Raw genomic sequence first — 72,089 nt, forward strand, 5'->3', positions numbered from 1 at the left:
TTGTTTCCAGATGACTACCTTGTTGTTCTAGAATTACTTGTTAAAAAGTTTATCTTTACCCCAGTGATCTGAGATGCCACTTTTCTCATATACTAAATTTCCATTTGATTTTGGGTCTACTTCTGGGCTATTCTACTCTACTAGTCTGTATGGCTATTTTTTCTATTCATGTTCCTGCACCATACTGTTTTAATTATCAAGGTTTTATTGAATGCTTTATTTTCTGGTACCACACACAGTTGTTGTTGTTGTTGTTGTTGTTGTTGTTGTTTTTCTTTTTCAGTGTTCTACCAGTCTTGCAATTTTTGTTTCCATATATAAACATTAGTAGCAAATTGTCTAACTCTAGAACATAGCTTGTTGGCACTTTATTGTAATTGTAGTAAATTTATAAATTAACTTAGGGATAACTGATATTTTTATAATGCTATATAATCCTATCCAGGAACATGAGATGTCTTTCCATTTACTCAAACCTTTATTAGTGTCTTTCAGGAGTGCTTAGAAATTTTTCCTGGTACAGGTGTGCATGCTAAATGTTAAATTTCTTTGTAAGTATTTACTACATTTTGAGGCTGTTGTAAGTGGGGTTTTCTGTTATTATGTCCTGTTTATTGTTTGTATAAAGGCCATTGATTTTTATATGTTAATTTTATATTCTATTACTTGAATAAATTCTTTTATTGTTTGAGTTAGTTTTATTATTGATTTTTCTGGAATTTTCTAGGTATATTATCATATCTTCAAATACAGGCTTCCCCCCCCCTTTAATCATTTTATGCCTCTAACTGATTTTTCTTGTCTAATTGCATTGGCTAATTCAATAGTAGTGGGGATAGTGGACATTTGTGTCTTGTTTTTGATCATATTAGAAATGGATCCAGTATTTCTCCATTAAATAAGATGCTGGCTTTAGAACTAATCATTGTATTGAGAAAGTGTGTGTCAATTCGATACACTGGAGTAGTTTTACCATGAATGTGTGTTAAATGTTGTCAATTGCTTTCTCAGCGTCTATGGGAAATGATTACATAATTTTTTTCCCTTTGAGACTTATTTCATGGGTAGTAGGCTGAATAATAGCTATCAGGCCCTAAACTCCAGAATCTGCAAATGTTATTGTCACCAACTAGACCCCAAGACCTGACCTTTACTATCCACCAGCTTATACTCACTGACCATTGTTCCACATTTTTCCATAAGTTCTTCTTTCCAGATTATCTCTAACTCAGGAAAATAGAAAGTGAAACTGACCCTTGAGCAGCAGCCACAGCTGTGATGGGGACTCCAGCTGGCCCAGACCACCCAGACTAGTTTGAGCTTAACCCCCGAATCACCTACACAGATCATAGGTGGACCATGGAGTGACCTCTAGAATGACCAACAACTACCTTTACCTTATTATACTAAAATCTCTGCCCAAGGAGGAGCACAGGCCTCATTTATATACCAAATGTGTATATAGGCATGTTTCCCTAAGGTGCATGCATGACCTACATGTGATGCACCTCTACATATGATGATAAGGCTTTCTTTTCTAAATATTCATCCCCAAATAAACCCCAAATAAAAAGAACCTGGGGCCCCTGAGTGGCTCAGTTGGTTAAGCGTCTGACTTTGGCTCAGGTGGATCTCCCAGTCTGTGAGTTTGAGCCCTGTGTCAGGCTCTGTGCTGACAGCTCAGAGCCTGGAGCCTGCTTTGGATTCTGTGTCTCCCTCTCTCTGCCCTTCCCCTTCTCTCTCTGTCTCTCTATCTCTCAAAAATAAATAAACATCAAAAAAATTTCTAAATAAAAGGAACTCATCCACCCTTGCTGGAGGACTCATGGTTTTGGAAGCTACTCCCTGTGATCTCCTTATTTGCTGCAGGTAAAGTTTCCTTTGTGTGACAACACAACCTGGTGCAGATTCTGATTCACCAAGGAGTGAACTCACATTGGTTTGGTTACTATATCTTATATGATAAAGTTTTTGCAGGTGCAATTAAATGAAAACTCTTCAGATGATTATCTTAGAGATATTATATTTGTCCTGGGTTATTCAAGTGGGCCCCGAATGCATAAAACATGTGGTTATAAGAGAGAGGTAGAGTGAGATTAGACCATACACAGAGGGGAAGGTGATATGACATGGAAGGAGAGATGGCAGTGATGCCACAGGCCAAGGAATGCTGGTGGCCACCAGAAGCCGGAGGAAGCAAGGAGTAGATTCTTCCAGACACAGGAGGAGAGTGACCCTCCCCATACCTTGATATCAGACTTCTCATGCCCAGAACTAGGAGAGGATAAATTCCTGTTGTTTGAAGCCACTGAGTTTGGGAAAATTTATAAGACTGGACATAGAAAACAGAGATTTTGGTACCCGGAAGAGAGGTGTAGATGTAACAAATACCTAAAAATGTGGAAGTGGCTTTAAAAATAGATAATGGGTGGAGGCTAGAGAATTTTGAGGTACATGATAGGAAAAGCCTGGGTTGCCTTAAACTGAATGTTAGTAGAAATATGTTAAAGTTGCTTTTGGTGAAGATCCGGAAGGAAATAAGGAGTCTGTTATTGGACACTGTTATATAGTGACAGAAAAGTTAGCTGAATTGTGTCCTACAGTTGTGTATAAGGCAGACTTTGTAAGTCACGAAACTGGATATTTAGCCAAGGACATTTCCAAGCAAGGCCTTGAAGGTGCAGCCTGGTCTCTTCTTATTGCTCATAGGAAAATGACAAAGGAAAGAGAGAAATTGAGAAAAGAATTGTCAAGCCAAAAAGGAACCAGCACATGATGATTTGGGAAATTCTTAGCCTATCTTGATGGCAAATGATGCCAAATAGAAGAGGATTTAGGAATTTAGGAGATTAGGAGTGTGTGCTCTGTGAGAGAAGGCCAAGGATGTGACTGGACAACCTTTTGTTGGTGTTGAAGAGATTTAAGCGTGTTGGATCATGTTTGCTAAAATGGATGGTCCCCCATGTAGGCTGTTTAGAGTTACAATCTTTCAATTTTTTGATGGGGCCAAAGTGGTCTGCATTCAGAGAAATTGTACTTCAAATTTAGATCTTTTCCTGGGCTGGTGATATGTTGTATGATTCTCTCTCATGATGCTGGGCAGTGACAGGGGCCACAGCTCCCAGTCAGCCATTCGATCATGAGGGTAAACAACAGATACACTAACTGTTGTGTACCCACACAACCATTCTGATTTTTACTTTCAATGCAGTAATTAGTAAATTACATCAGACATTCAGCACTCCATTATAAAATGGGGTTTATGCTGGGGCTCCTGGGTGGCTCAGTCAGATGAATTGTCGGACTTCGGCTCAGGTCATGATGTCAGGGTTCGTGCGTTCAAGCCCCGCATTGGGCTCTGTACTGACAGCTCGGAGCCTGGAGCCTGCTTCAGATTCTGTATCTTCCTCTGTCTCTCTCTGTCCCTCCCCCACTCACACTCTGTCTCTCAAAAATAAATAAACATTTAAAACAATAAACAAAAAAATAAATAAAATGGGATTTATGGGAGATGATTTTGCCCAAGAGTAGGCTACTGTAAGTGTTCTGAGCACGTTTAGGGTAGGCTAGGCTAAGCTACGATATTCAGTAGGTTAGGTGTAGTAAATACATTTTTGACTTCCAGTATTTTCAACTTCTACTGGTTTTATCAGGATGTAACCCCAGGAAGAAGATCTGTATTTTGTTTAGAATTTTTGCACTGGTATTCGTGAGTGTAGAGCTCTGTGGGTTTATTCCTTGTATTGTCTTTATTTGTTCAGCTAGGAATATTATATTTGCATATAAAAAGGATTAAAAAGTTTTCTTTCATTTTCAATGTTGTGGAGCAATTTATAGAGCATTGGGATTAGCTAGAATGTGAAGGTTTGGTAGAAAGTCTTGTGAAATCATCTGTGCCTGGTGATTTTTTGTGTGGGAGAGTTCCTTCATAACTGTCTATATTTCTTATATGGAAATTGCTCCATGTAAGCTTTCTAACCCTAATGAAATCAATATGTATTTCCCTAGGAAATTACTCATTTCATCTAGGTTTTTGAATTTATTGGCACAGAGGTCTGCAACTTAGTCTCTTATGATTTAAAAAAAAAAATTCTGAAAAAAATTCCATTTCAATGGTTATTTCCCTCTTTTCATTTCATCTCGTTTTTTTTTTCCTTTCTTGCATTTTTGTCCATTGTCCCTTTTTAAGGGAGGATCAAGTTAGCTAGTAGTTTATCTATTTTAAAAAAATTTTTTTCCCCCAGATCAGGATTTCGATCCTTTCCCATTCATCTAATGCCTACATGGCAATGCAGGCATATCCACCTTTCTCTTCTCCTCCTATTTTTTAGTTGCAATAGTTCTACTTTGTCACATGACATAACAGCTGTGTGGTAGCCTTTCACTCCCATCCCCATCTTTGTTTTGGTATTATATGCACATTTTTATGTTTTAAAATGCTCTGTGTCTGTCCTTTCATTGAAGTTTTCCCAGTCATGATTTAGTTCGATGAAGCTCCTTCTTTAGTAGATTTTATTTATTTATTTATTTATTTATTTATTTATGTATTTAGAGAGACAGAGTGTGAGCAGGGGAGGCACAGAGAGGAGAGAGAGACACAGAATCTGAAGCAGGCTCCAGGTTCTGAGCTGTCAGCACAGAGTCCGACGTGGTGCTCCAACTCATCAACCCCGAGATCAGGACCTGAGATGAAGTCCACACTTAAGGGACTGAGCCACCCAGGCGCCCCTTTAGTAGATTCTTTAAGGACAGTTTAAGGTACAGAATTCCATAAGTTCCTGTATAGTGAAAATTGTTATTTGATATATTTGGTATATCATAATGTTGATGGATGTAGTCAAGGACTTCTTGACTGTATATAAAATCCCTTTTTCACAATTTCTTTTGTTGAACTCTTGAGCAGTGTTACTCCATCGTTGCCTTCTTAGTATGCTGGTTTTACAAACCGATGCCAGTTGAATCTGTCACTGTTATTTTGCAGAAAAAATTTTTGGCAAAAATTATTTGTTCTTTTTGCCTGGAGGTCTTGAAGATTATATCTTTGTCTTTGAGGGTTAATACTTTTACTAGAATTTGTCTCCATTTTGATCATTCTGGGTTAACTTTCACAGGTACCTAGTAAGCCTTTCCAGAGTGTAGATTCAGGTCTTTTTCTATCTCTGGAAAAATTTCTTGGTTTGTAATTTTAAATACTAGTTGTGCTTCATTTGTTCTCTCTTTTTGTTCTCTAGGGACTCCAATAATACAAATATTATTCCTTCTTTGCCTGTTTTCTGTCGCCACTATTTTTCTCTGACCCATTTTATATCTTCCTTTGTGTCATTTTCCTCCTTTTGGTTGTTTTTCTGCTTTTCTTTGATGTCCCTTCTTAAATTGCCATTTGAATCTCTTCTTTCTTGAGCATGTTGTAATTTCTTCTTTATTTCTGAGATATCATTTCTTTTCTTCCGTATTTTTTCCTTGAGTTCAATCAACTATTTGTTAAAATTTCTCCCTGCTTTTTTTTTTAATTCTTTTGTCCATTTCTGTTCTCAGTGTTTGAATTTCTAATTTGAAGTGGTTTTTCATATCCTCAAATGCTTGTTAGGATATATTTAATTCGGTATTGAGTGTAAACTTAAAGTTTCCTTCTGCTTCATGTTTTTTTGGGGAGAGGTTGGCTTTTCCTCAGTTGATTTGTGTGAAAATTCATTCTGCAATAGCCCTTTTTGGAGTTTATTGTTCTGCCTTTCATTTTTATGATATTGGAACGTTTTACATGGTTCCTAGTTAAATGGCACTCTTTACTGTTGGTCTAGTAAAATTCAGGTACTTTGGCAGGTTTTTGTTTGTTTTGGTGGGGGGGGGAGGGATTATGAGTCCACCAATTTTGCAGATTTATTTATTTATTTTTCTTGCAGGACCCTACATTTTTCTTCTCTTCTGCTTCACCATCTAAATTGCTAAAGGGCACTTCTTCCTTCTTCTTCTTCTTCTTCTTCTTCTTCTTCTTCTTCTTCTTCTTCTTCTTTCTTTTCTTTCCCCCTCCTCCTAGAAGCTTTGTGTTTGAAAGACAGTCCCTTTACACCACACTTGCTCATTTCAGCTGTGTCTATCCCTTTAAATTGTGTGTCTGGCCCTTTCCACTGCCTCCCTTTTAAAAGACACATACTTTGAAATCCCCTTCCCAAAGTCCTGCTCTATATAATCATTCTGGTGCACTCTCCAACTTTCCCTAAGGTCCTCTTGCCTGTGCCCCTCCTCTGGATTCCTAGCAGTTTTTATTGGTCTGCCTTTGCTTATAGCCAAGCTCTCTGGTGGGAAAAGAAAGGGGCAGAAGGGCATGGGATTTGTTTCTTTTTCTCTTTTTATTCCCCCCAATTTGTTTTTAGCACTTTTAGCATTCAGCATTTTCTTCAAGTAGTATTGAGATTGAGGTTTTGCATAGAGATTTTGTAGTTCTGAATTTATTTTGTATTTTGCTGGAAGGAGGAGTTGGGAGGTCACTTACTATATAGCTGTCATTGTCTTCAGCTACTTGAAACTCTTCAAATAATAAATATTTGCCTGTTAAAAGAGTAAACTCATCCTTGCCAGTGGTTTTACTTACCACCTATACAACTGACGACTGCCGTATTTAGATTTTGAGCCTAGACTTTTTAATAAGTTTTGGGTCCATATATCCAACTATAATCCTATAACTTCCAATTCACCAATTTCAAAATTCAACAGTTTCCTTCCCCCACAATATTTATCTCATCTCTCCCCCTCACACACGTTCTGTTTCTTGTTGAAAGTAGCATTCTTCATTTGGAGACTCAGGCCAGGAATTCTAGAGTCATCTGGAGTCATCTAGCTCTCTTGCCTACACAGCCCACTGGTACTTAATAAGTGGCTGTTGGATAAATGTCTTTGCAATTTCCCGAAGAACATGAAAAACATTTCTGCCCCTGGACAACACCTGGCATAAGCCTGGATGGAGTCTTTGCTACTCAGGTGTAGACCTTGCTAGTGGTGGGAATAATCGCGTGGAATGCTTATCATTCAATAAGGAGTTTATAGGCACAATAAACTTCTTATTAAAATCTAAGATCTTGGAGGCAGGGACAATGTCTTATTCATTCGATAATCTTTCCCAATACTTGGCAGAAGGTTTAATAAAGGTCATTAGGGGGATTTAAAACAGATGAATGATAAAATGACTGGTGACCATGGTATCACCTGTGATAATAGCACACAACTCCTAATGAAAAAAAAAAAGTAGTCTGAAAGGTCACTCAACTTAAACAAGTCAACTTGAAAGCCTACAAGCATTAGGGATATTACAAAAATGAATGACATGGTTACTCAGGAATGTGGGCAAAGTGTGAAATCTAAAGGAGGGTTCTTACCCATTCTTTGTGTGTGCCTCTGGCATCTGGTGAAGCCTATGGACCCTTCTCAGAATAATGCTTGAAAATGTATAACATAGGGGTGCCTGGGTGGCTTAGTTGGTTAAGCGTCCAACTTTGGCTCAGGTCGTGATCTCACAGTCAAGCCCTGCACTGGCCTCAGCACTGACAGAGTGGAGCCTGCTTGGGATTCTCTCTCTCTCTGTGCCTCCCTGTCTTGTACTCTTTGTCTCTCTCTCTCTTTCTCAAAATAAATAAACTTTAAAAAAATGCATAACATAAAATATGTAGATTTACAAAAGAAACCAATTATAAAAATATAATTATTGAAGTATTAAAAACACACAAATGTGTGATATAGTAATACATGTGCTTCTTTTTTCTTCATGTGCTTCTTTTTTTTAAAATTTTTTTTTTTAACGTTTATTTATTTTTGAGACAGAGAGAGAGACAGAGCATGAACGGGGGAGGGGCAGAGAGAGAGGGAAACACAGAATCGGAAGCAGGCTCCAGGCTCTGAGCCATCAGCCCAGAGCCCCATGCAGGGCTCGAACTCGCGGACCGCGAGATCGTGACCTGAGCCGAAGTCAGACGCTTAACCGACCAAGCCACCCAGGCGCCCCTTCATGTGCTTCTTTATTAATGCATTCAATAACAATATACGGCAGCCAGACCAATAACTACCATTTTTTCATGCAGAGGTGAATATAAGGAATTTTTCAAGATATCTTCAACCACTGTGATGTGATATGATAACATCTGTGATTTCTGTTGGTGACACAGTTAAGGCACTGCTAATACCACAGTAGTTTCTTGCTAATCTTCGTAATTAAATAGAATACAGACATTAGTAAACAGAAGACATTTTGTCCAATGACAGACATTAGACATTAGTAAAAGTAAAGATGCAATTTTTTCCCCGTCTGAGTTCACAGCTTTCTGAATTCTATACACACACCCACATGCATGAACTCTAGGTTAAGAATCCCCGGTTTAGAAGGTGTAGGTACTACTCTGCTCTGACTATAGGCATACAGAAATAGAGGTCCCGTGGCTTGTGAGTCTTCAGTTTCTTGTGACTTCTGACCTAAGTCCCAATGAAATTATGGGTCCATCATCTTATGTTCCCTCTGTAAGAGTTGTCCTTCTGGTGAGCGGAAGGAAAATATTGGAATGTGACAGCTAAGTTGTTCTTTGACAGGCAGAAAGGTCTGTTTTGCCCAGGACAAAATGGACTTGCATTTTACAGAGTAAAAGGTGGTATCCCTAAGCCATTCTCTGCAAACACCAGGCTGAAGGCACTCTCCTGGCTCTCTCCTGGCTCTCTGAGCCATGTCAGAGGGTGTGGAAAGTGATGCAACCTGGGAAACAAATTCTCCCACTTGTAGATAATAAACGAAAATGGTAGGAACTTCCCACTGGCTGATAGAAAGAAAATGTCACAAACACGAAAACATAATAAAGCTGGGTTTGAGTCGGTGGTGCCTTCCCTTCATGATTAATGATTGGTCTCAAATAGGATGGGTAAGGGAAAGTGAAGTTCCTCTTGAAGTAGCTTTAAAAATGCCACAGCTTAAAAAAATTATTGTAACATCAATTTAAAGGAAAAAAAAAACCTCTGCTAAAATGTAAAGGTCAAGAAAGATTTGGGTGTTTTTAAATGCTGTCTGGAAGAAATTCTTATAAAGGTTAAGATGTCATGTAGTTTCAGAGTTATGGGCATAGGAGGGGGGCTGGACAAAAGCAGTGCTACCTCAGGGCCCTGGGTGACTGTGACCCATGCTGACAGTAGGCAGCAGACAAGCGGCGGATCAGTGTGTCAGCATGTCAGTAGGGACAAACCAGGTGCCGCTCTCTTAGAACCTTGCAAGCCATGGGAACACTTCGCTTCCAGAGCTCTGTTCTGACTACACGCAGGCCTTATGGTTATCTGTCCCCCATGCCAAGCAGTGATACTCGAAGCAGCACTTAAAGCCCCCAGGGTGAGGGGGTTCTGAGCTCCTGCTGTCTCTCTTGCCTTCTCTCACTCTGCCCTGCACTACTGATTCCTTCAGCAGGGAGTTTCCGTGGAGGGCCACCCTGGGGTTTAGATGTATGGGGTATGGGAGAGTCTACTGAGCTGCACGTAGAGAGCGTTCTGTGAACATGGCAGAGGTTTCCATGACTTCACATCTAAGTGGTCTGGGAATAGGTGTCCATGTGGTCTCAGCTGTTCTAGTCACAAGCTAACAGACCCCCAAGGGACATCGCCTGGTCACGGCAAGCCTCCCTTGGGAAAGCAGAGTAGAGTGCCGGCACGCCAGTGCGTCTGAGCGGGACCACACCTCAGGAACTTGAGGCAGGGGTGGGGGTCGGGGGAGGCAATAGCCTGGTATTTGGAGACCAGTGGTTCTCCACCCTGCAAACATAATACCCAAACAACCTGGAAATTATCCAGCTGCACCTCTCAATGTGGCCTATGGAGCAGCAGCTTTGGGGTCACTTGGGTGCCCATTAGAAATTCGGAATCTCACATCTCACGGAGACTTATTGAACCGAAAGATGTATTTTAGTAAGATGCCCTAGTGATGCATATACCCAGGAAGAAGCACTCATTGCTCAAGACGTATCTTTTGCGTACGTGCGTGTACCTGTGTGGCCGCACGCAGAAGTCAGCTCTCCCATTGCCAGTCTCCATTGAATGATAAGAGCAGGCCGTGGCCTTCTGAGGAACAGGATGGAAAATACCATTGCAGTGAGTTCTAATCTGTCTTGCTAACACTTATGAAAAGAAAGGAGGGCTTGACATCACCTCCTTACGATGGGCAGTTATCTTAGTCAGCTTTACCTGGACCAGAGGCAAGCCAAGTCACCTGACCCCTCAGGCCACCTCTGCACACAAGGTTCTGTGTGACATTAATTGATCTTAGGTGGCAGGGTTGGACTTCCAGATTAGGGCGCTGGATCTTTGCATAATTTACAGAGTGTCAGTGAGTGACTTTCAAAATGCAATATGAGTGTCTTTCTTTTTTTTTTTTTCAATATATGAAGTTTATTGTCAAATTGGTTTCCATACAACACCCAGTGCTCATCCCAAAAGGTGCCCTCCTCAATACCCATCACTCACCCTCCCCTCCCTCCCACCCCCCATCAACCCTGTTTGTTCTCAGTTTTTAACAGTCTCTTATGCTTTGGCTCTCTTCCACTCTAACCTGTTGTTTTTTTTTTTTTTTTTCCTTCCCCTCCCCCATGGGTTTCTGTTAAGTTTCTCAGGACCCACATAAGAGTGGAAACATATGGTATCTGTCTTTCTCTGTATGGCTTATTTCACTTAGCATAACACTCTCCAGTTCCATCCATGTTGCTACAAAGGACCATATTTCATTCTTTCTCATTGCCACGTAGTATTCCATTGTGTATATAAACCACAATTTCTTTATCCGTTCATCAGTTGATGGACATTTAGGCTCTTTCCATAATTTGGCTATTGTTGAAAGTGCTGCTATAAACACTGGAGTACAAGTGCCCTTATGCATCAGTACTCCTGTATCCCTTGGGTAAATTCCTAGCAGTGCTATTGCTGGGTCATAGGGTAGGTCTATTTTTAATTTTCTGAGGAATCTCCACACTGTTTTCCAGAGTGGCTGTACCAGTTTGCATTCCCACCAACAGTGCAAAAGGGTTCCCGTTTCTCCACATCCTCTCCAGCATCTATAGTCTGAGTGTCTTTCTTAACTGGATCTAGAATCCACCACCAAGGAGCCAACCATTTGTGTTAACTTGGCGTTTCTTGTTAAATACCAAGCCTTGCTGTTGCCGCTCAGGCCACTTCCCTAGCATAGGTGACATGCTTTCCCTGTTCTTCTCCTCTGGGGACTGTATCAAACTCTCTACCAAAGCCAGCTTAATTACCCAGACACTTCCTGCTTATTACCGCTGCTTTTTATTTCCGGTTGTACTGATTTCACGTTTCATTCATTTAACACTGAAAATACACTCTTTTGCTATTTCATATAGTCTGTCTTTCCAACTCAATTTTTTAGGGCAGAGACATCCTATTTCTTGTATTTCAGCCCCCAGCCCAGGGCACTATACATATATATATACATATGCAGAGAGAGAGAAAGAATCATCATCAGTTATTGATGGTTCTAGTGCCAGTGTTTTCCAGATGTTGGCCATTTCACACATATCACATACGTGATCTTCTTATTAGCCCATGCAGTTCCTGTGATCCCCGTGCTAAGAGGAGGAGATCGAGGCTGAAACCACAGGTCTCTTTGCAAAGTTACATGACCGGGCCAGATTTGAATTCAGACTTATCTGCAACGTTTCTCCCCTCTTCAGTAATATTGTTGTGGGAATGAGTTTTCCTTTTGCAGCCTGCTGAGAGCAGATCCAATTAGGGCTCTGGGGGAGAAAGCTGGCCTGGTAGGGAAGACCAGGTCCCCATGAGTATGGTTACATGTATAATAGTGGGAAATGTGTCTCTTTCTTAGTATCCCAGCTTTGCAGTCTCTAGCATGGGAGTGGTTACCCTTACTCACTGCATGACTGAAATGCCTGAAAAGTTCAGCAGTCCAGTGAGCTTCAAGAAGTATCGAGGAAGGGAAAGGACATTGAATGTGAGAGCCAACCTCAGCGGCTGTCCCTAAGAGTTAGGGCCCTTCGATGCCCCCGAGAAGGGTCGTTCTCTGCACGGCGACCCCAGCTGCAGCCTCTCACTTTCTCTTCTGCTCCTTGTTTCTGGTTTCTTGCAGGAGTAGTGGCAGATCTTTTCAAGGGTGGCCTTTGTACCCTGAACAAGCCTGCAAAGGTCTAGCTCTCACCTTATGACGTTAGAAAGAGCAGCTCTCTTCTTCACAGCATGTGGAAGCCCCAAGTTGCTCATTGCTGAGCCTACTCACAAGGAAACAATTCGTGCTGAAGGGGCCTGGGGTTCTTTGACATTCGCCACGAAAACCTTTGCTTTTGCGGGCATCCAAAAAAAAAAAAAAAAAACCAAAACCAAAACAAAACCAAACAAAGCAAAGCACACGTAAAAACAAAAACCTCACAACACCGTGGATTCAGGAGGACGTAGACCTAATGTCATTCTTCCCAATCAATAGTCAATGAAGGATTTTAATTTGTGAACACAATTACCATGATTACTATGACCCCTATGGAGTCATTGCATTTTACTACTCTTCCCAGGAGCTGGATTTCCATATTTAGGAAGGAAAGTAAATGATATCAGGAAACTGGTGTGGCTGTGTAAAATTCTTTCCTAGATAGGTAGTGCTTTTCTAAGAACCCTCTCTGACTAAATGATTCAATGTCATATCAAAACGTTTTACCGATTATAATTCACCACCCCAATTAGAACAGTGCTAAGTAAAAGGGAGCAAAGTTCAGGGGCCAACTGTTTCCATCGGAGCTGCTCTACTCCACACATGTCCTCCCGGAGCTGCCCGGGATGGCTGAGCTTCTCACATTTGGACAGTTCTCACAATTTGAGCAATTTATTTGGGTTAAGGCATTGTCTCTAGAAGGAACCTATTAAAAATACAGGTTACCTGGGCCTAGTAACACAATTCCCACAATAACCATTATTCTAGCTGCACGAATTACTTTATCAGATTAATTAGCTGTCACCTATCAGACAATATGGCTCTGAGGAAATAAGGCATATTTTAATGGACAGCATTGTCTGAAAAATATGAAGCAGTTCTAGAAGAGACAGCTCTGCTTGGAGGCCGTAGGCTGGGGGTCTGGGAGACTAGAAGACAGAGAAAGACACTGATTAAGAAGGGGGAGGAGAGGAGAGTTAAGTGAGGGGAACATCAAAATCGAGCCTCTATCCCCTTCACAGTTTTGCCTCTGATCACCACATTCTTGTTTTCTGTTTAAATGTTTTTAATATAAAGTGAGCAATATGATTTTTCTTTTGGCCCAGGCCTCCAAAATATAGGTCCTACTTGTATCAAAATGAGAAGTGAATGGGGCACCTGGGTGGCTCAGTCAGGTAAGCATCTGACTCTTGATGTCTTTTGGCCCAGGTCCTGATCCCAGGCTCTGTGCTGACAGCATGGAGCCTGCTTGGGATTCTCTCTCTCTTGCTATCTTTCTGTGCCTTCCCCCTGCTTGCACTTCACACTCTCTCAAAAAAAAAAAAAAAAAAAAAAAAAGAAGAAGTGAAGTGAAGTGATTCCCGCATCCATCCCCATCCCTTCTGATGATGTTCACCCATAACTGGTTCTCCTCTCCTTCCTGGTCATACAGCTCAGCAGCATTTCCAGCCCTCTGTGTCCAGATGGGCTCATGTCACTGAGGGCCGGACCCCAGAATGTGGGTGGCCGTTAAACATTTCACACGGACTTCTCTCCTCTCTCTGTCTCTCCTCCCCTGAGTGGCTGAAAGGCAACAGCTGGAAGACATAAGAGACTTCTGGACAGTAGAAGCTTGGATCTCTGGGTTGCCACTTGAAGAACAACGTAGGGGTGTGTTGGACCAGAACACTCACCTTGGGGGCTTGCTATTAGTGAGAAACAGAACTTGCTTGTAAGAAGACATTGAGATATGGGCGTCTTTTATTATGTCACAGAGTATTATTTACTATGACTGCTATAACTTACCATCTATATTGATATTTGTTATCACTAGATTGCAGGATATTCAAATCTCCTAAGCAAAACAGGCCTTTAAGTGATTTTTGAAAATAATATCATACATATTAGCAACTCTAGTTTGCTAGGGACTTTCTGTCAGGCACTAAGTGCTTTGCGTTCTTATTTAATCCTTACAAAAATCTTTTGGGGTAGATTTATTATGTCCATTTTACAGATGTGAAATGGGCTTAGACAGCTTATTAAAGAACATACGTTAGGTCAAACTGCTAATGAGTAGCAGTGTTGTGACAGTGGTCAGAGCCACTCGGTGTTCAAACCCAGCTCTTGGCCAACATGTGATACTCTTCTCATAGCTTTTCAGAGGAAACAGGATCAGACCGTGGAACGACAAGGCAAGGTCACACCAAGAACTGAGGAAAGTTCTCGGCCCTAAAGAGGAAAAAAATGATCCTCTCTGCCCACAAAATGGTTGAGAGAACATTTCCTTTATCTCCATCCCATACCTCAAAAATACTGCATTGATTTTCTGTGATTTCCCTTTTCTGGCCTCTATTAAAAGCCTTGATTACGCCCCAGTTTTCTGCAAAGAGAAAAAATTCTTGCTGCTGAGTTATTAATTCTGCAGATGAGGAGGTCCTAACTAGGTTTCAACCTTGGGACATTTAGCCCTCTATTGATACATGCATATAACTCCCATCAGGGGAACGTTTTTCTTAGAGGAAACGACATTCTGTTTCTATAGAGGCAAAACAGGGGAAAAGGTGGACACAATACCTGGTTGAAACATGCAGCCTGAAGAGGGAGGAAAACAAGAAAGAAGCTAAGGAGATACAGTTTATTGGCTGTTCTTGTGGATAGGGAATGTTGAATTTCAAGTTTTCTTTTTTAAGCAGAGAAGGCAGAGTTTTGCCTGACTGATCGCTATCATGATTATTGCCATTCGAATTCAACAAGAGAATGCATACAGAAGGGGCTTCATAAGTGTGTGGTGCATCACACACAAAAGATACGATGATGGTAGACTTTAATGATAGAAAATCTGCATACAGTGCTGTGCTAGAAGGCCCCACCCCCATGCCCCTGCCAGGAGCCCACAGCCTGATCAGATGGGAGACAGTAGAGTCCGTGGTAGTTTAGAACATAGGCTACGAAGGCAGAGACTGGGATTAATCTGCCAGTTCTCCCCTGTGTAGTTTACAAGAGCTTGGTCCGGTACTTAATCTTTCTAAGCTTCAGATTCCCCCTCCATAAAATGGGTATAATGTTATCTCTCTCATTGTGTTTTGAGAATCAAACCTCAGGATAATACATACAAGCACCCATTAACTGTCACTTATTTTGAGGGTGGTGATGGTGTTGATTCAGACACCAAAGACAAAAGAGAGGCCAGCCAGTAACAAGAACATATTGGCTTATCTGCTTTTATTATATAAATTAGAGTCAGCTTTATGGATTGGAAGGCTACAAACAAAATCTGACTAGAAGGACTCCTAGAGAGATGTGGCCAGGCAAGGACAAGGACAGCTGGTAGGTGTGGCACTCTGTAGGTGTTGGGACTTGAATGGTGGGGTGGTAGAAGGAATCCACAGGTCAGTTGGGTAATCTTTGCATGAGACTCATTGTCATTTGAGATCTTGTCCAGGTCTTAGTAAGCACCTGCTCATCTGAGAGGAGTGAGGGTTCCACAGCACACAGCTGGAAGCAGAAGTGGGTTTGTGGAGGATGATGGGGCTCCATGTGGGTGGAGAGAGACAGACAGACGCACGGACAGACAACTGTCACAATAGTCTTATAAGATCCGATGGGGGGTTAGGGAGGGGATGGGTCACCCTGAGCTCGTCCTTTGGGCCAATCCTTCATGTTCCAGTCATTGGACGTCCAGCCTGTGGCAGGGACCAATCCTAGTCATTAGAATTCAGAAAACAAAGATTCCATGTGGTTTATTCTGGAATTTGTCATATCCTTTCAGTATTCTACAGGTTTCCCACCAGTCTACTACAGAATATCACTTCTCTGAGGAACAGAATGCTCTGCTCTGATACTAAAAGTAAGATGTTTGTTTTTGAAGCAACATAGATTCAAATAGCGATAACAATTCTTTGTGGAAAATAAAAGCATCTTTATATTTATTTGAGTAAACAGAAAAATAGCACAATTGCAATGATTTCCCACCTGCCAAACAAAACCGTTTCCTTTTGTAAGCCGTGTTCCATATACGAGGGTGGTAAAAGCACAAGGCTGCACAAAGGGAATTGTGATGTATTCAGCGAGCTCGAACCGCTGTGCCTGCCCGCGGGAGTTCACCTCCCTCCATTATATTCCTCCTCAGCCAAAGGAGCCACCGTGCATCTGCCGGACTGACAGCCTCAGCTGCTTGGCAAAGGGTGTCAGCTCTCTTCTCAAACTGCTCTTTTCCCTGGGAGTTAATTTGCAGGGATTCATGCCTGTTGAGTGAGGCCTGACGTCGGAGCAAAACTTGGAGGAAACGGTCGTGTAGCCCAGCGATGCCAGAAATGTTTATTGAGCGTTCCTTTTTCTGTCAGGTAACTCTTGTCCTAGACAGGGACTGGGGTTTCCCACCTCAGGGGTGCGTTTGTATCTTGGGTGGCTGGGAGTGAGGGCGTGTAGACTTCCTTTTCTTCTTCCCGGTTCCCTTTGGAGCTCTGGCAAGGCTGACTCACCAGTGCCTCGCAAGGTCAACCAGGCAGGACTCTGGAGGATGTGAAGTTTACACCCTCACACTCATTCTTTTCACTCAATTCTTAGGGCTTTCCAGACGTAATCTAGGGGCTTCTGGCTATCTCCTGGCTCCCTGAGCCCTCTACTGTGAGAGTAAACCTAGCAACCTTAAAAAAAACAAAAGGCAGTAGCAATGATAACAATCACTATTACCATTTTTTGGCTCTTTATTATACGCCTAACCTTATAGGAAGCACTTTATTCACATTGTCCTCGGGGACTTTGCTAAACAACTGAGTGAAGCAGCTATACAAGTAGCAGATACTGTTGGTGGCCTTCTCCAACTCTTGGCCCACCCTAGGAGGTCTCCTGCAGCCAGGCTGCTCTGCAGGAGAGCTGCGTCCCTCTTGGCCTCCCCGGAAGCTCAGCCCAGCCGTGGGACAGACAGGCTGGAAATGCCCAGCTGTCATCGGCCCAGATGTGACCATCAACCTCTGAGGAATGGGAGTTCCTGCATAAATCCCCCAGCTTCCTCTGCCCTTGGTGGGACAACTCTGAGGCAGGTTCTCACAGTCCCCCAGAGGGTCCTCAAAGGGACTGAGAGCAGTTGGCTACAGTGGTAAGCCCTCACTGAAGCTTCTTCTTCCCTATCACCCTTTCCCATGCCCTTTTAGTGCTCCCTGGGATTACCACCCACACCTGCTGGATCCTTGACTCCAGATTTGCCCTTGGGGCAATCCAAGGCAAAATATCACACAATTGTTGTCACTTCATACAAAAGAAATGGAGGCCGGTCAAGGCTGACTTGCCTGCGGAGGTGGAGCTGGTGACTGGCCAGGCAGGACTTCGACCAGGACTGTTTCCTCTCGTTACATTATTCTGCTTCCGTCAGAAATGGTTCAGATCTATCTTTCTAGTTAATTAATTTAATAACTATGTAGCTGCTTTTCAAAAAGGACTTGAGTATGTAAAATATAACCTGTACTCCCCCCTTCTATCAAAATATATTTGCCTTGCGTTTTGTCCCATTGAGACTCAGGATTCAGCCAAGAGTATAATTAGAGGTAAATTCAGTAAATTAATATTGCAATGCTATGGACTCAATGTGGCTACATGTAGGATGCCTCTAGAGGTATATACACTTTGCAGGGTCTTTTGAGATTGTAACGTCATAACTTGGAGAGAGGACTCTCTGTTAGTGGAATTTCCAGCATGTAGCCATCAAGGAGACCTCCTTTTCACCTTCGCAGGGCGATGGGACTTTTCCAGAGCCCCTTAGCCATTTCCTCATTCTGCCTGCTGACGCCGATGCTCTGTCTAATCATCGACAAGATTCCTCTTGAATTGGAAGGCAGAGTTCAACCCTGAATGTGTGCTAGCCTGGCTCCTTCTGAGCGACAGAAATACACAGCCCTCCTTCCTTTAACTCCCATCTCACCAGGGGACACAGAAGACCTGTTTGCCTGCGCTGGTCCCCCAGCCTGTAAAGGGAAGATAACACTTGCTCCAACTTGCCTTTCAGGGAGTGATGGGAAGATAAACGCGAGCGTGTCTACAAAGTCCTCCGAATTCTTGGGATGAAAGGCTCTATGTAAATAGAACACAGTCTTATTATGATTCAACTTGAATGCAGCAGCTCTCAGGCCTGTAAAGGGAGTGCAGCCTGGCTGGAAGGTAGGTTTGCAGGATTGTCCCCTGGAATCATTGCCTCTGTGGGTTCACCATCCGGCAGCCTCACCTTAGAAGTGCCCATCCTTTCTGTTCTTTCAATTTGGCTTTTATTTTCAAGAGGCCAGTTATGCAGTTAGGTTTTTGCCCTTCACATTCTTCAGATTTGGGGGCAGGCTTTAGAAAACACATACGTACAAACATGGGTCACCTAGTAGATGACCCGGCTCTTGCAATGGCCTGGGGGCTAGATCAGTAACTAGATATTTAGATATAAATTTTACTCTGGAGGCAATACTCTTGACCCTCTGCATGTTTGTCTATGGCCTGATACACACTTAAGCGTTGCCCATTTTCAAAACAACAAGCTATACAGTTTTCCTTTTCAGGACAGAATTGGAACTCCCGGATTTCTCAGCAAAAGCAAAACAAAACAGCCATAGAAAAACACCACCTTTTCCTTCCCAAATTAATTGTTTCAGTTTATGCTCCTAACTCCATAAAAATGTGGTTTAGCTTTTGAAGTTTTTATTAATATTTATAATGCCCGTTCGGTGCCCTTGAACCTCTCAGAAACAGAGCCCTGATATAAATACCTACCTTCTAGGTGGTAGTATACCCAAGCCCGACCATAAACTTTAATGTTTATACATATATATATTTGGCTTTGCTTTGTTTCTCCTGTCTCTGTAGAAGATTTTTAAAAAAATAGTTTTTAAGATGCAAATTTTAATAGCTAATATTTTGTTTTCAAAAGTAGTGCATGCTTGTAGAAAAATACAGATGTACATATAGAAACAAAGGAAAAAGTCCCCCTTTCCTGAACCGTTTCTAAAATTCCAGTGCCAAGAAGAAAACCAAGTAGTTTAAATCCTTTTAAATTAGGGCCCCCTTAGTTTGAGAGATTGAAATCGTCTTTTTTTTTTTTTTAATGTTTCTTTATTTTTGAGAGAGAGAGAGAGAGAGAGGGAGCAGAGAAGGGGCAGAAAGACAGGGAGAGAGAGAATCCCAAGCAGGCTGTGCACCATCAGCACGGAGCCCGATGCGGGGCTTGAAGTCAGAAACTGTGAGATCATGACCTGAGCCAAAGTCAAGAGTCCGTTGCTTAACGGACTGAGCCACCCAGGCATCCCGAGAGATTGAAATTGTCTTAAGAAGCAGGTAATCAGTCATATTTATCTCTTTTGTTTCTAAATTCAAATATAAAAAAAATTATAGAAAGTTTCAAAAATACATTATAGTATAAGAAATTAAAATCTGCCATAAATCCATTCCCCCCAAATAAAGAATTTTTAACATTTTAGTGTATTTCTTGCAGAATTTTCCTCTGTAAATAGGAATAAACAACGGTACCCCATGCCCCTAACAATTTTCTGAAGTCAAGGAACAGTCTCCAAAAAAATCATGCTTTTAAATGGCCGTCAAATATTCTTTTGCAATTGCTTCATCTTAAATTGTTTCCAAATAATAAGCTGCGGTGAGGTGGGGACTGCTTACCCCTCACCTCTTGTTTCCGTGGTCAGGGTGAGGGGGACGGGTCCCCCGCTACTGACCAGAGGAAGACATGTAGGCAGAACACTTGTTTGGTCTCCTCTCTGGATCCCAAGGAAGGGTGATTTTCCTGGCAGGTGACATGAAGGTATCAACTCAGTCATTCTCTGCCACTGTCCTGGGAAGTCCCGAGACTGGAGGTTCAGCCCCTTCATCTCCTTGGAATGACTGATCTCCAGGATGCAGCCAGCTTCTGTTTCTCTTATTGTGTAAATAAGACTCACTGATTTGGGCATGTTTTTGCAAATGTTGAATTAAAGAGGGGTGTTTAAATTCTGAAAGAACAGTGGTAGGCTTGTGGCCACAGGTTGAGCCGGGTTGCTCATCTGGTTTAATCAACCATTAGGATCACATATGGATGCTCATCTGTTGGCTTCTTGTGTTTGTCTCTCCCCACATTCCAAATACTTAGGGGGAGAGACAATGAATTGAGAGAAAAAGTGCAATTGATTATACCCCTGAGACCCAAGTGGTATTACGATGGTTAACATTTATTGAGTATTAAGTCTGGGTCAGGCTGCATTTTTTTCATATAACTTTCCCAATAATCCTGTGAGATGATGCTATGATTGTTCCCATTCTATGGATGATAAAACAGGTGTGGTGACTCCTCTAGCAGAGGTTTGCTCCCATGTACCTAACCGCTTTATTGTATCATTTTTCATCTATTTTGTACCATGATTAACATGTGAGCTTTTTGACTATAAATTGTAGCTTGAACTTGTAAACTACCCAAATGCTGTCTCTTACTATTGAATATATGTCTGTCATTACTTTTATTTTATTGTAGTTATTGAATGCCTTTTAATACTATTTGCAGTGACTTTTTGGTGTATAGATTTCTATTTTTATGTAGCTAAATCTACTCTTATTTCCCTTCATAACTTTTCCATCTTGGTTTTTGTGCTTTTGTCCTTGCCTACCCCAGTAGATTTTCACCTATATTTTACTCTGAATGCCTATGGCTTTAATATTATAACTTTACCTCTAGAAATTATTTGGTATAATAAAGTCACTCAAAATATTTTTTTTCTGCCTTAAAAAAAAACAAACAAAAAAAAACAGTTGGCTCAGTCCCATCCTTTCTCTAGTGATTTATGATGCGTATACCTGGTTTTGGTCTCTGTTTTTCTCCATTGCACTCTATACTTTTTTAATCTGTAATTTCAGCCTGTTTTTGTTTGCTTGTGGAAGTTTTTTACAGCAGTTTTATGGTATATTTTAATAATTAGAAGGATAAGTTCCTTCTCATTACTCTCATTTTTAGAAACTTGTTATTACCACATGATATTCTACATATGTTTAAAAATTCCTTTATCAAGCCTCTATCTTAAAATCTTACCGGGAATTTAATTATAATATAATAATATTTGCAACTCAACTTGGATTTAGTGTCTCTGTAAAATTCCTTTTTCCATTTAAGACCATGCGATTTATTTATTTTTAATATTTTCTTTTGAGTGCCTCAAAAGTGCCAAATTTATCTCTTAAAAAAATTTTTTTAATGTTTATTTATTTTTCAGAGAGAGAGAGAGAGAGAGAGAATAAAAGTGGGGTTGGGCAGAGAGAGAGACACAGAATGTGAAGCAGGCTCCAGGCTCTGAGCTGTCAGCACAGAGCCTGATGTGGGGCTTGAACTCATGAACTGTGGGATCATGACCTGAACTGAAGTTGGATGCCTAACCAACTGAGCCACTCAGGTGCCCCAAAAGTGCCAAATTTATCTTTATGTAGGTGGCATTCTTTTTTATTCAGGTTATTTCTATTACTTATATTTTTGAAATTATTGCGAATGGAATCTTACATAGATAATTATTATGATTTAACATTGATTAAAATAGCTTGTTATTGCTGGCATATAGACATTCTAAAAATACTTATTTGTTTATTATTGTTTATTAAACTCATTACTTTTGAAGTTTTTCTTTTCATCCTCTTGAGTTGTCTATATATAAATATGTCATTTAAAATAATGATGATTTTTGGCACTTATAGCTGTTAGGTGTTTCATTTTTATTTCATTGACTGGGGCTTATGAAATAATGTTAAATAATAGCACTTATAATGGGTACCCTTATTTTGTTTCTGACTTTTATGGGAATCCTTTAAGATTTCACTATAAAATATAGTGTCGTTCATTGCTTTAAGATAGACATTTAATAGATTTAAATAGATTTTAGTAGTTTTGATATATAGATTTAAATTAGACCTTGAAAGAAGTAATATTTCTATTTATAAATGTTTTCTTTTTAACAACTAAGCCTAGATATGGAATTTTATTATACTGTTTTTTGTTCTATTTATATTTTCAAACATTAAACCATCCTTGCATTTTTGGAATAATATCTACTTAATGATGTGTTGGGGGGCAATTCTTCATGGGTTTGTCACATTTCTGTATATTTTGTAAGCAGAGGCACAGACTGTTCTTTGTTTCAAAGTATATTTTCAAGGATAGAGATGGTCTTTCCCTCCAGAACAAAGGTCAGGTTTGCTTATAGCCTTGAAGATATAGTGTCTCCCCCTGGGGCAAACAGTAGGCAGGCTTACCGTCCACTACAAGAAAGATAATGTCTCCCTTTGGAGTAATGGGCAGATGCTTATTGTCCATTTTTAAAGATCCAAGTTTCCAAGCTCAGGGATCCTCTCGTGTAATGCAACCCACTGACCGTGCAGGCACCTACCTGGGCCCACATTGCATCACCCTCCTGAGAATGTGGGGGGCACTGACTTTCCTACTGATGCTCAGGCTGCTTCCTGTGTAATAGAATCCTTTGTCTCTGACCCCAAAGTCTAATTTTCTTGCCACATGAACCAATAGCGGACTAGCTTGTCAGCTTGCAAACAGGGTGGAGGCTCCAGCCCTTCAGAGTTCTTACTGTTTAATGGAGATTCCATCCTGTAGAAGTTTACTTACAAATTGGCACCTATACTCAGAAGTAGTATTCATTTGTAATTGTTTTCCCCGATGCTATCTTTATTAGGTCTTATGGCTTTGCTAACCGTGAAAGGGATTTGAACATTTTCTATCTCTTTCTGTGCCAAAATGGGATATATCACGTGCAGATTAAAACTTGCAATGGCTGGTGAAATAGTTTTGACTGAGAAACTTTATTGGAATTAACTTCTTTTTCAACTTGTTTATTCAGTTTACTCATTCTTATTAATTTTAGCCATTTGTATCTTCCCAGAAATCAGTGAATTTTGAAAATTTAACAGTATATGGTATTGTCTAATTTTGAAGTGTCCCACATCCATAGTTATATCTCTTTTCTCAGTTTATGTGTTGTTTTAAGCCCTTTCTCCTTTTGACTTTTTTCTACACTTGCCAGAACATGCTAGACTCTTATGTTTTTAATGTTGGCTTTCATTACTCTTTGCTTTTATTTTTGTTATTTATTTTCTTCTGCTTTCAAAAGATATGTTTTGTTTTCTAACTTCTTAAGTTTAGCCAAGCTTAATTCTTTTATTTGTGTTACTTCTGATCTAATAAAGCAAGCGTAGAAATCTGCTCTTGACTCTGAAAAGCATCAGCTCCGTCTTGTAAGACTTGCTATGTAATGTTCCAATAGTTACCACTTTCTACATAATTTATAATCACAATTTTTATCTTTCCTCTGATCCAAGAGCTACTTATGCACATGCTTTCTAATTTACAAGCAAACAGTTTCCTTTTTAAAAACTCTTGTTACTATTTTCTAGATTGTTTCTTTACAGTTACAGAATGTAAGCTGCATACTTTTCCTTTATGGATTTTATCAATGTTTTATTTGTCTTCAATTACACGATTAACTTGTAAAAATATTCCTCAGATGTTTTAAAAATATATTGACCCATGGATGGGCATAAACTTTAAATTATAGCAATTACATCAACTAACAGTTATTTGTTGAATCTTTATATTAGGCCTACTTGATTTATTAAGGAAGGAAAAGAGTTTCAACATTTCAGGTGTGTGTCTTTCTGTTTTTCCCTGGAAATCAAAAAGCTGTGTGCTGATAGAGTCTAATGGAAGTTGCTGGGTACATAATGGTTCCTACCTACTCTCCTTTTGTTGTGAAGTCTATCTTTTTTCCGTACTCTAAATTTACAGTCTTTATTTTTTGTCCAGTGCCTTTTTGTCTTTTGTGTGTGTGTGTGTGTGTGTGTGCTATTAATTTTTTTATTTACACAAAGTTGGTAGATCTTTACTTACCTTTTTCACTTTTAATTCATATGTACATTTTTAATCTCACATTTGGTTGAATTTTGTTTCTTAACCCAAACTGAGAGTCTTGATCTTTTAATAAAGAACTTTAATTTGTTTATATTTATTTTCATAACTGACATTTTTACTTTTATTTTTTAATCTTATTTTATGCTTTTCTTTCTCTGCTTCTTTGCTGCTATCTTTTTTTCTTTTGTTTGATATATAGACTAGGAATACTTTGCTCTCTTATGATTAGAATGTTTGCCTGTGTTTCCTTGAAATTTTAATGAACATATTTAATCCTATATTTCTTTACTCAAGCCAAGAATGAAACAATCTATTGACCCTTTACTTTGTTAGATAATGAAATTAGCATGAATCAACCATTTTCTTGTTATAATGAAAACATAATTTTACTTTCAAGTACTAACCATGAGACAGCTTTGAGACCTTTGCTTAATTTTTGGAGCTGGTCAATGATGCTAAAATTACAAAAAAATATTCTAGGGAATCTTAGATCTTTAATATTATCTAGACCACAAGTATAATCAAATATATATTTTTATTATTATACCACAGATCCCTATGTTTTCATGTAACCCTCTAGGCACAACAATGAGGCCATTCATCACTTATAGAGAACCCACAGTTTATCAGTGAAGGATTTTTATATATATATATTACTTAATAAATATCTGATGTAATAGTCTAGATTTGAAGATCTAGAGGATGGATATGGCCTGGTTCCTATAATTTCTGAAGCTTATAGAGGAGGGTGTTAGGGTGTTTTTAAGGACTATAGTGTCTTTATCGAGCTCCCCATTTTTTCACACACCTCTTTCTGCCAAGGAGTTTAGTGTGCTTTGCAAGTTATAATGCAATAGTTGTCAAACATTTTGTAGACAATTTTAGCCCCATTTTGAAGAAACACTCAAAAAAGAATTAATCAAGATCACACACAATTTCTCTAAATTAGCAAATGATCCACATACATTTGCCTACTGCCTTGCATGATACTTAATTTTAGAAACGGTAACACTAGATATGTGACCACATGAACTTCAGCCCTTTTCATACAGTTTCACTGGTCCTTGGATAAATTTTTGTGTTTACTATGATGGTCTGAATGTATTTATGCTTTAAAAATGACCCATTGTTTTCTGACTGGCTAGTGACATCCTTTCCAACATGCCTTTGGTTGGGCTTAACAATGTAAATAGCTAAAACTCATTTCTGGGTGTTAGGTGTTACTGTGTTTGTCTTTGGAATATCTTCAATCCATCTCATTCATGTGCAATTTTGTGAACTATTTGGGAATCATGTCACAATCCCAGCTCAACAAACCTAGCTCCTGGGGTATAGGTTTGATGCTCATGTACTGACCATATCTTGACCATACTTTTTCTTGACCTTGGGTGATTCTCAACTTGAATGTGACACCACTTCTAGGTAGGTCAATTCTGCTTTCTAGAACTTCAGTTTTAAAACTGAAGCCACATCCTGGGTGGCTCAGTCATGAAGGGTCAGACTCTTGATTTCGGCTCAGGTCATGATCTCACTCACAGTTTATGAGTTTGAGCCCCACATTGGGCTCATTGCTGTCAGCATGGAGCCTGCTTCTGATCCTCTGACCCCTCTCTCTTAGCCCTTCCCCAACTCATGCTCTCTCTCTCTCTCTCTCTCTCTCTCAAAAAAACAAAACAAAACAAAACAAACATTAAAATAATAAAATAAAATAAAATAAAATAAAATAAACGCCATGCTGACATCAATGTTTTTTTTCTACAGGGAAATCATTTGTAATGTTTTCCCCCCGTCTATCTACCATGTGATGATATGCCAATATAGTCAAATATAGTGCACTAGAACTCAACCTTGCCAATGAACTCACTCCATTGAGCAGAGGCCTTAGTGTAGGTTTTGGTCTCCCTTGTGCTCCCAGGCGCGGTGACTTTGCCAATATTGCAAAAAGGTCTGACAAATTGAGTGTTCAAAAAATACAGATTCTTGAGCTTCAACCAGATCCACTGAATCAGAGTCTCAGGAGTCCTAAAATCTGAGTTTGGGAGCCAATTTAAGGAATAACAATGTTGCTGGATCCCTAATGGGAAGGACCACTCGTCTAGAGGCTCTGGAATCCTGCGAGTGTGTATGTATGTGTGTGTGAGGGGTACTAAATAGTAACATCTTAGAATTAGAAGAAACCCTCCCAGCTCTTCTCTCATTTTGAGGGGAGGAGGTCTTGGCCCGTTAAGTGACATGTCTAAGTACACACACATCTGGTCAGTGGACAAATGTGAAAAGCAAAGCGAAACAAGAACCAGATGTCTGATTCTTAATCTAAATTCATTTTTTCTAAATTAAGCTATCTTGAATGTTTTCATAAAGTGTTTCCATTTATAAGTTCAATATTTCCCCAGGAGAGATCTTCTTCCCCTGAACATTAGAGCAAAAATAGAATTTGGGAAGCAATGAGTTAATTGAACAGTGCAGCTTTACCACATTAGTAGCTGGCAAATGTTAACTGATTATTCAGAAAGTCATTTGTGGTACAAGTTGATATCAGCAGAGGCTGGTGTGCTGAGAGAGGTGCAGGAACAGGAAGCAATTAGCACAACCTTTGTTGTCATATAGGCTTAGATCAAATCCTGATTCCACTGCGTGTTCTGGGCAATTGTAAGACTCAGTTCTAGATCTATAAAGTAGATATGACATCTTCCTTCCATGGTTGTTGTTAGGTTAAATAAAATATGAATAGTGCCTGCTACATAGTAACTAATAATAATGAATTTCTCATTTCTTTTTGTTTGTTTGTTTGTTTCAAGTTTTTATTTATTTAAAAAAATTATTTGAACGTTTATTCATTTTTTGAGACGCAGAGAGTGAGCGGAGAGGCAGAGAGAGAGGGAAAAACAGAATCAAAGCAGGCTCTCCCTCTCTCTCTCTCTCTCCCTCTATCATATATATATACCACATCTTTATCCATTCATCAGTTGCTGGACATTTGGGCTCTTTCCATAATTTGGCTATTGTTGATAATGCTGCTATAAACATTGGGGTGCATGTGTTCCTTCAAATCAGTATTTTTGTATCCTTTAGATAAATACCTAGTAGTGAAATTGCTGGATCATCAAAATCAGTTCTATTTTTAACTTTCTGAGGAACTTCCATACTGTTTTCCACAGTGGCTGAACCAGTTTACATTCCTTCCAACAGTGTAAGAAGGTTTCCCTTTATCCATATCCTCGCCAACATCTGTTGTTTTTTGAGTTGTTAATTTTAGCCATTCTGACAGGTATCAAGTGGTATCTCATTGTGGTTTTGATTTGTATTTCCCTGATGATGAGTAATGTTGAGCATTTTTTCATGTGTCTGTTAGCCATCTGGATGTCTCTTTTGGAAAAATGCCTATTCATGTCTTCTACCCACTTCTTAACTGGATTATTTGGTTTTGGGGTGTTGAGTTTGATAGCTTCTTTATAGATTTTGGATACTAATGCTTTATTACATATGTCATTTGCAAATATCTTCTCCCATTCCATCAGTTGCCTTTTAGTTTTGTTGATTGTTTCCTTTACTCTGCAGAAGCTTTAATATTGAGGAAGTCTCAATAGTTCATTTTTGCTTTTGTTTCCCTTGCCTCCAGAGATAATTTCTCATTTCTTAAGTGCTTATTAAATTCCAGCCACTGGACACACTATTAAAATTCACACTAACACTAAGAATGGGTGTTGTAATTATGCCCATCTTAAAGATGAAAATCTGGAGCTCAGAAATGTTCACTAACTTCCCTGGCGTCATGAAAGTATTAAGAAGCCAAGGTTGGAGTTCTACCCATCTTAAAAGTCCCTGATTTCATGGGTCTACTCTGCTGTCTTTCAATAAATGTCCCCATCCATCTTCACTCAAAAGCTAGTCAAGCACATAGCTAAGGAGCCAAAGTCAGGTATTAAACCACTTCCTTCCTTTTGAATAAACAATAGCTATATGACCTTGGGTGAACTCTTTAATTGCTTCATTGGTTTCCTTATTTGTGAAATGAAGATGATATCTAGTTTATAGGGTTGTTATGAGGCTACCCCATATGTAAGTCTCAATACTTCTTTTGCTTTTTACACACTAGTCAGTCTAATATTCTAAGTGAGAATGAATGCTGAGTCTTGTCTTGACCATGTTTGGGAAGATTGTACAAATGGTTGTCTTTAGTACTTTTCCTGAATTCAAGGTGCTGTCTCAGTAGAGGCGTTTGCTGGAGGGCAATGGAAGCAAAGGTCGGTTGCACTTTCAAGGGTTCCCTAGCCAGAGCTGGTCTTTCCCCTTGCAGAGAGGAGACCCTACTCAAGGTCTGTGACCCTGCAAACCTCGGACACTCCAGATGTTGAAGGGAAAGATGGGCCAGTATCTGAACAGCATCTTACCACCTCATTTGTGATGTGCTTGGCAAACATACTTGCAGAGAAGGGGCTCAGCTTTATGGAGTTCTGATTGCTCCACCGGGTAGAGGCCAGCTCTAATGAGGCATTGAAAATGGAAGCCAATGCAGAGAGTACTGCTGGGATGCAGTGGCGGAGTCGTTGGGCATTCTTGTGTACTGTCCATTCAAATAATTTGACGTGTAAAAGCAGACGCTGCTAGCGATAACCACGGATAGGTCACATGTGTGTGTATTCACACGCTTTTAGCTTTCTTTCTGATACTAAATATAAGGAATGACCTTTTGAAGACCATCTTTATATATTTTAGCTCTCTGAAGAGTAACGACACTGTCATTAAAGACATGAAATCACTTACTGTATTTCATTTCAGCAACCTGAAGTTTGACAGTTCCCACACTCCCAGCTTTTCTAACAGAAGCAGTGCTTCTGGCCTTCGTAAGACTTTGTTCTTCGCCATGGAAGAAAGTATTTTAACACCCCTTTATCTTCTTTCTTTACGCACACTGCGCTCCTCATCAAGAGCCAAGGTGAGTCAGAACCAAGGCCCGGGGTAGGGTTTCTATCTTAAGCCAGCTCTTTCCTGACCTCTCCCAAGACTTACATGCTTGATGACATTAACTAATACCAGTTGTGCTTTACTTACCTAAGTTAAAATATATCTGCTATATGTCAATATTTTACTAAAATTGTATCTTTACACTTTTATCGACAAACATTGCTTTATTTCAGTACTGAGTAAAGTCTACATTTATAGGACAGTAATCTTACATGCCTATAAATACCTGGGTGCATAGAAAAATCAGATATGTGATAAGTTAAACTTACAAAATTGACAAAGACTGGGTGGTTATTTGAATTGAAAAGGAACCCTTCACTTTATTCACATATTTCTTTAAAAGTAATAATAATGTCTTTACATTTGCATTGTGGGAAAGGCTTTGCAGATGTCTTTCATATACATTGTCTCATTTTGCTCCTCCCGACATTCCTGTGGACCAAGTGGGGGTAGTAACTATTATCTGCATGCTTTATGGATAGGAGAAATACAAAGCATCCTTAACACATTTGAAATGTAATTACCTTTACAAAAAGTCAACTCATCATCACTTTAGGATGTATAATCCATTGTGAAAACTGCCTACCATGTACGGTTAGTGTCCTGGTTATCTCTTGTTTTGTAACAAATTACCCCCAAACTTAGTGGCTTAAAATACCATTATATTATATCTCACTATTTTGGGGGGTTAATAGTTTGAATAGGGGGTGAGCTGGGTGATTCCTCTGTTCCTTGTGGAGCCAAATGAGATCACTTGGGGTACTCAGCTGACAGATGAACTGGTCTGGAAATTCTAAGATGGTTTCATTCACAAATTTTGTGCCTTGGCCGGAAGATGGATTTTGGCCGAGACTGTCAATTGAGTGTTTACATATAGCCTCTCCAACATGGTATCAGGGTAGGAGGGAACTCAAGCCTCCCAAAGACGTCATTTCAAGGGAACGTAAGCGGAGGCTGTCAGTATCTTAAGGCCTGGTTGGGTTCAACAACTGGCTTTACATCACTTCTGCCATACTCTGTTAATCAGAGCAAATCAGGAAGCTTACCCAGATTTAAGGGGAGGGGATATATACCCTACCCTCAAGGAAGAGGTATCAAAGAATTTGTGGCAATCTTTAATCTGCCACAGTCCATTCTTTGGCCATTGATTATTCACATTCCTTCCCTATGTAAAAATACTTTCACACTCTCCAAAGAATCCCCAGATTCTCACCCATGATAGCATTGGAATCCAGGCAGCATGAAGATCAGGATCAAGATCCAGGATCTTGTCATCAAACTCAGGTACGGGTATGGATGAGACTCTTCAGGTGTGTTTCTTTGAGTATGAGTCCCCTCAGTCTGAAAACCTGTTAACTAAAGAATCAGGTCTTTTACCCACCCCGCCCTAAAATGTTGAGACAGAGGTAAGGTAAATGCAATAGGCATTTCCATTCAACAATGCAGACACTGGAGAGCACAGAGCAGTCCCTAGCCTACAGCACTTCTGAAATCTCACTGGTCACATGTTGACATTCTCTGATTATGGCTAGGTTTGGCCTCCTAGAAATAATTATAACAACTAAAAAGGTTATTTTTTCACCTCGTATTTCTCTATCTCTATCACATCATATGTGCCTAAAATGAAAATAAAAAAAGACACTTTTAGCATTCCTTCCAGAAATCGAAATCTAGCCCAATCCACCAGTTTATTAGGTCTGTTTTTCATTGTCTACATCACCACAGGCCACAATGTTGCCCAAGTCTCTGCCACTTCATTACCAGTCACCCTATCTCCCACCTTCAACAACAGTTACTGTCATATCTTCTGAGCGTTCACCAACAGTCCTTTGCAGATCCCTCAAGCTTTCACTGACAGTGAAAGGTCTTTCCTCAAGGTCTTTCCAGCTTTTGCCTGCCGTCTGGTTCCCAAACCACTGCCACATGCTTTTGGTTTTTATTATGGCAGCACTCTGCTTCCAAGTATCAAATTCTGTTCCCATTATCTACTGCTGTATAATAAATTATCCTTAAACTAAGTAGCTGAAATAACAACCCATTTCTATTATATCAGGTTTTTATTGCCAAACATGGCTCAGTTCAGTGATCTTCTGCTCTATCCTGAATTGAGTGAGTTCACTAAGTCGTCTTCAGCTGGTGAATTAGTTTGTCTAGTGGATTCAGGATGGCTTCCTTCACGTGATGGCCATCATGGCAGTTTTGCCTGGAAGCTGGGGCTCAGCTGGGATGGTTGACTGGAGTATCTATACATGGCTTGTCTAGCATGGCGGCTTCAGGGTAATAGGACTTCTTATATAGTGACCCAGGGTTCCCAGAGAGAGCATTCCAAGAGAAAGGATGTGGAAATTGTCAATTTCTTAAGCCTCAGGCTTGGAATCTGGCCCAGTCTCATTTTTGCTGTATTCTGTCTACATTCTACAGTCACAGAGTCCACCCAGATGCAAGGGCATGGGAGATAGACCTCATCTCTCCATGAGAGGGCCGTCAAAAAAGTTTTAGTACTATAGGAAAATAATGTCTAATGTTTTGCATTTTGAATTATTTACTAACACTTATAGGACTGTCTGAATCAATGGACTACCTCATGATTAGGAATTAGATGTTCAAGGTTCTAGTTCCATTTCTTTCATTACTTGGCTGTGTTTGAGTCGAGGTAAAGAATCTTTGGGTTTCAGTTTCCATCATCTTTGGGTTTCAGTTTCCATGAAGATGAAGATAACTGTTGGTTCCCACTAGATCAAGGGGATGTTGTGCCTGTTTTTTATTTTTTTTTAAATGGTATTCAAAAATGTACTCTCTAAAGTGCTCTAGGAAGTAGAATAACAAATTATTATAACTAATTGGACCATTATAAATTTACCACATTTTTCTTTCAAGAGAGAAAATTGAGTCTTAGTATTGCATAAGATTAACAGAGCCACAAAAGAACCTGGTTCCCCAAAACTTACACTTCAAACACATAATCCCAGCCCTTGCACAGGTTTCTCTTGTGTGCCAGGCAATGTACATTTTCTCACTGAATCTTTGCAACAGCCCTTTGAGGTAGGTGCCATTAGTAACATCTTAATCATGTTTTCTGAAACATTTTTGTTCTGTGGTTTAAATTCTAACACATCTTTTGCATATTTATACATAATACATCTTAAAAGAATCTAATGAAAACTTTACTAGAGTCTGTAGGGGTTTTGTTTAAATTCTATGGAAATCTTCCCTTTTTATTTTATACAAATATTCTTGCAAAATGAGATAAAAGCAGATTTATGAAGATATCAAAATGATATAACTAAGGGGAGAGAAAAAATAAAAGCAGCAGAAGAATTAACAGAAGCTAGTTTTACTACAGAAGCCAGAAGGAATATGTGGTTAGTACCATGGGAAGGGGGTGGGCTGGAGGCCAGGGCTCATGGCCTCGCTCTGCTATTAACTAGGAACTAGGTGTGCAACCTTGAAAAACTTCTTCCCTCCAAAAAGAGACCAATGTTTCTTTTTGTGTCAACTGAGAGGGTAGAACAAGATGAAGTCTAAAGCCCATCTCAACTTTAACATTATCTTATCACACCAAGAAAAGGGGCGAAACACTAAATAAACGTAAATATACCCCCCTATCAAGGAAGGAAAGATGTAGACTAGAAGATAGGTTTAGGAAATGGAGAGAGGAGAGAGAGACAGAGAGAGAGAGAGAGAGAGAATGAAGGTATGTATAGAATTTTGACCTGGCAAATTATAAGTAGTAGAATGGCCCTAGTGACTGAAAAACAAATTAGCAGACAAAGAGGGATATACATATATATGTGTATAAAAAATATATATATATATAAAATATATATATAAGATATATAATATATATAAAATATATAATATATATAAAATATATAAATATATATATATAAATAAATATATATATATATATATATATTTTATAAATAAATCCCAAGGAGGGATATATATATATATATATACACACACACACTCAACCCAGCCATCAAGAATGACAATTTGCAAAAAAAAAAGTTTTATTTATTCTTTCAACAAATGTTTGTTGAGCCTCCTATTTTCCAGGCCCTATTCTGGGTATTTAGAGGACACTAGTTAAGAAAAAATCTCTGCCCTCATGGAACTTACATCTAGGTTGCAGAAAACAGGTGCTAAATAAATTAAATAAGTAAAATATATGGTCTGTTAGGTAATCATTTGTGCTCAGCGGAAGAATGAAGTGGGGAAGGAGGATTGAACATGTTGGGAGGATTTGCGACATCAGATAGTGTGGCCCAGGGAGACCTCGCTGGGTAAAGATCTGACAGAAGTCAGCAAATGAGCTGAGGTGCTTTGCTTCCTGTTTCACGGAAAAATGAAAGCACTCGGAGGAGCATTGCAGGCAGAGGGGACAGCAAGTGCAGAGGTGCTGAGACGGAGTATGCCTGATATGTTTAAAGAATAATGAAGCCAGTATAGCTGCAGTGGAGTAAATGAAGGAAAGGGCAGTAGCGGGGAGAACAGAGGAAAGGCGCTGGGAAGATGTTGAGAGCGGGGGGTGCGACCTGGCATGTTTTAGTGAAGTACCTTTATTGCCATGTAGAGAACAGACTAAAAAAGGACAAGCACAGCTAAAGGAGGAAGTAAGGAGGTCACTGCACTAACCCAGGCAAGAGTTGATGGTGGTTCAGACTAGAATGGGAGCAGTAGAAGCAATGAGAAGTGATGGGATTCTGGACATATTGGAAGCTAGAATTAACAGGATTTGCTGATTATTGGGACATGGAGTATGAGAAGGGAAGTCAAGGACACTTCAAGAGGTTTTGACTTGAACTAAGAGTTGCCTATTGCCGAGTAGGAAAGATGATGGGAGGAGCAATCTTGGTGGTGGTGGTGGTGTGGAAGGGAGGCTATTGAAGTTTAGTTTTAGATGTGTCACCTGTTAGGTGCCTATTAAGTATCCAATCCATGCGTGTATCATGTGTCATGGTGGCATGAGTGGATTTCAGGAGATGCAGGCTGGAAGTATAAATGCATTAGAGCCATGAGATTGGATCACTTTTCCAATAGAGTAAGCATAGGTAGAAAAGAGACAGGGTCCAAGGATTGAGCCTGGAAACTGCAATGCAGAACTGGGAAAAACATCAAGAGTAAACAAAGAGGAATGACCAGAGAAGAAAGGATAAAACCAAACATGCAGAGAGTCTTGGAAGCCTAGTGGGAAAAAAAAAGTGTTTCAAAGAGGAGACAGTGATTGTGTCCAACACTAATGATTGATTGAGATGAGGACCAAGAAATGACCACTGGCTTAGCAAAGCAGAGGTCTATTGGACCTTGATGGGAGTTGTGTCTCCAGGGAGATGCAGGTGAAAGCCTGACTGGGGTAGAGTCAATAAAGAATGGGAGGAGAGAAATTGGAGAAGAGAATATAGGCACTCTTTCAAAGGGTTTTGTTCTAAAGGAAATGCGAAAAAATTAAAGAACTACAGGGGAATTGTAGTGAAGGGACCTTTTACAAAACATACGAGACAGTGACACATTGAAACATTGAAGAGAGTCATCAAATCAAGAGAAAAGAGGCAATTGCTGGAGCAATGTCTTTTAGTAGGTGAGTGTTCTGAGATCCAGTGGCAAGTGGAGGAATTGGTCTTGACTAGGAGGAGCATGGCAAGCAGAGAAGGTTGAGTACATGGGCACAAGTGCAGGTAGGAGAACAGATGTGGGGATAGAAGCTGAGTGACGTTCTCTTGAATACTGTCATTTTCTCAGTGAGCTAGCAAGAAAAGTCATCAGCCCAGAGTGAGAATGACAAAGGTGTTTAGAGGTTTGAAGAGTGGAGAGTGGTATGAAAGAGTTGTCTAGGGGAGTTGGAGAGTTATCGGACTAGGGGATATATAGTAAGTCTGCTGGAGATATTCATAACACCTCTGAGGTGGATATAGAAGCTCTTGGTTTCCTGAAGTCATATATGATTGGTCCTTTTCAAACTGGTATTCTCAGAATAAGATACTCCTTGGAACACCAACAGAGTGGAGAAAGGAGAAAGAACAGAAGTTCATGAAAGTCTTAAGATGCAGCTGACAGAACATAACTCTTCTTCTAGAACACCACAAATATTTCCCTGGGATTTCTTTCCATAAGTCCCTTCTTCCTTCCTCTCCCCCAGGATTCCCTTCTTTGTTTGTACTGAGATGTAGGTACAACAGTTACACATGGATTTCAAGGAGCAGAACCACATCCTGCTCTTTTGTATTGGTCAGTTTTTTTCTGTTAGTTTCTGGTAACAAATAATTCTCAGACAAGCCGGTCCTCAGAGGCTTCAACAATCAGGATTATTTTCTTTCTTGTTACATGTTGGCTGTAGGTCAGCTGCAGTTCTGTTCCACACATCTTCATTCTGGAATTAAAGCTGAAGGAGGAGTCCATATTTAGGTCATGCTATTTTCTGGGCAGAGGGAAAAGAGCAACGGTGGGATTAACCTGATGGCTCCCAAAGCTTCTGTATCAGAGTGGTAATTGTCACTTTTGCTCTCATTTCATTGGTCAAAGTTGGTCATATGGCTAAGCCTGATGTTAATGGGATGGAGAAGTATAAACTGCTTTTAGGGTGGAACAAATAATTTTAGAACAATCATATAATTAGCCACAACCTGTTCCATATGTGGCAAGAGAAGTGTTTCTCAGGCAACATAATGGGTCAGATTGCTTCTTCTCAAACAGAATTGACATTTAGCTCTCAGGAGTAACCTCCAGGTGATTAGACACTTGTTATAAATTTCTGGGTGCTATTGTATGTGTGGCACTGTGAGTTAGATTATTTAGCTTTAGAATGTAGGAAGTATCTTACCTTCAGAGAGGCAGGTTAGATATTTCATCATATATATTATAGGTATTATAATATTAAAATCAACCATGTCAAGGTTTATAAAATATATTTTATAAGCTGGGAAAGGGAGTTCCACCCAGAGCTGTCTTTTGAAACCTTCTCGTGTTCCATTACCAGTTATATAATAATATAAATATAATATAGGAAAGACCTCTACCTGCAACTCAGGAAAATAAAAATCCAGGTAGAGAATTCCATTCCTTGTCTAGAAGGAAGAATTTTATAGCTTGATAAAGAGCTGGGATATTTCTTCAAGACACTGTGTAACCAAAGTCTATGACTCAAGACTTCCCATGCCAGCTATGGTGTTCTGAACAAGTTGTTCAGAGTGATTGCCTAGCCATGGCCTCATAAAGATGGGAAACTTGAGACCAGCCATGAAGGCATCAGGTTGGCATGGATGCCTGGTGGGTTGGTTTAAACAATTCCATGTTTGGCTATTAACACGGAAGGAACCAGGGTCTGCTGCTGTTTGTTCTTTGGTTTCATTTTAGCGAGGCTTTTCCGCTTTGTTTATAAATATGTGATTCTGACAGCTGACAAAGGACATTCCAAGAACTTAGCCAGAGCCCAAATTGTGCACTGCTGTGGGAATTTCTCCTCACAGGTTTGTCCACTGACCCCGCTCTGGAGAAAACACTCAGGTAATGCATTCCCAATGGTGGCTTAGCTCCCATCAACTCACTGCTGGTGCCCTCATTAGGGTGTTTTTCTTTCTTTAGGTTTTTATTTTGTATGTTGTTGTTTTTTTTTCCTAGTCCATCTCAACCTCCCACTACGGTAATTTTAGTGTCCATGAAGGGGACCGGGTAGCCATCCCTGGAGACCACCTTAGGTTTATTTTTAGTGTAGGCAGTTTGGAAAAATTACTTTCCCTTGCTGACTGCACGAGCACTGTCTTAACTCGGACTTACAATTCCGGACTTCTCACATCAGACTGAGACTGAGTGGGTAACCCAGGCTTTCATCTCAAAGACGGAGCAATCTCATTACAACGAGGATAAAAGATTTGCCAAGAGTTACCCAGACATCCAAGAGTGTTTTTATTTGGTCTGTTGGTTTCAGCTCTGTAAGATGTTTAATTGTGTAAAATTGTAAGTTCGTATGACTAAATTGGACAGATTGCAGGTAAAAACCCCCACTCCCTAAATCCCAATTGATCCCTTGAGCCAGCCATACTCCTTAAAAGTGTTATTATTACTATCAAGCTACATCCTCAAAAATTATTTCCCTTGGGAACACACACCTAACCCAGACAAAAAGATTACTGTTTTTTTTTTCCTTTTACTCACTCAATACCCTTTGTCCCAGCTTTCTTGTTTGTTTCTTTCTTCCCACCTTATGTCTCCTTGAAAATGGTACAGAAATGCTATGATCTCCATAGCCCCGCTGCTTCCTATCAGATTGAACCACATAAAATTGCCCATATTCAGCTATTTTTGACCCCCAAGTGTGGCAATGTTATATGGTTTGGGGCCTAACTCAATTAGAGCAGAAATTGTAAAACTTTGCACCCAGGCAAATGCAGATTATTGACCAAGTTAATGGCAACTCATTGATAATATGTAGTAGAGTTGAATATATATCCAAGCTTCAATATGATCCTCTGTAAAATGAAGACTAATTAGCATGTTAAGTGAGAATTTTAATTTGGAAGAGAGTTGCAACTTCTAACAGAAAAAAAAAAAAAAGCACGTAACTGAGATGCACACATGCACGTTAATGTGCCAAGACTCGATGAACAATGGCTGTGACCACCACTCAGCACGTGCCACTTGTTCAGGTCTTTGGAAACTGGCCCTTCACTCTCTCTCTCTCTCTCTCTCTTTCTCTCTCTCTCGCTCTCTCTCTCTTTCTCCCACCCTCCCTCCCTGGCCTTTCATGGTCAGACCTCTGAAAAGAGCAGTCTATAGTCACTTTCTCCACATTCTTGCTCTTATTCACTGTGTAACAAACTGTAATCTGGTTTCTGTCCCCAATACTCCACTAAAACTATTTTTGCTGAGGTCACTAATGACTTTTGATTGACAAATTGAAGAATCGAAGGAAAGCTTTTCTGTCTTTACCTTATTTAACTTCTCTGGACAAGATGGGCCAAGATTTGCTTCTTAGAATTTCATCTCTTTCCCTGACTTTCATGGTCTTTCTCTTCATTCACTGTGTGTCCTGTTGCCTAATTTATTGTCAGCACTGGGAAGCACTTATCTTTGTTGAATAAATGGAAGCATGAATTAATGAAATTACAGCACTTTGTTAATTATTAGTCATTGCCAATAATCTATTTTTTAAAATTTTTTAATGTTTATTTATTCCTGAGACAGAGAGAGACAGAGCATTATTTGTTCCTGAGACAGAGAGAGACAGAGCATGAGTGGGGAGGGGCAGAGAGAGACACAGAATCCGAAGCAGGCTCCAGGCTCCGAGCTGTCAGCACAAAGCCCAAAGTGGGGTTTGAACTCAGAAACCGTGAGATCATGACCTGAGCCGAAGTCGGTCGCTCAACCGACTGAGCCACCCAGGCGCCCCGCCAATAATCAATTTAATCTCCATTTTCAGCGACTTTTCTACCCACCAGCCACCATACGCATTTTTAGCAATGAATAACCTTCATGGTGTCACATTCTTCATGTATCCATCACAGAAATCTTACTAGATAAGTTGGGGGCAACGCAGGTAAGACTGAGGAAGCTGCTGTTTCCTCCTTACATGGCCCCTTCTAATTCTGAGCATTTTCAACATGCTGGGTCGTCAGTCATGTTTTTTAGCAACTCCTAACTGTTGGGAAGAAAGATTCATGTTCTTTCTCTTTCCTTTCCAGGATGTATCAGTTAGAGATCGAATAAACTGCATTCACAAATAGCCACTTGTTGCTTCCTTAGAAATTTGACCTGACAAAAAGATAGGGAAAAAGCCCAATACTAGACTCCAGGAGAACAAAAGGAATGCGCCAACAGAAAATGTGACACATGCACACACTTTATGCATGTTTAATTTCTGTTGTTTTGGTTGGAAAACAGCTGCAGGTGTCCTCTAATTATAACCCCATTTTCACAAATATCAACTGTCATATTTAATCTGTTATATTCACCATATAGCCTACTGTTACAGCACATTTCTTTCATTACAAATTTAGTAGCAGAGTTTCGAATGTGCAAGCTAACATTCAGGCTAGTCAATTAATGCATTATTTACAAGTTAAATGTTATTAAAAACAGGTTCTTAATTTGCTAATGATTTAGTAGACCCAAGGCAATATTCCAATTTTTTTTTTTTTTTATTGAAAATAGAAGAACATTTAGAACAGTTGGGGTGGGGAGGGATGGCAGGGATATTTTGGCCTCTCCTACCATTTTCTCGGTCTCTTTTCTGCTTCCTTTTTTATTGTGTGTGGTTTTTGATGCCTATACTAATCAGTTGCGGCACAAGTGAGAAGAAAGACATATAAAAAATAAAAACAGCATAAATACTATTGTGAGTGGTGTTTTTTAAAGCCAGCAGGCGGTTTGGAATGACTCAATACACATGTTCGCCATATACTTCGGCATATTTTGATTTACAGTGCTATTCCAGCAGCCCAGCGGGTTAGGAAGGTTAGAAGTCAAGGAAATTAAAGGTTATTAGCATTCCACTGTTGTTAGGCTGCACCAACGGAATATATGTCTTTTCAAATACCCTTTGAAAAATTAAGAGTTTCTAAGGTACAAAGGCTTCAGAATCATCCCCACAATCTGGATTTTGTTCTTTGTTTTAGTTTGTTCCGTCTTTCTCATTTGACTTAGATCGCACTCCAAATCCATATCTTTCGTGTTCCATAATTCTATGACATGCTACTTATTTATGAAAGATAACATGGGGTGGGCTCTTGGGTAACAGGATTCTGGACACATGGAGCCAGGGACTCTGTCTTCACGAGTTTCTCTCCTGCCATCTTCCTGGACTAGCACCGCCCCTTTTCTTCTCCCCACTTCTCCCCTGTCCTCTTCTACCTTTTTTTTTAATGTTTATTTATTTTTATTTTTTTATTATGAAACTTATTGTCAAATTGGTTTCCATACAACACCCAGTGCTCATCCCAACAGGTGCCCTCCTCAATACCCATCACCCACCCACCCCTCCCTTCCACCCCCCATAAACCCTCAGTTTGTTCTCAGTTTTTAGGAGTCTCTTATGTTTTGTCTCCCTCCCTCTCTAACCATTTTCTTTTTCCTTCCCCTCCCCCATGGTCTTCTGTTAAGTTTCTCAGGATCCACATAGGAGTGAAAACACATGGAATCTCTCTTTCTCTGTATGACTTATTTCACTTACCATAACACTCTCCAGTTCCATCCATGTTGCTACAAAAGGCCATATTTCATTCTTTCTCATTGCCATGTAGTGTTCCATTGTGTATATAAACCACAATTTCTTTATCCATTTGTCAGTTGATGGACATTTAGGCTCTTTCCATAATTTAGCTATTGTTGAGAGTGCTGCTATAAATGCTTATTTATTTTTGAGAGAGAAAAAGAGAGCACAAGCAGGAGAGGGGAAGAGAGAGAGAGAGAATCCCAAGCAGGCTCTGTGCTGTCAGCACAGAGCCTAATGCAGGGCTTGAACTCAGGAACCATGAGATCATGACCTGAGCTGAAGTCAGACACTAAATGGACTGAGCCACCCTGCACCCTTCTTTTCTACCTTTTTAAACATTTAACCAAATTCACCTTCTTCCTGGAATCTTATTAAAATAACATCTAGCTCACAACACTCTTTTCCCTCCCTGATTCCTTTTTCATGTCTCTGTCACATACTCACCCACTCAAATGTACGCTACCCTGCATTTTTCCTCTAGTTGTTTCTCTACTGGACAAACTATAGAGTCAGAAAGACCTGTCATCAATCAGTGGTGTGACCCAGGGCAAATTATCTCTTTTCTCTCCATCTCCCTTTTCTCTTAAATGGAGATAAAAACTCTTATTTAATTGTTGTGAGAATTGGTGAGATCATGTATGGGAACTCAAACTGGGAAGAACCCAGTTAAACTGTAGAAGCCAGTATGTGGTGGCTCTTGTTGCCGTAATGAAATAAGATAATTTATATAAATCTCCTAGCACAGTGCCTAGCTCATGTTTGGCACTCAGCGAAATTTCATTCCCTTTGGTACAATAAATAGGTCATAATAAGCATTTCTTGTTTTCATTTTCACTCAGAGTAAAGTTTTCTCAAGGGCAAGACTACACTTTGTTTTTTTCATGTTCCTAAATCTGTGCGGATTAATATTCTACCCTCCATCTTTTGGAAGGCGCAGTAAGTGCCTGAGGGACCCTAGGTGGAGTTGAGTGCCCACCTCCCACATCAGTCCCCCAGGCAAGGCTCTTCCCTGTTCCTTGCCTCACTCTCCCTATTCCCTCTACTCCTGGGATTATCTTCCAAGTAAACTACCAACACCAAAGCTCTTGTCTCAGGCTCTGATTTTGGGAGAACCCAAACAAAGTAAGGAAAAGATTCAAATGACAGGGAAAGACAATGAACTGAGCAGAGTGCAAAACAGCAGAATTTTGCAGAGTTGTCTGAGGCAGCAAAGACAGGAGAATGTCAACAGAATACAGTCGAGAATGGAATTCACTCAGTCATTTATTAAAAAAAAAAAAAGTGTATTGAGCACTTAGTATGTACCACAACAGATAGGGTCTTTTTGTCCCCATGGCACCTACAATCTATTGGAGGAACATGCAATCAACAAGCAAATCAACATGCAAAATCATGTCAAGGAGTAATAACATCTCTGAGGACAAAAAAGTCAGGGTAAGAGTTAGACTGTGTGCAGGAGAGGCTGCTACTTTAGATAGTGTGATTTATTTAAAAAGAATCAAATCCTGCCTGGCAAGGTGATATTTGAACAGAGACCTAGCTAGAGTGACAGTGACCCACTTTTTGTCCACTGCCTACTGTCTTCTGGAGTGAAAACAGTAAACAAATGCTTTCTAGCCTGTGGATGGGGTAATAAGACAGGATCAAAATCGGCTGGTTAGAAAAAATGGGTCACGGAGACTTCTAGAGTACAATCTTCCAAGCAGAGTACTGAGCTGCTCCAAAAAGGCCCTAAAGACCTGACCTTGGTCTGCAGGTCTTGTGAAAGCCTTTCCTGCAGGAATTACCCAGGGGCCCCTGCAGCCTTTTATCTTCTCTCCCAACTCTTATTCGTTGTGTCCTTCTTTTCAATATCTCAAATAAAAAGAATGCCCTTATTAATATGCAATTTTGGGGTACATACAGAGCATACCTTGTCTCATTTAATTCTTATACAACTTTGTCCATCAGTTGCTTTTTTTTTTTTTAATAAAAGCTTTTATTAATTTAGAGAGGGACAGAGAAAGAGGGAGAGAGAGAGAATCCTAAGCAGATTCTGTGCTGACAGCCCAGAGCCCAACTAGGGGCTCAATCTCACAAACTGAGATAATGACCTGAGCTGGGATCAAGAGTTGGATGCTTACTCGACTGAACCACCCAGGTACCCTGTCTATTAAGTGCTTTTATCCTTATTTTATAGATAAGGAAACTGGGACCTGGGAATTTTGCTCAGAACTACTGAGTATGTCCAAGCCTGAACTCAAACTCAGTCTTTTGGCTCCAACCCAGTATTTGTTTCAATGCTGAGTCTGTGAGCACCTTAACCAATTTTCACCCCTTCCCTGCCACCTCCCCCCCCCCCCCGTACCGTGGCAGCTGATGTGCATGGGCTGATGATTTTCTCCTATAGGATCCCATCATCCTGACTTTCCATCAGATCTCAGTAAACCCAGAGGTTTATTTTTTTTTTAAGATTTTATTTTTAAGTAATCTCTACACCCAGCGTGGGGCTTGAACTCACAACCCAAGATCAAGAGTCATATGTTCCACTGACCGAACCAGCCAGGCAGCACCAGACCTAGAGGTTTAGAACTGGAAAGTCTCAGGATAACCTTTTCAAGATATTCAGTCTTCAGTATTCCAACTTAGCCCAGGTGCTTACTCTTGATTGAGTTTTCTCACTGCCGTATTAAAATATCAAAGATTTTCTTATGAGTAATAATTATTTTTAAGTATGTGCTAAGGTAGCTGATCCTTAATTCTCCTCCTTTTAAGGAAACATGATGTGAAACTTGACACAATTGCTCCTGGATCTGTTCCACTTTGCCTAGTGGGCACTTCCCCCTCACCCCCCGCCCCCCCAGGACATATTCCACCTGATTTTAAATCTGAAAGACTCAGTCCCTCAGTAATGGCTCCTCTAACATCAATGGGAACTCAGAGGTGATTTCCTCTGCGGGGGTAACTCTGCTACTTGGCTTATGGTGTCATGCTGAGTGGGACTCTTCCTTTGGGTTGCAGCTGGAAACCGTACATTTTAAAAAGTTTAAAATCCAGTGTTCTATGTCAGCGTCTCAGAGAATATACGGGAAGCTACTGCACTTTTAAGGAGATTGCTCTTAAAATGTTGGAAATTCAAGATGATGAATGTCCATTTAAGGCCATTTCTTCTGGCATGTAGGTTGACAATGCTGAACAATTTAAACATTTGTTTTCTGTTTTTGTGTGTGTTTGTGTGTATGTTTGTGTGCGTGTGCGCGCACGCACAAGCAGGCTAATAGTTTCCCATCATTACAATAACTGTGGGAGGTATTTTTCCAGTTCCCGCTTTATGCTTCAGTAGCACTTTCTACTTCCCCTTCTAAACACTTGGCTCATTTGTAATGATGTAACAACTCAGTTGTAACTATTTGTTTAATATGTAGGGGTTAAAAAGGCAAGTTCTTGAACCAGATAGACCTTGTTGTGAATCCTGGTTCTGAGAGCTGTACATCCTGGGCCCCTGGGAAGATGTCTTAATGCCTCCTTGCCTCAGTTTTGTCATCTGTAAAATGTGAACAATAACAGTATTGGCTTCATATGATTGTTCTGAGTTTTAAAAATGATAATGTGAGCAGGGCTCAGTACGGCGCCTGGGATACTGCAAGCATGCCGTGACTGTCCGCAGTTGTTGTTACCGCTGTTATTGTTCCAGAATAAATAGATGGCCATCTGTCATCTTTTGCCATGGACAGTCCTGATTTGCCAGTTGTCTTGCCATAATTATTAATAGTGTCCCCCTGTGCTCTCAAAAGTGCCCCTGTTTGGAAAAACTATAGAAATGGTGGGGCTGATTAGTGGTTGCCTAGGTGAGGGAAGTAAAATTGGGAAAATCTGAATAAGATTAGTGGATAGTATCAGTGTCCATAGCTTGGTTGTGGTATTAGACTATTGTTTTACAAGCTGTTACTGTTGAGGAAAATTAGGTAGGGAGGACACAGCCTCTCTCTGTATTATATGTCACAATCCCATGTAAATCTCAAGGATTTCAAAATTAAACGCCTAGTTAAAAGAAGAAGAAAAAAGTCCAGTTTGGAAGATAAATAATAGGATAGCCATCCTGAAACAATATTCATTATCCCACCAAGATATGACCACTTTTTATAAAAAGACCTGCCATGGTTCCCTCTATTTTCTTTACTCAGTTTTATTTTTATTCATGGTACTTACCTCCACTTGCATACTGTATTTGTTTGTTTCTTCTTTCAACAACTATGTTTTGAAGGCCTACTATAACGCCTACTAGGTGCCAGCCTTGTATCAATGAACAAACTCCTTGTGAAACTTACATTCTATTGGAGGAAATAATTAATAAACCAAAAACGTAATTGATAAGTTATTTATTTAGTATGTTGGAAAGTAATAAGTGTGCTGGAGAAAAAATATAGAGTAGACATCTCAGTCAGAGTTCTTCAGAAAAACTGAACCAATGGGATCTATATCAACATTTACTTTAAGGAATTGGCTCACACGATTATGGAGGCCAAGCAGCCCCAACGTGTGCAGTTAATGGCATAGTTCCAGTCCCAGTCCAAAGGCTGGAGAAGCAGAAGAGATGACAGCATAAGTTCTAGTCTGAAAGCTGACAGACTAAAGACCCACGAAGAGGCAACATTTCAGCTCAAGTCTGAAGGCAGGCAAAAGCCGATGTCCCATTGCCAAGGTGATCAGGCAAGATGAGTTCCCTCTTAGTGTTGGGAGAGTCAGGCCTTCAACTGATTGGATGAGGCTCACCTCCACTGGGGACAGCAATCTTTTTAGTCTACGGACTCAAATGTTAATCTCAGCTAAAAAATACCCTCACACCCAGGATGATGTTTGCACAAACATATGGCCACCTCATGGCCCAATTACAATGACACATAAAACCAACCAGCACAGCAGGATAAACGGGAATGGATACTGGGCCATGGTTGAAATTTTGAACAGGGCATTCATGTAGCCTTTTTGAGAAATGGATATTTGAGCAACAACTTAAAGAAGGTAAGCCATTGCTCAAATTTCCTGATTAGAATGAAAGCTTTATGAAGCCAGAGATTTAATTATTTTATGTTATATTCCCAGTACCTGGTACTTATTAGGGTTCTCAAAAGTATTTGTTGGGTCCATGAGTGAATGACTGGGGATGGGGACTGTGTAGTTATACTTCTTGCCCTTAGTGCCACGTTTAACACATCCTTAGCAATCAATAAGTATTGTCTTTTTATTTCTATGATTGTTTCTAATAGATAATAAATGTCACTGTGGACACAGGCTTACTTGTTTTGTTTGATATTATGTCTCAGCACTTCAGCACTTAGAACAGTGTTTGGAACACACATAATAAATAATCAGTAATGATCATTACTGACTATGGGCTCAGACATGGAGACTGAGGTTTGTGAAGTGCTTGACCATGGATGGTCTCGTGGCCAAGAAGCAGCGGGGTCAGGGCCTTAAAGCTGACTTTCCAAGTCTCAAACTGTAGTATTTTTTTATACCAAATTTCTTTTATTTACTTAGTTAATGTTTATTTGTTTTTGAGAGAGACATGAGCAGAGAAAGGGCAGAGAGAGAGAGGGGGACACAGAATCCGAAGCAGGCTCCAGACTCCGAGCTGTCAGTACAGAGCGCGATGCGGGGCTCGAACTCACGGACTGCGAGATCATGACCCGAGCCGAAGTTGGACGCTTAACCGACTGAGCCACCCAGGCACTCTCCAAACGGCTTTTAAAATCGCCCTGCGTCTCTCATTTGGCCATGGTCTTTCTGTCACCCACCCTGCTCTCCCCTTATTTGCTCACACCAGGCTGTGTTGCCATGTGTCCCCGAGTGAGAGGCAGGCAGGTTACGTTCAGCTGTCAGCGCACACACCTCTCAGAGGACAGCCACCTCCTGCAGACACCGCGGCGTCCAGGGGGTACCCCCTCGCGCTAACACAAGTGAGAGGTAATGTAACCTTTTGGCGACCATTGACTTTGTCAGACAATAGCGCGTGCGGTTCAGTTTGAAAGACTCCACCGGGAAGTTGCAGACTTTTAAAACTAATTTGGTGTTTATTCAACTTTGCAATCACTTCTATGTACTATCTGTGTTTCACACACCGTGAAACGGCGCTACACTGTGCAATTGAATTAGCTGTACAGTGACTCAAAGGCATTAAACAATGACTTTGATATTTTAAGTACTGACTAGGAGGGATTTTTAATTCCTTCCTCATAATGAAAGCAACAAAAAAACCCAGTTCCACAACCCTGGAACACTTATTCTCTTTTCTATTCTGGGTGGACCCCACTGAGACAGAAAAAAATCTCCGAGCATTTAGTTTGCTTAATGGCAGAAGAAAAATTAAACAAGCATAGACGTGCAACCTTAATGACACCCAGCAACACTAGAATAACAGTTCCCAGCTTCTAAAACCTGTTATTTAATATAATGGGTAAATCTTGTGGGAGCTTTTCAGGTGCTGCTGAGTCTGAAAAAACAGCTACTTTGTGAGAAGGGGCGGGGGCAGAGGCAGGGCGCGGGCCCTGCTCACGCTCAGTTGCTCAGGAGGGTTTTCGGTGCACGATCCAGGGCAGGCAGGCGCTGGCTGGACCGTCCCTGGAGGCCGTGGCCCTTCCGGAGACAGCTCCGGGGCTATGTGGGGTACGAGTGTCGTCAGTTCTGCCAGTGACAAGGAGGAACTTTCAATACAGAGCCTTTCAGGAGACGGCATTGACAGCAAGGAAGAAGCTGGGGGAGTGGGGGGGTGGGGGGAGAAAAACCTCAAAACAAAAACCGCAGCAAGTGAATTAGTGCCGTGAAACTACAAGCATTAGCTGGTAATAGTTCAGGGCAAAGCACCTAAGTGATGATTCACATCTGACAATAAATATATGAATAGCTGTTGAAAGCTTGTTTGATTTTCACAAAGAGGTTTGAACAAACATTCGTTTGTTCATTAGTCTTAAGCAACACTTTTATGGCAGGGGATGCATTAAACCTAACGTATGTCTGCTACCAAGATATTCGGTGGTTTTAAAGATGAAGACGCAAAGCCATGCATATCATTTATGGGGAGCAGCCCTGAACTACCTGTAATGGAGTGAGATACAGTTATTATGTATTAATGCTGTGAATCTTCATCCGCCGAGAGCAAACCAACAGGCGAGAAGAGCTGCCGCGTCTTGGGAGATAAAGACTTAGAGGGCCCCATCCTGCAGTCGGTACGGGGTTTGCATAAACTCATTTCGTTGTTGTTGTTCTTGTTGCATAATTTTTAAAAACGCAAGTGGTTTAAATCTGTTCCCTGAGGTAATTTATGCTAAACTAGCATTCCAGCGCCATAAATTCCCCGCTTATGGCAATCTCTGCTTGGGTGTCAGGTCGGGCTAGGTTACCGAGCAAATGGCCGCTTCAAAATTTTGAGGGTAATTGCCTCTATAACTCGTTTAGCATACGCCCTGTCAGGAAATCTCTCTTTGCCATCGAAGCTCCTGTTCCCCTTTTCCCTCCTCCTCCTTTTCCACACTGTTGTGCTGAAGGCCACTTCTCGGTGCCCAATGACATTGGGCCTTTCATCTGTAGCACCTGGATTTTGTCACTGTTACAGCCGCTGCTCCTGACAACATGATGTCATACGCAACGAGGCCCGGAGGGCAGTGGTTGGGCTGAGCCCCTCTGCCCCACCCATCTCTATCTTTGCCTAAGAAACCATCAGTCGAGGGAAGAGAAGTTGGTTGGAATAAAAGGAAGAGCAAATGACCATAAGCCCAAATCCTTCCAGTTTTTTCTTTTCTTTTCTTTTCTTTTCTTTTCTTTTCTTTTCTTTTCTCTTCTCTTCTCTTCTTTTCTTTTCTTTTCTCTTCTCTTCTTTTCTTTTCTCTTCTTTTCTTTTCTTTTCTCTTCTCTTCTTTTCTTTTCTCTTCTTTTCTTTTCTTTTCTCTTCTCTTCTTTTCTTTTCTCTTCTCTTCTCTTCTCTTCTCTTCTTTTCTTTTCTCTTCTCTTCTCTTCTCTTCTCTTCTTTTCTCTTCTCTTCTCTTCTTTTCTTTTCTTTTTTCTTTTCTCTTTTTCCCTTTCTTTCTTTCTTTCTTTCTCTCTCTCTTTTCAAAGGCCGGGTTGGTTATTGATGTCTGTCAGAATGGTGTGAGCAATTTCAGCAGCGTACTTTGATCTCTTTCTCTCGTCTCGTGGGTGTGGACATGAAGCCTTGGCAGGAAGGATGTCATTGGACAAAATGTATATTGGACAAAATGACCTGGAGCTTCTACTGATAGGTTGCTCCGTATGGGGATTTCTCACCAAACTGCCTAATAAAATATGTTAAATACCCAACTTTTAAATCCAATTCATTAATTATCTTGCTTAAAATATACTTCAAATATATCACATTTGACATTGTATGTCACTGATAGTAGAGGGAAATGATAACACTTAAAAATCAATAAATGTTTTAAATTTATTTTACTTATTATGGTTGTCATAATATTTTGACATGGAGGGCTGATACGTCAACAACGCTGTTATCAGGATGTAAGGCAATGGCACTGAACTGTCTCACCTTCCATGTTGCTGTTTCAGGGTAAAGTGGGCCCAGGGGAAAAATGCAGCTAAAATCTCCAAGGAAGCATTTGCTTATGGAGTCAATACAGGTCATCATTGAATAAAGCAGGCTGAGTGCAAAACAAAAGCTGCGGGAAGAAAGTCCTCTCTCTAATCTGCCACCTTTTTCCCAGTGATTAAAAAATAAGAGGAGTTAGGGGCGCCTGGGTGGCTCAGTAGGTTGAGCATCTGACTTCGGCTCAGGTCATGATCTCACAGTTCATGGGTTCAAGCCCTGTGTCAGGCTCTGTGCTGACAGCTCGGAGCCTGGAGCCCTCTTCGGATTCTGTGTCTCCCTCTCTCTCTGCCCCTTCCCTGCTGACACTCTGTCTCTCTCTCAAAAATAAATAAACATCAAAAAAAATTTTTGTTTTTAAATAATCGATGTTAAAATGTATGTAGTGCTTTCTATGTGCCAGACCGTGTCTGAAGTGTTTCATGTACTTTATCTCATTTTGACCTATGAAGTGAGGTACTTGTATTCCTGATTCATAGATAAGAAAACTAAAGCTTGCAAAGCATACCGAACATCCACAAGGTCACAAAGCTAGTAAGTGGTGAAGCCCAGGTTTTAATGGACCAGTGCTTGGCTCTACCGAGACACCAAAGCCATCAGTGTTCTTCATGGTTTGGAATTCAAATTGATCCTGGCCTCTGGCTCATCCTGACATCCTACAAGAATATTGCTTCATTTCCAAGCCCTTACCGTCTCCAACTGTTGGATATTGATATGGTAGAAACTGAATGCGGACAGTGGGTTGAAGTTTACAAAATGCTTTCATACTCCTAGAGAGGAGAGGCTTGGAGGCAACCAGCACTCTTCTCTTTGCCTCCAAGATTTAGAGATTAAAGAAAGATTCAAAGGAAACTGCAAGAAAGGAGCACTTGAGAATTATGCTTTTTCTACCAGTTAGGACACAGGCGAAAACAGATTTTTTGAAAGGCTAAATGTAGGTTTGACCCTGCTTGAACTAACTCCAAAGCAATGAGTAATAGATGTGACTTGGACAGCAAATGTGACTGTGACTTCACAGCAGCAGTATTTTCTATGCCCAGCTAATTAAAGTTCAGCAAAGGGCTCCTGGTGGACAAGGTCAATGTCTTCTGTACCTCAGTCTCTGTATTGTGCAGAGTGGGTGCCTACACTGTTTTTGTTGAATGTGGTTGTTCACCCACAGCTAGAGATCAGCAGCTTGTTCTTATCTTAAGTCATCTCTTTTCAACTATTGATTTGTTTATAAAGTGGTTTTGTTTTTACTGGGAGTTTCATACCAACACCTTAGCAATTAGCCATGGCAGCTGAAAGGTAGTCATTTGTTTAACTAATATTTATTTACTGTTATGGACAAGGCTTTGTATTAGGCACTGGGGATATGGCAGCGCGGAACAAGGCAGACAGATGTGGGAGATAGATGTTGATCAACTAATCAAACAACTGTTTAATTATCATGGTGCTAAGTCTTATGGAGGAGAAGTATAAAATGTCATGGGTGCCCATAATAGGAGAACTTGACCTAGACTAAGGGATCTAGGAAGGCTTTCTTGGAGAAATGATGTTTAGGCTGAAGTATTAAGGATGAATGAGAACGAGGGCAAGCAGAGTAGGGAAATGATAGAAGGCAGGGTGTCAAACAAATAATCCAGGGACAGAGAATGCATTGGTGAGACCAATTTGCTCAGAAGAAGTTCAGCAGTATTCTGACATAAGAACCAGATCAGTTTGGCTGGAATAGGGTGGTGGGGTGGAGAGCAATGCAGCAGAATAAGTGTCCTCCCTTTTTTTTTAAACGAGTTAAAACTTTTAGTTGCAATAATAAGGGGAATCTATTAGCTCAGTAAACCGAAAACTCCAGGGGTAGGATGGGTCATAACATCATCAGAGCTGTCTATTCCTCTCTGGTTTTCTTGGCCCTAATCTCCCCCACGTGTTGACGTGTAACTCCTAAGGTAGTGAAGTAGCTGCAATAGCCCCAGCCCTCACACCTGCCTTCTACATCATCCGGAAGAGAGAGAAATTTGTTAAAGGATTCCTCATAAGAGGCCCAAAGATTCACCCTCATTGGAGCGGTGGATATCACATGCCCAACCCTGAACCATATCAATGTTGAGGAGGCAGGAATGGTCTGCTTGGTTTGGCCTGGAACAGGTGGTCTGTCTCTGGGGTCAGGGGATGAGTCAGCTTTCCTGGAAATACTGAGATTATAAAACAGAAATCAGGGTATCTGGGAAGCACAGAATGGACGATGGGGGAGGCCACAGTGTCTGCTACAAGTCTGAAGAGGTCAAGATAAGTCTGTGCTGTGGGGTTTGGGGTTTATTAAAACGATAAGGAGTCATTAAAGGATTTTCCGCAAGTCAGTGAGGTCACTAGGTCACAATGAGATGTTTGAAAACACCATTTTGAGCTCCATCTTGATGTTCCTATGTCTATAGTTCCTAAGAGGACAATCATTGACAGGTAAGTAAATCATTAGGTTAGAACCCAAACTGCAAATAATTCTTTTTTTTTAGTGTTCCTAATCATCACAGTTAATTCTTATTAGCCTTTCTAATGTTGATAATAGCTAATGATAGTGATGCGCCAGCCACTTTGAATGGAGCTTTACAGGCATCATTTTATACAATCTTCACGATCCTCCTAGGAAGTAAGTCCCACTATTACCCCATAGTAGGTAGTAGGTAATATGGGAAAGGCGAGGATGCGGAAGCTGAGGTATGGAGAGGTTAAGTAACTTGCCCAAGATTTCATAGCTAGTCAAATAGCAAGACCAAGAGCTCTCTGAATTGAAATATTGTGTTATTTTCACTAAACTCTGAAATATCATGGGGGCAGTGGAAACCATGTCTTTATTTATCTGGCAAACAATTATTGAATGAAGCCTTGTGCCAGGACTCAGGAGTCTCAACTGGCTAGCCATCTGCCAGAATTTTTAAAAAATGTGATAAAATACATACGATGTAAAATTTTGCCACTTAAACCATGTTTATGCCATGTAATTCAGTGGCATTAATTACATTCAGAATGTTATGTAACCACCTCCCCTCCCACCCTCTGGTAACGTCTTATCTGCTCTCTGTGTCTATGAATTGCCTATTCTACTATTTTATGCAAGTGAATTCACACAATATTTGTTCTTTTGTGTCTTACTGTATTTTATGGTTATTTCACTTTGCATGGTGTTTTTGAGGCTCATCCGTGTTGTAGCATGTGTTAGAACTTCATTCCTTTTCCTAGATGAATAATCTGCCAGCGAATTGACAAAACTCTTTTTGTTAGTACAGTAATTGCAAAATATTTGAAGTTGAAAAGGATGATATTAAATTAGCTTTCTCTAATTTCCACTGTCTTCATGATATTCTGCTGTCTTAGATTCAGCAGCCTTCCATTTATTGGTGTTCCCTGCCTGGCTCCAAAGGCATTTGTGGTTGCAACTACTGCCCTTGGAGTCCAGGGTGACAGAGCCCTTGGGATTGTTTAGGCTGGTTCCGCTCCTCAAGAAGGCAGAAACTGGTCTTTGTGCTCCTTTCTTCCATCACTTAGCACTGTGCCTTATATACTAGGTGCTTAAGAAACATTTGTGAATTCAAGTTTCAATTCAACGTAGCAAATCTTTATCAAACGTTTGTTGTGTTCTAGGAACCACGCAAAGGGATAAGGGTACAATGAAGAACAAAAGAAATGTGTTCTCTCAAAGACTATGCTACAGGTAGACAAAAAAGATGATAAGAGCTGATGATCTTTTTTTTTTTTTAAATGTTTTTAATGTTTATTTATTTATTTATTTATTTTAACGTTTATTTATTTTTGAGACAGAGAGAGACAGAGCATGAATGGGGGAGGGTCAGAGAGAGAGGGAGACACAGAATCCGAAACAGGCTCCAGGCTCTGAGCGGTCAGCACAGAGCCCGACGCGGGGCTCGAACTCACGGACCGCGAGATCATGACCTGAGCTGAAGTCGGAGGCTTAACCGACTGAGCCACCCAGGCGCCCCAATGTTTATTTATTTTTGAGAGACAGAGAGAGAGAGAGAGAGAAAGAGAGAGGGTGAGAGAGAGAGAGAGTGGGGGAGGGACAGAAAGAGGGGGAGACACAGAATCCGAAGCAGGCTCCAGGCTCTGAGCTATCAGCACAGAGCCCCATGTGGGGCTCAAACTCACTAATGGTGAGATCATAACCTGAGCCAAAGTCGGACGCTTAACTGACTGAGCCTCCCAGGCATCCCAGAGCTGATGATCTTAAAAATAGCAATGTCTTCTATTTTTATACTTTTTTGTTTCCAAAGAATGTTCCTATAGATTAGCTCATTTAGTGCTATGATGTCTGATGTACATTACTTTTGAAAACTGATGGTTATTTGTTAGCATAGTTTGAATGGAAAAAGCTGGGTGAAGTTATTGGTTAACCAAGATTTTAAAGTTTGATTGGAGGGGTGGTAAATGATGAATTAATTCTTTCAGAAGGTTTCTTTAAATCTAAAAATAGTTTGTGTAAAGGAAATCATTTCTCAGCCAAGTTGGGAGATATGCCAATTTTTGCTGTGCTCTAAGAATCCTTACCAATTTTCCTGCCATTTTATGGGCCTCGCTCTCTTGATACCTCCAGGATTTAAGTTAAAAGAGGGTTTTAAGCAAAATCCAGAATGCACTGCCCTTGTCTCTTCATGTGTGTCTTATGTCCCTAGGTCAGTCGTGAGGGCTATTAGAGAGTGAGCAGCTTCAGAGTGCTCTTGTGGAAGTTTCCTGAGCTCACCAGACTTGCTGTCACCTGGAACCGTCCCACTGATTTGGTCGCAGCTGCATCCTAGTGGAAAAGAGGATAATGGAACAATAGCTGTCCCACAGACCTCAGCAACTCTCCATTTTGCTGTGTAGCTGAAAGTGTGGGTCCCGGTCTTCATTTGTCACAACCTCCTCACTCTGGAGATCTGGGAAAGAACGAACGTGGAACGAGCCAGCATGTGGTCAGTGAAATGACCAGGAGGAGACGGTGGCTTTCTGAATTTTCTATAATCACTTAGTTCTGTGTTATTACCAGTGAGAATGAGAGGGACCCACAGAGAGCAGTGGACTAGTAACCTTGAAAGAATTCAAATTCAAATTATAAAAAGTGCTGTTTGTCACACATTAGGAAAGAACATTAATACATCTGAACAAACCCACCTAAGAAACTTGTGTGGGAGATAGAGAAAGAGACTCTTGGAAGGAGGAAATGCCAGTTCAGTCTGGTTTATAGAAACTCCAACCACAAGCTCTTTTCAAAAGGATATCAGGATTCAAGCATTACATCATCTAAAGAAATTCTCATTGGTGTTCAGACCCTGACTGGCTGGGATCTGATTCTCTTTATTTAACCCTTTCTCAGCTGAGACGTTGCCCGTTCTAACTTTGGGAATATACTATCCATGTTGTTTGCAACAGCCGTTAGCATTTGAGCAGAAAGCATCTGAAGGGAGTTGCTTTCTATAAACCCCTCAGCTCAGTGTAAGTTTTGTTCTTAGAGTGTCACAAAGTTATTTCAAACGCTTTGTTGCTATGTAATTGCAAAAGCCGCATTCCTGGGAGAAATGCTTCAGTGAAAGCCTTTGAAAAATAAAGAACATCTAGTCATTGTATGATTACCTTCCCCACACCTCAGTCCCCTTTCTCTTATTTTTTTCCAGCTTTATTGAGATGTAATTGACACATAACGTCGTGTCGGTTTAAGGTACACAGCATAATGATTTGATATGGACGTGTATTGCCAAATGGTTCCCACGATAAGATTACTTCCATCTCCTCACACAATTACCATTTTTTAAATAGTGAGACCATCGAAGGTTTACTCGATTAGCAACTTTCAAACATATAAGACAGTATTGTTAACTATAGTCACCTGCTGTACGTTAGATCCCCAGAATGCATTCATCTTATAACTAGAAGTTTCTGCCCTTTGACCAACATCTCTTCATTGCCAGCCCCTGGCAACCATCATTCTACTCTCTGTTTCTATGAGTTCGGCTTTTTTACATTCTCCGTGGACGGAAGATCATGCCATATCTGTCTTTCTCTGTCTGATGTATGTCACTTAGCATAATGCCCTCAAGGACCATCTATGATGTTGCAAACAGCAGACCTTCCTTCTTTTTAATGGCTGAATAATATTCCATCACCTGTGTATCTATATATCTGTATCTATATCCGCAGCATCTTCTTTATCCCTTCACCCCCTGAGGGACACTTGGGTTGTTTCCATACCCCGGCTATTGTGAATAATGCTGCAATGAACATGGGATAGCATCTGTCTCTTCAAGATAGCGATTTCACTTCCTCCAGATATAGACCCAGAAGTGAGATTGCTAACTCATAGGGTAGTTGTATTTTTAATTTTTTGAAGAACCTGTATACTGTTTTCCATAGTGGCTGCATCAGTTTATACTCTGACCACCAGGCACAAGGGCTCTCCACATCCTCACCAGCACTTATCTCTTGTCCTTTTGATAGCAGCCATTCTAACAAGTATGACATTTTCTCTCACTGTGGTTTTGATTTGCATTTCCCTGATTATTAGTGATGTTGAGTATCTTTAAATGTACACATTGGCCATTTGTATATTTTCTTTGGAAAAATATCTATTCAGGTCCTCTGCCCATTTTTTTAATCACAGTGTTTGATTTTTTTCTACTGAATTCTATGAGTTCCTTATGCATTTTGGATATTAACTCCTTATGAGATACACAGTTTGCAAATATTTTCTCCATTTCATAGATTGGCTTTTCATTTTGTTGCTTGTTTCTTTTGCTGTGTAGAAGCTTTTTAGTCAGATGCAGTCCCACTTGTTGATTTTTGCTTTTTTTGCTTGTGTTTTTGGTATTATATCCAATACAACTGTTGCCAAGCACAATGTCAAAGAGATTTTTCCCTATGTTCTAGTCTAGGAATTTTATAGTTTCCGGTTTCACATTTAGGTCTTTAATTCATTTCAATTTAATTTTTTGGGAGTGGTGTAAGATAGGGTCTCAATTTAACCATTTTGCATGTGAATATTCACTTTTCTCAGCACTATTTATTGAAGAGATAATCATTTCCCCATTGAGGATTCTTGGCTCCCTTGTCAAATATTAGTTGACCATGTATGTGTGGGTTTATTTCTGGCTCTAGATTCTGTTTTGTTGGTCTATGTATTTATGCCAATACCATATTGTTTTGATTACTATGGCTTTGTAATGTAGTTTGAAACCAGTTCTTTCAAATTTGTTCTTTCTCAGGATTGCTTTGGCCATTTGGGTTATTAAGTGGTTCCATACACATTTTAGATTTTTTTTTTCCTGTGAAAAATGCCATTGGAATTTTGATAGGGATTGCATTGAATCTGCAGATAGCTTTGGCAGGTACAGTCAATCTCCTTTCTCTTATAATCACACTCTTAACTTTTGGCCAACATTTATGTCAGATTGTTGCTTTGCCTTGTCCTTATGGATGAATATTAAAATTATAGACTTAGAACTAAGCAACCATCTACAAAAGCTAAGTAATAGGCCATGACCACCAAAAAGATATGTAAGTATTTTGGCTAAATGGTGACAATTTATTTGGGCATTTCCCACTTTCTCTAGGAACAGGCACTGAAACAATTAATGATTTCTAAAGGATACCATTCTGGAATTGACCTGTAGTTTTCCTGTCTTCCCACTGGATACTTGAATGGAACCAGATAGACACAGACAGTAATTGCGGGATGGAGTGCTAAAATGCCTCATAACAGCTTGGGAGTTGTTAAACTGAGGGCTGTTATCTTAGTTTCATATCATTTTCCCTTCCTTCTAACGGTGATATAGGAAATACATGTTTTCCAGTTAATAAATTAAAACCCTCTCTACTTCAATCATTTTTGGTTTTCATAACGTGCCTGGAGATCAATGGAGACAACTAACAGAGGCAAGAAACACAAGTCTAGGGGCGCCTGGGTGGCTCGGTCGGTTGGGTGGCCGACTTTGGCTCAGGTCATGATCTCGCTGTCCGTGAGTTCGAGCCCCGCGTCGGGCTCTGTGCTGACAGCTCAGAGCCTGGAGCCTGTTTCAGATTCTGTGTCTCCCTTTCTCTCTGACCCTCCCCCGTTCATGCTCTGTCTCTCTCTGTCTCAAAAATAAATAAACGTTAAAAAAAAAAAATTAAAAAAAAAAAAAAAAAGAAACACAAGTCTAGAGGCATGACAAATTGTATAGGAGAGAGGAAAATAAGGAAGAGAACTAGGGCACTCTGATCCCATACCCGTTGCAGGAGGACTGGTGGCTGAGATATAACTGACAGCCAGTAGACTTGGGAGCAAAGAGCTACTTCTTGGGCTTTTGAAGCATGACGTGCTTATCCTCCCTTCTGGTCTGATTACTACCAAAAAAAAAAAAAAATCATAATACTTGGCCCCATCAGTCAGGATTTGGTTCCCAAAGATATAAAGAGAGGGGTGGGAGAGTGAACACTTACATTTCAACTGATACAGAATTGGCAATTGATTCATAATGATGTAGCGTTTAATAGTATAAGAATAGTTGTATTTGCAAAAGTAACACTTATATATTCTTTGCCAGCCTTGACAATGTTCTCTTATCACCTGCAAAAACTGCTTTCTAGAATGAAGACTCCCTGTAGCCCAAAGCTCAAAAGTATCAGCCATATTGAGAAGAAGAGTAAAAACAAGCCAACAAACTGCTGTGCATTTGGTTCCGGTTCAGAAATCCATTATCTTTCAAATGTTCATGTTGTATGTCAGGTTCTTCAGGAAGCAGACTCAGAGAATGTACTGGGTAATACTGTGCCTTTGGGGGAAGGGAAGGGAATAGGATCGGGGAGAGAGAGAGAGGTCCCACTGTGATACCATCCCAACAAAGGCTTCAGAGCCCTTTGGCCTTTATCAAAGGGTCCTTGGGAGATCTTTGAAGCTGGGCTAGCTCGGCAGAGTTGTCCTCAACTGGGGCTAGGGGACTGGGACTTTATACACCTACAGTGACCAGTCATGGGATATGGGTGGCCCTAGGGATAGGGTATGACCCTGAGTGAGGTGGATCTCTAGAGCAAGTTCTAGAGAGGCACTCAGCTGACAGTTGAAAGTGGTCAACACTACCAGTAGCTGAGGGAATGAGTATCTCAGGACCGGAGGGTGGATTTGGGCAGTGCACCACAGCAACCACCACAATGTAGATAAAAGGTCTCAGCAAAATAGTCTTCTCAGATTTTTCAATCCTTTCAAAAGCTGCCAAAGTACGTTAGGCTGATAGAGACTTCAAAGAGAGCCCCAAACGGCCCAGAGATGGCAGATTTCTTAGAAATTATAAGGCAAGGCGCTTGTTTAGAACCTTTGTACTCAAATCATCAAATGAATGGCTTTCCCAAATACTAGATAGTAGCAAGAACACAAGGTCTTTTCTGGTTTTTGATGTGTAAGATGGCGAGGGACAGAAGTAGGAGTATAGCTGCCTCCATCACAATCTGCTTGAAAGAATAAAAAGCATTTGGCTTAACCTTCACCACCCCAGCTTGAGTCCACATTCTTAGAGGATGAGCTAAGGTTGCATTCTGGATCTTTCTTTGTAAGAAGGGGAGAGATCTGATGCCAAGTACAGGAGCAGTGGAGCCTTGAAATGGACTCCAAAAACCAGTAGTGGATTTGGAACAATGCCTTATATGGCATGGCTGTTCAGAGCCTCTTCGGGGAGTGAGGGGATCATCATGGCATTGCCTACGATAATCAGGGGCTGTCTGACATTCAGGAGGTGAAGCAAGAAGATATGTGTGCCTAATGTTGAAGAAAAGCATTTTTATGTCTGTTAACATTTATGGTGTCCGATTGAGTGGGTTAGCAAAATAAAGACAGATGGCAACAGATTAATGCGAACACTTACAATACCTACAAGATTGCACCCACTCCAGCTGAAGCTCTTGCGCTCAACTTCCTCGACAACTCACAGTCAAATGTCACTTAGTGACCCTGAAGAGAAGAGCAATTTATGATGGATCAGGAATCAGGATTAACCATACATTTATCATGGAATGAGGAATCAGAAACTTCATTTAATGTATAACCGTGATGTTTGTCTGGGGCTGGTGGATCATTACTTTGCAATCACTCCTTGTGTTAGGAAGCAGGAATTGATTAGCCTAGGGTCATTAAGTCCATCCCCTGCCTCCAGGCTGTACAGTTTGTGTAAATGGTTCCAGCTGGATATGCCTTTATGCTATTCTTAAGGAGCTCCTGAAGAGGAAATTACGAGATGTCCCAGAGGAGCACATTGTGAGGGGTCTCACAGCCTTAAGCTCCAACAAGAAGTTCTTTTCTGTATTTAAGGAGCACTGGACTAGGGAGTCATGAAACCCGGAGTCCCTTATCAGCTCTGATATTTAGCAGTGGTTAGATCTGGAAGATAGCTATTCTTTGACTTAAGTTTTTCATGTGTAGGAAGAGATTACGAGTATTCTTCCAGACACCCCCAACACCCCCACAAGACTGTCGGGAGCATCAAAGGAGGCAGTGAGACGTAGAACACTGTTGCATTTCTAAATTAGGTTGTGATTTACCAATTCAAAGGTACAAACGGAGATCGATTAGATACAATTAAGGACTGATCAGGCCATGGGGAAGTAGATGCCATTAGGAGTGAAAAGCCTCTTCAAGTTTAGATTGAGAACAGGTCTAAGATGTGGAGTCAATCATGCTTGTAGTTGAACATTAGGTGCATTCAACTTGGCCATGTTCAAGCCTATTGCCCTCATCACAATGTGATACTGAAGGTTAAGTTATCTGGTGTGGGCGTTTCAGTTGTCATTGTTGGGTTTAAGTACCATTTGGAATGAGTTTTGTTCCTAGCTTTAAGAAGCTCGGTGACCTGGAGTGCACTGTCCTGTATTTGGCTGAATCCAATTACTAGTAGGATAGTGTGGGTTTGGTGTTGAACCAGAAACCCACCCACTCACTGCACATGTGTTTCCATATCACATAGTGAAAAATACCTTGTAGCTTCAAGCCTCTGATAAATGGTGGTAAATTTTTCCAACGTTGGAATTTTTCTAATGTCTGATAAATGTCTTTCATAATTCACCAAAGCTTTTTGAGCACAAGAGAACATCCATTATAAAGCAGAGATATGAATTTTCCCTGTATATGCCTTCTGACGTGACCCCACCTTTGCTTTGCTGGCATTTGAGTCAAGGCCGTTTTGTTGTTGCTGCCCAATGGGCTCCGCGGATGCCCTGGAAGAGTTGTGACCCTCTCTCCCTCGACACTTGGACACAATTTGTCCTGTCTTTTTCACCCTTGGAGAGCCTCACAGCTGGTCTGCATGATACCCGATATCATTTTTATGATAAATGAAGGCCTTTCTTAAAGCGCAGTATCTCTGTCCTGCTATGGTGAACGAAATGCCTCCTCCAAGGACAATGCGCTTCCTATTAGCTACAGCTGTTGCAATGCCGTTTCTGCTCTTTGATTTTTTGCATTTCCCCATGTTTGGGTATATTTCTTTCCCTCCTTTTCTATTTGACTCCTGGGGCTTTATAGCAGAGTTTGTTTGAAGCTCCTGTCTTTCAGAGGCTTTTTAAAGTTGTTTTGTTTTTGGTTTTGTTTTTAAAGTAATGAGTGGAGGCTTCTAAAAACAACAAATTGTGAAGATGGAAAAATAATTTAATAGCACATGATTTTAGTATTTAACAATACATAGTAGCATTGAAAAATAGTACTTAACAATATGTAATATTATTGCTTACCAAGTACTTCCATTACCATGATTGAGCCTGATTTCACTGATGCTCACACTGGCGTTGCAAGGTAGATAAGGAAAAAGATCAGAAAACTGGGGCTCCGTGAATTTGGGTGTTCTGTTCATTTTCTTACTTCTCGCAAGCAATGGGGTCAGTACTCAAACTCAAGTCTTTGCATTATTTGTCTCATGTCTTTTCAACTTGATCCCAGTGTCTGGTACTAAATAAAATTTACGATTATATGTATTTGACACATTTAATGACATGAACATTGGTGATTGGGCTGGGTGGCCATTAGGCAGCCATGGTAAGTTACATCTCAGAAAAGAGTGAGTGTGTTTTAGGTACAAAGTTAACATTCATAAGGGCGGCTGGGGAGTGAGCAGAGAAGGACAAAAGAGGCTGTCATTCCAGCAATTCTTCCTTGCAGGCTTCAGGAGGTTCATTTTAGGGAGGCTGCAATCCTGTCTCAAGCCAGTTCTGGTGCCCCAGGCTTGCCAAGTGAGACAAGGCAGAGGTTGGGGGTGGTAAACCTCTTCCTTTTCATAGCACTTGCTTTGGGAGTGCTATCCTTCATTACTAGAAGAAAAAAAAGAAAGTGTATGCCTTAGAAAAACTTATTTCAGGGTTTAGTAGGTGCCTAAGGTGGCAATTTTACATCTGTGATGATTCATTCTTTGACTCAGCTTGACTGGGCTATTGGGGTACCCGGATATTTGGTCAAGCACTATTCTAGGTGTGTCTATTAGGGTGTTTTGGAATTGACATTTGACTCATAAGACTGAGTACGGCAGATTGCCCTTCCTAATGTGAGTGGGCCTTATTCAATCAGTTGAAGGCACATATAGAACAAAAAGGCTGACCCTCCCCCAAGTTAGAGAGAATTCTTCCTGCCTGACCCCCTTTTGAACTGAAATGTCAGCTTTTGCCCGCCTTTAGACTCAAAGTGGAACATCCGTCCTTCCTGGGTCTCAAGCCTGCCAGGCTTCTGACCGGAACCTTCCCATTGGCTCTCCAAGGTCCCCAGCTTGCTGACTGCAAATTTTGGGACTTCTCAGCCTCCATAATCATATGAGCCAATTCCTTATAATAAATCTTTTTCTATATATACATCCTGTTTGTTCTGTTTCTTTGGAGAACCCTGAGTAATATAACATCCTCCAATGAGGTAGGTGGTAAGTAGAAAATTATAGAAGTTTGGGGAAGGGGAATTGGGGAGCTGGCAGAGAAGATAGTCTAGGAACAGGAGACAAAAATATAGAAGCAGCTGCATTCTCCACACAATGTCTGGGTGCAGTTTCTAAACATTGCTGTGACCTATCAGGGCAGGAAGGCTGATGGAGAGGGGGTGAATGGAGGGACCTGAAGAGTGAAGGCAATTTTGGACCATGAATGAGGAGACCTGGGCTAGGTTCCAAGCAAGGGTTTTGAGCAGTCACAGAACAATATGAAGTGTGGGAGGTGAAGAGAATTAGAGAACTGTTGAGAGGCAGAGAGGGTGAGGGAGAGTCATTCTGAGAGGATGAGAGAGAGCATCTCTGAGACTCTGAACTTGGCCTTCAGGCAGCCTTGCTTGGTCCCCTCCTAGAGATTAAGGCAGTACCATTTTACTCTATCAAAATTTCTCTTATTTTACCTCAATCCAGCAAACACTTGCTTATTCATCTGCTCAACAAACATTTTTTGAGTGCTTACTCTATCAGACACCGTTCTAAAGTACTGGCAACATAGCAAAAAACAAACAAACAAACAAAACAGATACAAAATTCCCTGCCCTCCTGGGAGTTCCATTCTTATGACATGTCATGGCTTTGGGCTATCCATTGTAGACATTAAACAAGTATCTACCCTCCTGTATCTCGGATCATGGCTCTTGCTCTAGTCAAAGCCCAAGTTCTGAACAAACATGACATCTCCTCTCTGAAGGAGCTTATAGTCCAATAGAGTGATTTACACATGCATAATTAATGATAACAGCATAATATGACACGTGGGAAAAGGTTTGAGGGAATGAGACTCATTCCCTCCTAATTTTATTTGACCTACTTTGAGATCTTGTCCTTAACATGTGACTATATAGGGCCTAACAGATTATAAACGGCATTTGCCATCTATTATTTCATGCTCTGAACAATCCTTTAAGTGAGATAAAACAGGCATTATTATTTGAAAACTTGAGAAAATGAACGCTCAAATGTTAATGGTCCTGTTTTTGTGCAGAAGTCTGTATTTCCCTTTCCACCATGCCAGACCACTTGTCCTGCCTTTCCTAATCTCTCTCACTGGCAGGAGAAGTGAAGTGTTGGGTGCAAAGCACTGGGTAAACCAGTGGCAGTGAGCTGATTCTGAGGGGTTACGAATCACAACTAACCAGGTGGGTGCAAAGGGTAGTACGGTGTGGTGGGTGTGCAAGTAGTATTTTGTGCTGTAATTGGCCATGCGTGCCCAATTTATGTGCAATTCAATGTGAGGGAGGAGTGTTATACGGTATTAAAAATTTCTAGGGAACATTTCTGGTCCACCTACAGACAACCTTTAATGTGCACAGATGTACAGCTCTTTCCCTGTCAAGCAGATCCCACAAAGGGGAGGATGAACAGTGGGAATTGAAGGCAGCCTGAGAGAAAGGGGTAGTCTTCTTTTAGAAAGCCTTCCTTACCTTTCCCAAAACATGGGGACAGGTGTGTGTGTGTGTGTGTGTGTGCGCGCGCATGTGTGCGTGCGTGTGTGGCGTGTGTGGGGCGGGGGTGGGGCGGTGGTGTGTACAGGGTCAGCTAAAGTTTTGATATTGAATCAATTTCTAGTGGAATACAGGAATTTCCAGGTTATTCTGATGGGCAGCCAGGTTTGGAAGCTATTAGGTCTCATGCTTAAAATCTAGCTCTGGTGGTATATGGCTTGACTAAGTCCACCGAACTTAGTGTCCAAACAGTGGCCATGCTTGTATATACCAATCCCCATACTTGGTTGACATACAAGGAACACCCTACTGGTAGTAAGTAGAGTTCGTAGACAACCCTAGTGACCCAAGTCTGGTATATTCCTCTCCCTTGAGTGCAGGCTGGGTCTGTGACTATGATGAGATAGGCACTCCCTTGATTGGGTCACATGGTACAGTAAAGGTGAATGGATTTTATAGTTGTGACTAAGATCCCCAGTCAGTTGACTTTAAGTTAATCAAAAGAAGGATTATCTTGGATGGACCTGACCTAATAATTAGATGAGCTATTTAAAATAGAGTCTAGAAATCAGAAGCAGAAAAAGCAACAGGTGTTTTTCTATTAGCTGTGAAGAAGGAAACTTCCATGTTGTGGAAAGGGTGGAGCCTCTAAGAGCGGAAAGCCTCAGTCCTATACCCTCAAGGAACTGAATTCTTCCAATTAACTTGGAAGAGGGCTCTGAGGTCCAAATGAGATTGGCAGCCTTTGCTGACACCTTGATTTTAGCCTGGTGACACTGAACAGAAGACCCAACTCAACAATGCCTGAACCCTGATCTATGGGAACTGTGAGATAATAAATTTGTGTTGTTTTAAGCCTCTAAGTTGGTGGTAATTTGTTACGCAGTGATAAGAAAACTAACACAAATATCAAAGTCAAAATAAAGATTTTGAAGTATGTGGATTATATTGATTTAAAAATTGTAAGACATTTTAACTTGTCAATATTTCTCACACATGCACACACACACATCATGGGTTACAGGTGAGTGAAGATTTGATTGAAGGTATTTCTGATGCTGAACCTTCACTTGCTTTTTTCAGTATACACTTTTTTTCCACCTAGAGTACATAAAAAAGGATAGTGCACATGATATAGTGCCAAGATTTTTGTAAATCTGTAGCCCTTACTTAGCAATTAAGACCCATTTACCCCCTCTGTAACTCCTGTAATCATGAATTTATTTTCTAGCTCTATAGGTTTGCCTATTGTGGACATTTCATACTGATGGAATTTGTTTTCTGTGTGTCATATGTCTTTTCCGTTCCCATTTTTTTCTGTTAATAACTTCTGTGTTAAATAAGTATTTTCTAGTGTGGCATCTTAATCCCCTTGTTGTTTCTTTTACTATATTTTTAGAATTATTTTCCTAATGGTTGCCATGAGGAGTACAATTAACATCATAATTTAACACAGTTTGTATGAAAACCAACTTAATTTCAATAGTGTGCAAAAACTTTCTTCCTAGCTACATTCCCACCCCTCTCCTTCATCATATTATCGTCATACAAATGACATTTTTTATATTATTTGCCTAATAACAGCTACAATTATTTCATAATGCAGTTTTATTTAAAAATTTTTTTAATATTTATTTATTTTCGAGAGACAGAGAGAGACAAAGCATGAGCAGGGGAGGGGCAGAGAGAGAGGGAGACACAGAATCGGAAGCAGGCTCCAGGCTCTGAGCTGTCAGCACAGAGCCCGATGTGGGGCTCAAACACACAGACCGCAAGATCGTGACCTGACCTGAAGTCAGATGCTTAACCGACTGAGCCACCCAGGTGCCCCAATTTTAAATCTTATCAAAGGAAAGACTTACAAACAGAAAATAATTTTTTTAATATTTATATATTTATATATTATTATATATATAAAATATAATATAATATAATATAATATAATATATACAGATTATATATATTTATCTGTGTAGTCACCTTTACCAGTGCTCTCCACTTCATGTGGGTTTGTTGGATTTGTTTTACTATCTAGTGTCCTTTTGCTTCATCATAAAGGATTCCCATTAGTATTCTTATAGGGTATGTCAGCTAGTGACAAATTCTCTACTTTGTTCACCTGGGAATATTTTAATTTTTTTTTTTTTTTTTTTTAGTTCTCAAGGATAGTTTTCATGGATATAGAATTGTTGCTTGATAAGTCTTTTTTCTGCCCTCCCCACCCCCCACCCCCTGCCGCAAACACTTTGAATATGTTACTCACTTCCTCCTGGCCTCTATGGTATTTTAATAAAAAATAAAATGTTAACCTTCACGGTGATTCCTTGTACATGATGAATTACTTCACTCTTGCTGCTTTCAAGATTTTCTCATTGTCTTTCAAAAATTTCATTGCATTTTATCCAGGTGAATGATCCCTTTGAGTTTATCCTAGGATTGAGCTTCTTGGATGTATGGGTTAATGTTTTTCATCATATTTGGGAAGTTGGGACCATTATTTCTTCAAATATTTTTTTTCTGCTAGCTCCTCTCTCCTCTCCTACTGGGACGCCCAGTTTGCATATGTTGATACCCTTTTTGGTGTGCCACAAGTATCTGAGACTATTCATTTTCCTTCATTTTTTTTCTTTCTGTTTCAGATTGGATAATCTCAATCATCAAGTTCAGTGATTCTTTCTTCTGCCAGCTCAAATCTGATGATGAGTGAATTGTACTGAATTTTTTACTTCAATTATTGTACTTTTCAACTCCCAGAATTTCTACTTGTGTTTTCAAAATATAAAAATCTATGTCTTTATTCATATTTTCTATTTGGTTAGACATCATTCTCATACTTTTCTTTAGTTCTTTAAACGTGGTTTCCTTTAGTTCTTTGAATATATTTAAAATATCTGATTTAAAGTCTTTGCCTACTAAGTCTATATCTGATCTTCCTCAGGGACAATTTCTCTTGACTAATTTTTTTTACCCTTGTATGGTCCATACTTTCTTGTTCCTTTTGCATGTTTCACGACTTTGTTGAACAATAGACATTTGAAATAATATAACATGGCAATTCTGGAAATCAGACCCAGAATTTTTTGTTGTTTGTTTACTTAGTGACCCACTTGAATTAATTTTGTAAATCTGTTTTATTTGTCATTGTTTAGCTCCTGACATCTCTTTTCAGTTAGCTTGGTGGATATCTGATGATTGGGAAGAGTTTTTCTTAAATACCTGGAACCAGTAAGTCTCCCAGCCTTTGCTGAAGGGATTTGCATGTGTATTGGGGTCCACTGGAGGTTTACAACTCTACATTAGCCTTTGCATCTTGCTCCTGGAGACTCTCAAGATTAGCCAGACATGTGAGTTTAGGGCCTCCTTAGCTTTTACCTAGACATGTGTACAGCTCTATATACGCACATGGATTTCTAGATTCCCAGAAATACGTCAGAATCTTTAAAGCTGCAATGAATATTTCATTCCCAAGATTTTTAATTTTTTTGGTTAGCTTCTTGTTTGCCCCAACTATTATCATTGCTTCAGGTAACTGCCATGTAATACAATTGCTGTTGATTGTTTTTGATAAACACCTTCTGAGAAAAGGCTGTTCACCCTAAGTAAGCTCTGAGTCAGGTCAGGTACAGATAGTCCTTCAAGTGGGGGGTTTTAGGAAACTAGCAGACTGTTAAAATAATGACAGTTCACTGGGACCCTTCCAGTGGTGGCTAAGCTGTTGGTTTTTACTGTAATTGTGTGACTGTTGGTTTTCAAGGTTACATCAGCATTGAGGAGAGTGGGATGGGAATAGAGCAAGTTATAATACCACAAAGCTTGCTTTTCTTATGGAGATTCAGCTTTTTTTTAATTTTTTATTTTTTTATTTTGAGGAAACACTCCTCAATGCAAGCCTTTGGTTAATTTCCAGAGTTTTGAGGGGAGCCTGGATGGCTCAGTGGGTTAAGCATCTGACTCTTGGCTTTGGATCAGGTCATGATCTCACGGTCATGATCTCACTGTCATGACATCAAGCCCTGTGTTGGGCAGACTGCTTGAGAATATCTCTCTCTCTTTCCCTCTCTCTCTGCCCCTCCTTTGCTCACCTTTGGGTGGGTGCCTTTGCACTCTCTCTCTCAAAATAAATAAATTTTAAAAAATTTCCAGAGATTGGAAAATTTTGATTCTGCAACTTTTTTGCCAGGGTTGCTCTTGCCTTATAATGGAGCAGAGTTTTGGAGGTCCTCACTCTACCATTCCTATTGATGTCATCTTTTCTAACTTATGTTTATCCTTCAACAGTTTTCTTAAGATTCCATACTTTCTCATTTTGGAAAGTGCACCTGTTTCATTTTAGGCTTATGGTACGACGTAATAAATCACCTGGATAAATCACCTGGAACATGAAGAATTCAAAATAAGGGCAAATTGGAATTGAATATACACATTATAGTACTTTTGTTTATATACATGTAAACAATATGTACAATTGTTACATATACATGCATGTATATATCAACCTAGTGATCTGGCAGAAGTGCTTGGCTTTCCTAAACATTTCTGTTCCTTTTCCAGGGTGTAGAGTTATTGCTTGGAAATGATTTCCCAGCCATGGACTCTATTTTCATCTCCTCACCCCTTATATTTAGGAGGGATTACGTAATTGGTTTTCACCAATGCATTGCATGCAGTGTGTTGATGCTGATTCAAGAGCATCAAGAAATAGTATGTCTCTCTTTTCCCTTCTCTCAGTTTGATGTAAAAGAGCATAGTGACCTTAGGAGCCATGTGTTAAAGGTCATGGAGCTATAATGTGGAGTCTGGGACCCTGGATGATTTCTTGAAAAAGAGCCTCTTCTGTTCTTTTGTTTTTGTTGTTTGTTGTTTGTTGTTTTTTTTTTCTGAGTGGGAAATAAACTGTTGTCTTTGATCAATTAATGCATCTTGGGGTTCTTTTGTTACAGCAAATAGGATTTCCTTAATATGAGAGGCAGCCCTACAATAACAGTAGTGTCACAGGATAAGGCTAACAACTGGGTCAATGAGTTATCCTGCATGTAGCAACATTTTTTAAAAATTTATTTATTTATTTATTTTGAGAGAGACAGAGAGTGCGCCTGTGCACACAGGTACACGGGGCAGAGGCAAAGAGAGAGGGAGAGAGAGAATACCAAGGAGGCTCCACGTTCAGTGCAGAGCCTGACACGAGGCTCAATCCCATGAACAAGTCGATAATGACCTGAACTGAAATCAAGAGTCAGACACTTAACCACCTGAGCCACCCAGGGGTCCCAGTAACAACGTTTTTGGTAAAATCGTTTCGCCTAGCCATGCGTATTTGAGGATCACAGAGTGAGGGTCTCCACTGTTTATATGGACATATCTAGACATGTTTATCTGGGTTAGCGAAATGAGCTGGTGAAGCTTTCTTTGGACAGAGCAGATGATTAACAGCTGTCGGGTTGGAATTGACGGCTTGTCCCCCAAGGAGAAGACCCTCCCAAGAATAAACGGCTAGCCTTTAACTTCCTAGATAATATGTTAGACTAAGGAAGAATGGGCTCCTTTAATTTAGGTCCAGAAAAGCTTCTCGAGGCCAATGTCAGACTCTTAAAAGAGACTGTGGGGTGGAAATATCTGGCTAGAGGATTGAAGTCAATTTTAACATCTGGAGCATCATTCTAGGAGTCAAGAATGACAAGAGAAAGTTGAAGAAATGCCATAAGGTGGAAGCAGGGGACACTTGCAGTGATTTGGAAAACACATGAGACACACCTCAGGGACCCCTTGAATCAGAAGAGGGACTGGGGATCTCGAGATGTTGCCAGTGAGGGTATGTAAAGGACAGTTCTTTTGTTGTTTTACTATGACATACATTTCTGATTGAACCATCAGGCTTTTGAAACCTGAGGGAATGTGGCCTACACATATATGCCATGATGAGCTGGGTTACACAGCTTATAATGGAGGCAGAAAAAGATACTGTGATTCGTGTCTGTCCTTTGCTCATTCTCTTTTATTGTCTGAAGTTCACTTTTTTTTCCCTAATTGTATGACCACTGGGACTAGAAATCCACTATGGATGGAGTTCTGAGAAATCCAGGGGAATGTTGTAATAAGAAACTGTTTCCTATTGATCTTCTCCCCTCCCAGTAAGCTCTGTATTTGGGTTGCTTCGGGCGTGGGGGGAATGGGGCGAGGGCAAACATCCAGTAACTTACATTTTCAGGAGCTTTGTGGTTTATACTCAGAAACTCAGTGAACTGATAATGATGGCAAGCAGAGGTTAAATCTCCATTTCATCATCAAACTGGGAAGAATAAAGGATTTGTATTCAGTCATACAATGTGGAATGAGGGCAGCTCTTAAAATGATTGCTTAAGGTGCTTTTTTCACACAGCCGCTGTTTGGCTGGATGTGACAAAGTCTGCTCAAAAAGAAACTTTTGACTAGATATATAATAAATGAGAAATGCCCTTGGGAAAAGGGAAACACCTGTTCCCCCCCCCACCCCTTCAGTTCAATTCCTACCCATTAATTACTTAGGAATATTTAGGTGGCAGACGCAGAGAGTACAGCAATCCCTGTCCCTGAGCCTCTGCCCCCACACAAGTCCTTTCAGCATTTTGAAATTAAGAGGTTTATTTTTTTTTATTTTTATTTTTGGTTTTGGCAACTGGTTTGCTTTTATACTGCCTCTATGGGGCCATAGGAAGACCCTGTCCCTAAACGTACACAAATCCGTTTTGGAAAAGCCTGATGCGGAAATGATCCATAGAAACAGGATTTTTCTTCTCATAAAGTTGCCTTTGCTTTTGACCATACATGGATCTTGGCACTGCAGTGTGGGGAATTTGCCCAGGCCGTTCCACAGCCTCTGCCCTGTGCCCTCGGTGGGCAGGCAGCTGTGCTTTCTTTAGCATGGGTGCTTCCGGAGGGTGACTGCTCTCAAACCAAAGATGCTTTCCCTTCACAACAGAAGGGCTCCGTCTGGGGATGTTAGCCTGAGCAGACATGACTCAAAGGGAGATGTTTGCAGAACATCCTCTCCCCTTAAATTCATTCTACCAAAGCTCTGCGAGAATCTTTTTTTTATTGCCACCTCCCACAAAAGTTTAAGAAATGTTTTTTTCCACCTAATTTACTTTCCAATTTCTTACTCATACTTGGCTTCCATCTTTATTTTACTTCTGCGTGACTTGAAGGTAATAATATTCTTTAATAGTCATATATACACCTTCCCACATGGGGGCTACATCCTGGTTACATTACAAGCCCGAGGCTCCCCCTTTCAATTCCTCGAAATCCAGAGGAAACCCCCCCACAGAAGGTGCTAGATAATTAGCTTGGCTACTGTTTGCTGCAGACAGCGTTTTCGGTTGGCTCTGGTCACAGCGCCTGGGCTTTCAGGCTGGGTCTCCCGCTTCAGCGCAAGGCCAGTCAGGACTTCAGCCGCAGCCAGACCCGGCTCCCTCACCACAAGCCCTTAATTGTTTATTAATGAAGCTTTTGCCAAACAAATCTACACATTGTCTAAACCCTCCGCCCCCAGAGTACATTCCAGCCCGCCCACGAAAGTGTACTGTGGAGCCGCTCTCTGAAAAGTCTCATTCCTGCCTTGGCAGAGTTGGTTAGGATTCAAACTTTCTTCCTTTCTTTCCCCTTCTTTCTTTCCTTCCTTCTTTCTTTCTTTTCTTTCTTTCTTTCTCTCTCTCCTCTTTCTTTGTTTCTTTGTTTCTTTCTTTTTCTTCTTTCACCCTCCCTTCCTTCCTCTCTCTCTCTTTCTTCTTTCTTTCCTTTTTTTAAAAACTTTTACTGGCAGCGGCAGCTAAATATGAGATTGTTTCTGATCCCCTAAACATGGCAGCACAGGTGTTACCGCTCAAAACTGAGCTCGCGTCTCTTTGCCCCCATACCTCCTGAGAACGGCGTCCCTTTCTGCTCCACAGCTGGTGTCTAGGCCCAGCAGACGGGAAAGCCCTGCTGGAAACTCCTCTCAAACACCCAGTGGCTGGAGCAATCCTGCAGGAATAAGCCAACGGTTGCTGCTTGGTATTTGAACATCATTTAATGAGTGCCCAGAATTCATCTGTAAATGCACATTGTTAATTTAGGGCCGGCTATTCATTAATTAGGGGTTTAGTGGCAAGTGCCATTGAGCTATCTGCAATGTTTAAGGTTACGTCAAGCCCTAGCAAACGGCTTGCTGATAACAAGCTGCATCCATCTCCATTACTCGGCCACTCCTGTCTGACTTTGCTCAGCATCTTCGAAGGGCTATGCCTCTTGGAACTGAAGAATTAAACTTTTATCCAAACCAGATTCTGCTCTTTCACCTCTTCTGATTCCTTGAGTACTTCTCATTTATTTTGCCTAAATGACATCTGATTACCTAACATGGAGTGGAGCAAGGTCTTAACCTAAAACAGCCTGCAGACCTCAGTTCTCAGCTGGAGAATTCCAGTGGGTTAACGCTAAGGAAATCCTTACATTTCCATTTCATCTGATACAGGGCTCAGTGTAAAAGAAATAGTTTCTGATTTTTCTTCTCATAAAGTTGCAGTTCCAATAGAATTTTTTTTTTAAAGCCAGAGAAATACAGGAAATTAATTTTAAACCCGGAGAATAAATGTCCCTATTGGTTCAAGTTTACTTTCGCAGTGTTTCTTTCCCTGAAAATATGTATCATTTGAGGCAATCATGGTGCCAAATGAAATAAGTCCAACCGTCTAAAGAGCCCCGCATGTCAAACCTCAGCGGTACAAACGTGGTCATGTCGGAGGTACATGCTCAGTCACCAGACGGGCTCCAAAACCTGGCCTCCTCTCCCGTGTCTAGGCCCACAGTAGAAGCAGGCAGCTTGAGCGGACATTTAGGGAG

The 72,089-nt window shown here is 40.5% G+C and overlaps 1 long non-coding RNA gene across 1 annotated transcript; it reads left to right on the top strand.

Annotated features, from left to right (window-relative positions):
* The first annotated feature begins 46,105 nt into the window (after positions 1 to 46,105).
* On the top strand, positions 46,106 to 54,436 carry LOC122241169. Its single transcript, XR_006221165.1, has 3 exons — positions 46,106 to 46,191; positions 52,463 to 52,532; positions 53,509 to 54,436. It is a non-coding gene; the product is annotated as an uncharacterized LOC122241169 (long non-coding RNA).
* The last annotated feature ends 17,653 nt before the right edge of the window (positions 54,437 to 72,089 follow it).

This window comes from Panthera tigris, chromosome C1 (assembly GCF_018350195.1).
Source record: "Panthera tigris isolate Pti1 chromosome C1, P.tigris_Pti1_mat1.1, whole genome shotgun sequence".
Classification (NCBI taxonomy): Eukaryota; Metazoa; Chordata; class Mammalia; order Carnivora; family Felidae; genus Panthera; species Panthera tigris.